General features: G+C 31.3%; 7 protein-coding genes and 1 pseudogene across 10 annotated transcripts in view; 5 read left to right on the top strand and 3 right to left on the bottom strand.

The window, feature by feature from the left end:
• Positions 1 to 12,512: 12,512 nt before the first annotated feature.
• On the top strand, positions 12,513 to 16,863 carry LOC110648565 (receptor-like protein 13; annotated as a pseudogene).
• Positions 16,864 to 23,110: 6,247 nt separating this feature from the next.
• On the top strand, positions 23,111 to 31,520 carry LOC110648209 (pyrophosphate-energized vacuolar membrane proton pump). 3 transcript variants are annotated; one of them, XM_058148564.1, is made up of 8 exons: positions 23,111 to 23,728; positions 27,619 to 28,193; positions 28,278 to 28,657; positions 29,399 to 29,485; positions 29,582 to 29,912; positions 30,245 to 30,655; positions 30,760 to 30,819; positions 30,911 to 31,520. In XM_058148564.1, the coding sequence occupies exons 1-8, from the start codon at positions 23,329 to 23,331 to the stop codon at positions 31,115 to 31,117; spliced, it is 2,451 nt and encodes an 816-aa protein (XP_058004547.1). In that variant the 5' UTR covers positions 23,111 to 23,328; the 3' UTR covers positions 31,118 to 31,520. The 3 variants fall into 3 exon arrangements, with proteins under 3 accessions (XP_058004547.1, XP_058004548.1, XP_021658057.2); XM_058148565.1 differs by lacking the exon at positions 23,111 to 23,728 and adding an exon at positions 26,135 to 26,324; XM_021802365.2 differs by lacking the exon at positions 23,111 to 23,728 and adding an exon at positions 27,194 to 27,281.
• A 567-nt stretch (positions 31,521 to 32,087) lies between these two features.
• LOC110648210 (arogenate dehydrogenase 2, chloroplastic) lies at positions 32,088 to 35,509 on the top strand. The gene is made up of 2 exons (XM_021802368.2): positions 32,088 to 33,400; positions 35,315 to 35,509. Exon 1 carries the CDS (start codon positions 32,254 to 32,256, stop codon positions 33,376 to 33,378), a length of 1,125 nt encoding a protein of 374 aa, XP_021658060.2. The 5' UTR covers positions 32,088 to 32,253; the 3' UTR covers positions 33,379 to 33,400; positions 35,315 to 35,509.
• Positions 35,510 to 35,532: 23 nt separating this feature from the next.
• LOC110648211 (codeine O-demethylase) lies at positions 35,533 to 37,556 on the bottom strand. Its single transcript, XM_021802370.2, has 4 exons — positions 37,157 to 37,556; positions 36,801 to 37,048; positions 36,167 to 36,491; positions 35,533 to 35,920 (listed from the first exon to the last, which is right to left on the bottom strand). The coding sequence occupies exons 1-4, from the start codon at positions 37,403 to 37,405 to the stop codon at positions 35,684 to 35,686; spliced, it is 1,059 nt and encodes a 352-aa protein (XP_021658062.2). The 5' UTR covers positions 37,406 to 37,556; the 3' UTR covers positions 35,533 to 35,683.
• A 1,328-nt stretch (positions 37,557 to 38,884) lies between these two features.
• Positions 38,885 to 42,841, top strand: LOC110648213 (uncharacterized). The gene is made up of 7 exons (XM_021802375.2): positions 38,885 to 38,947; positions 39,390 to 39,475; positions 39,737 to 39,861; positions 39,965 to 40,061; positions 40,967 to 41,076; positions 41,549 to 41,623; positions 42,459 to 42,841. The coding sequence occupies exons 2-7, from the start codon at positions 39,406 to 39,408 to the stop codon at positions 42,507 to 42,509; spliced, it is 528 nt and encodes a 175-aa protein (XP_021658067.1). The 5' UTR covers positions 38,885 to 38,947; positions 39,390 to 39,405; the 3' UTR covers positions 42,510 to 42,841.
• Positions 42,842 to 42,986: 145 nt separating this feature from the next.
• Positions 42,987 to 44,905, top strand: LOC110648212 (uncharacterized). Of its 2 annotated transcripts, none has more exons than XM_058148573.1 (2): positions 42,987 to 44,220; positions 44,431 to 44,905. In XM_058148573.1, the coding sequence occupies exons 1-2, from the start codon at positions 43,603 to 43,605 to the stop codon at positions 44,569 to 44,571; spliced, it is 759 nt and encodes a 252-aa protein (XP_058004556.1). In that variant the 5' UTR covers positions 42,987 to 43,602; the 3' UTR covers positions 44,572 to 44,905. The 2 variants fall into 2 exon arrangements, with proteins under 2 accessions (XP_058004556.1, XP_058004555.1); XM_058148572.1 differs by having other exon boundaries at positions 42,987 to 44,223.
• A 4,882-nt stretch (positions 44,906 to 49,787) lies between these two features.
• On the bottom strand, positions 49,788 to 51,112 carry LOC110648214 (probable 2-oxoglutarate-dependent dioxygenase AOP1). The gene is made up of 3 exons (XM_021802378.2): positions 50,672 to 51,112; positions 50,263 to 50,581; positions 49,788 to 50,182 (listed from the first exon to the last, which is right to left on the bottom strand). Exons 1-3 carry the CDS (start codon positions 51,043 to 51,045, stop codon positions 49,955 to 49,957), a joined length of 921 nt encoding a protein of 306 aa, XP_021658070.2. The 5' UTR covers positions 51,046 to 51,112; the 3' UTR covers positions 49,788 to 49,954.
• A 4,934-nt stretch (positions 51,113 to 56,046) lies between these two features.
• Positions 56,047 to 71,390, bottom strand: part of LOC110648205 (DEAD-box ATP-dependent RNA helicase 35) — a 15,857-nt gene continuing 513 nt past the window's right edge. Inside the window, exons 2-3 of the mRNA XM_021802359.2 lie at positions 68,949 to 69,878; positions 56,047 to 57,079 (exon numbers count right to left, since the gene is read on the bottom strand). Of these exons, the coding sequence (XP_021658051.2) occupies positions 56,215 to 57,079; positions 68,949 to 69,847 (1,764 nt within the window). The 5' untranslated portion in view covers positions 69,848 to 69,878 and the 3' untranslated portion in view covers positions 56,047 to 56,214. The remainder of the gene's footprint in view (positions 57,080 to 68,948; positions 69,879 to 71,390) is intronic.

Raw genomic sequence — 71,390 nt, 5'->3', positions numbered from 1 at the left:
AAAAATATAACTTAATTTTAGACTTAAAAGTAAAGATTTAAAAATAAGCTTCAAACTATTCCTATTCTTCTTTAACAGGTCTTTTCTCAACTACTGCTCCTATTCTTCACATGGTATCAAATCAAGACTTTCATGTTCACAAATGCCAGAGAAAAATAATATAGTTCAATTAAATAATAATAATAATAATAATAATAATAATAATATAGGAAAGAAAGAATGCACCAAGGTCAAACTCTAAGCAAGAACTCCCTCTTGCATTCCTACTTTCACCCTTCTCCCCTCCATCTTTGTGCATTGATTCCAACACATCTTTAACTTGAGAACAGATACTTTCATGCGATTTTCTTTCAAAAAAGTTGTAATATTTTCATTTTCTTTTTTGTCATTTGAAATTTAAGGAAGAAAAAAGGGATGATCTACAATATGGTTTAGTGGATGTAAATTCATAAATTTTAAAAGCTTTTGTTCGGCTCATAAAAATAATTTCAAAATTTTAATTTAAAATTTATTATTTGGATGGTTAATTAATTATTTATTTGAATTTATAATAAAATTTATATAATTGCTAAAGTTTAAAGACTTCAATTATATATTTTTAATTAATATGAGATTTTAATTAATTAAAAACTTTTTTACATAATTTTTTTTATATTATGAATTGATCATAATTATAGTTTACTTTTTATTTTAGTGATCAAAATAACATTTAATATATTCATTTATAGTATTTTTATTTATAAAAATATATAGATATTTTTCATTCTTGGCATTTATCTGTGCGACTATTGTTCGTAAACCAAAAAAAGGGTAAAAGTAGGTTGGAATATAAACGTCATAAAAACAAAAGAACCAGTCAAAATCAGCGTTTGTTGTGGACCAAGTTAAACCAAACAAAACTTCACTACTTGCTTAATCCCCACACTATCCTTCTACCCCTCCCCTTCTTTCATTTATTTATTCTCTAATTTGCTAATTTCGCTCCAATTTTTGATCCATAAGGAAAATACCAAAAAGTATTTTTATAGTTCTATCAATTTTCACTTTAAAGTCTGTGATTCACTTTATGATAAAATGGTATTCTGAAGTTCACACTGCTAATAAAAGACATCTTTCTATCTTATCGTCGTTAAATCTTAGTTAACGTAGACCAAATGAACTAACATGGACCGAATCAACTGACGTGAATCACTTGTAATGGTAACTTGTAATTAGTGAAAATGGTTTTTAAAAAAATAATCAGTGCTTGTAATATAATTTTAAAAATATTTTACAATTCAGTTAATTAAACTCACTAAATCATATATAAATAAATAAATAAATTATGACAATGTTTCATTTAGAATAACAAGTTATAACCATGAAATTGATACTCAATAATTGAAAGTCGTTAAGGTGTCACATTACGCAACTTAAATCACTTATTAGCAAGCTAGTGAAATGATTATGAAAAGTAATTACAATTCTGTAGTAATAAGTTTAACTTCACGACATCGCAATTATTAGTTTAGTTTTTTTCATGGCAGTTCTAACATAAAAAATATGTAATTCTCAAAAAAAAAAATCGAAAATATGTATATTAATTCTAAAATAAATATGCATAATAACTTTTTTATGTTAAATTTTGGACTAATAATTGAATATTTATAATTAGTAATTGAATTATATCTATGTTAGCATTTTTATTCTTACAAATGAAGCAGTAATCACAAAGTATTAAAATTTTTTAAAAGGCTTAATAATAATAAAAAAAAAATAAATATTTGTTTTCTTTTGTAATTATAGTCAGCAATTTCTTTAGTAATTTTAATTCATATAAAAAAATTATTACAAAATTAGTTGTAAATCAATATATAATTTTAATGATTGATCTCTCAAATTTTAATGATTAATCTATTAAATTTTTAACTTTTATTTTAATTGTAACAAATGGCTGGAAAATTGCATACCTTAAAGCATACGGCTTAAACTCTCCAAGAGTGATGAGTTTGGAACTCTCCAAGAAAAAGCAGGCCACAAGCTGTTCTATATGAACAGCTGGCTTTTTTCTTCACTTAGCATCAGCTTTTCTTCAAGTCGTCCGGGCACAGTATTCCTGCTCCTTAATTTTGTAGAAGTCAGTTTAAATAATTTTTCGTGGAAAGCATTATTGGAAATGGGTGTCTTCAAAAGAAGACCTTTACTTGATAAAACAACTACTTAAAATTAAATATTTATATTAAAATTAACGTAATAAATATATGAATAACAATGTATATAAATATTTAAATAAAAATTATTCTCTCTATCCTATTTCAATAACTTTTTAAATTTTTTTTAATAATTAAAAAAATAATTAAATAATATCATTTTGATTAGAAAAAACTAATAATTGAATAAAGTATTTTATTGCATTATTGAAATGTAAAAAGATAAGAAAAGATAAATATATTAACAATAATAATACACAAGCGTAAAATTAAAAAATAATTAATATTTTTTGATTTTTTAAAATAATGAATAAAATGAGATAATTTTTTTTTTAAATTATCTATTACAATGGAATGAATAGAATATTAAATTTGTTTTTATATAAGTATATTTAAAATTAATTAATGAAATTACTGTTGAATTACACCATTTATTAAATAAGTGATTTTAGTTAACATTTTAGAACAACTTTTTCCGCAAGGGTTAAAACATTGATTAATTGATGCTAGTTGATATTAACCATTTAGAGGGTTTGGGGTCAGAAGGTCGTTACGCGGTGTCAGCTGTGTACGTGGATCTCAACGTGAATGCGGACGGTTGAAAAGACCAAAATAAAAAAATAAAAAAAAGAAAATTAATACTTAGGCATAATTAATTATTTTATTTTATTAATTTTCTTTTTTTATATTATTTTTATATTATTTTTTATTTTATAATTTTTGTATTTTATTCTCTTAGGGTTTTTATTTTTTAATAATAAAATATTATTTTGATATTTTCATATATAATTAAATAAATTTAATTTTTTATAATAAAAATTATTTTCAAGTATTTTTAAGATAAATTACTATTTAATCCCTTGATTATGCTAAAATTAATGATACGATCCTTTTATTTTAAAAAATACATGATTTAATCCTTTACATTTAATTACATCAACTATTTGGTCCCTCCTCCCATTTTTATCAATTTAATCATTAGTCAAGGGACTAACAAGGGACAAAAGTATGGTCAATGAGGGACCAAAGTGTTAATAATACTTTTTAAAAATCCAACAGACAAATTTTATGTAACAAATTTTATTAAAAAAATTATACAAACAAATTATACATTTATTATAGCAAATTGCGTTAAATTAAAATAATTAATTGTGTTACATAAAGTTTTCTTAACGATTTTTTTTCTGTTAGGTTAATAAATTTTTTTATAATTAATAATTTTATGAAAAAAAAAGTATAAATTTATAAAAATCATATGAGATGAATTGCAAAATTTTGTTAAATCGTCTTACTTTTTATAGCAAAATAATTTTACTTTGTAATAGAAGCAAGTAACCCTAGAATACACTGCTAAAATCAGCGTTAGATGATTAATTTTCAAAATTGATAGCTATTCTTTCTTCCCATGCTGATCATACTAAACTAACACAGTTGCTCGTTCATTTATTATAACTTATATGTAAGGCTAGAAATGCTCTATTTTTTATCATAAATATGGCCTTTTCATTACATTATTTTTAAAGCTATTCAAGCTTCTGATGAATTTTTAGCAGCAAAATCAAATAGCAGTTTTGCCACCCTCATCTTCTCACATCCGGAGTCTTAATTGGTCTCCTCCAAATTCTGATGTTGTTAAAATTAATTTCGATGCTGCTGTTGATGTGCATAGAAATATGGATGCAATTGCCGCTATAGCTCGCAATTCTGTAGGCTATCCTCTTGGTTGGTTTAGTCAAAGGCTAGTTGGGATTATTGATCTAATAATTCTTAAAGCAATAGCTTCCAGAGAAGCTATCTTATTGGCCAAAAATAAGCAGTTTTTGAAGGTTATTTTTTAGGGAAATTCTAAGAATGTTATTTCTTTTGTTAATGGTGGTAATATTCCAGCTGATCTGTTGGAATCTTTCATGATATCTCTATCTTAGTATCTCATGAAAGATTTAAATGACTTTGGCTTTTAATTTTGTAGAAGTCAGTTTAAATGACTTTTCGTAAAAGGCGTGGAAATGGGTGTCTTTGAAAGAAGACCTGACTTTTGGAACAACTTTTACAATATTGATTAATTAATTGATTTCAATTGACATTTTGGAACAACTTTTTTCCCCTAGAATTAAAGCATTGATTAATTAATTGATGTTAGGTGACATTAATCATTTAGAGGGTTTGGGGTTAGTGGTAGGTAATGCGTGTTAACTGTATTGGGATAGTACTAGTAAGATATTTATGAAAATTATTTATTTAAATTTAAATTTAATTAATATTTTTAAAATTTAATTTTTTTTAAAATTTTATATATTTTAATTAATAATTAACATAAAATATTTTTTATTAATAATTTATATTTTAAAATTTTAATAATTTTATAAAATATTTAAATTTTATTTTATTTAAAATAAAATATAAAAATTTATAAATATTATTATCAAAAATATATTTTATATTTAATTAAATATTTATATAAACGAATTAAAGTAACTATTCAATATTTAAAAGCTGATCTAAACTCATAACAATATTATTTTTCAAACTCGAATCTATTTCAAATTTGATTATATATTATCTAAACTCATTTTACTAAGATTCAATCAAGTTAGATATCCATACAAATTTGGCTTGTTGCCATCCCTACAATTGTATATGCAAATGTAAATGCGAACGTGAACGCCAACACTTGAAAATATCAGAAAGTGGGTATCTACTAAGAAAAGAAAATTAATGTTTAGGCATAATTATTAATTTTGCTTTATATACTTGTGGGATATGTTTAATTTTATTATTTTTTTAGTTTTGAGTTCAATTTATTATAAATTTTCAATTTAAGCTTAATTTCATCATAGTTAACAACTGAAATTCAATTTGTTTGCTTCCAGTATTTATTAATTTAATTTATTTCCTTATAATTAAATAAATATAATAATAAATATTATTTTTATATTTTTAAGTAAATTTGAAAATTAAAATTAAAATTAATATGACTAAATAAATTAAGATCATATAACAAATTGAAATTATTTTTGATTTTATAATTTTTGTATTTTACTTTTCTTAGGGATTTTATTTTTCTAGTAATTAAATATTGTTTTCATGTTTTTCATATATAATTTAAAAAAGAATGCAGGTTCTATAATAAGTTAAAATTGGAAGAAAGTGCTGGTCAAAAGAAAGTAAATGTCGTTGAAAATAAGTCATCTATTTCAGAAATTATTGCAATGGTTTCTAAACTTAATATCAGTTTGGTAACAGAATGCAATATGGCAATAATTGAGAAATCAGCTGATTGGTGGTATGATTCTTGTGCTACTATTTATGTCTGCAATAATAAAAATATGTTTAAAATTTATGAAACTGCAGCAAAAGATGAAAAAGTTCTGATGGAAAATCAAGACACAGCTAAGGTTCTTAGAAAAGGAACTATTGAACTTCAATTCACTTCTGGAAAGAAGTTAATTTTAACAAATGTTTTTTCATGTTTCGAACGTGAGGAAGAATCTGATTTCTGCAAATTCATTATGCAAGAAGGGTCTGAAGTTTATCATAGAAGCAGAAAAAGTTATTTTCTCTTTAAATGGTGTATTTGTTGGACAGGGATTTTGAATACGATAGAATGTTCAAATTAAGTATTAATAAAGTAGATGTTTCTGTTTATATGCTTGTGTCTTCTTTTAATTTATGGCATGCTTGTTTATCACATGTTAATTTTCAATCAATTAAATATATGTCTAAGTATGGATTGATTCCTAGTATTAATAAAAAAATCTGAAAAATGTGAAATATGCATTCAAGCAAAGATGACTAAGAAACCTTTTCCAAAAAAATGAAAGAACAACAGAATAGCTTGAACTTATACATTCTGATATTTATAAATTAAATGGTCATTTAACTAGAGGAGGTAATAAATATTTTATTACTCTTATAGATGATCATTCTAGATTTACTCATATTTATTTAATGAGAACAAAAGATCAAGCTTTTGACATGCTTAAAAATTATAAAGTCTTGGTAGAAAATCAATTGAAAAAGAAGATTAAAATCTTATGCAGTGATAGAGGAGGTGAATATTTTCCAAATGAATTTTTTATTTTCTGTGAAGAAAATGGTTTGATTCATCAAACAAGTGCTCCTTATACCCCACAACAAAATGGTTTAGGTGAATGGAAAAATAGAACATTGGTAGATATGATTAATGCTATGCTTATGCACATAAAATTACCAATGAATCTATGTGGAGAAGCATTATTAACAGCTTGCCATGTGCATAACAGAATACCTTTAAAGAAGTTTAGAGTCTCTCCATGTGAAATATGGAAAGGAAGGAAGCCTAACTTAAATTATTTAAGGGTATGGAGTTGTATAGCCTATTACAGAGTTCCATATTGTAGAAGAACCAAGTGAGGACCTAGAGCTCTTAAAATTATTTTTGTGGGATATGCTGAAAATTCAAAAGCATGTAGATTATTGGATTTAGATTCTAATGCAATTATAGAATCTAGAGATATTGAATTTTTAGAATCAAATTTTCTTGGTGATACAAATATCAATCCATGCTCAAATACAGAAGGTACTAATCGTACATTAAATCAAGATGTCAATTTGAATTCTAGTTCTTTTTCAAATAATAAATGAAAACAAATTGATTCTCCTATTGAACCTAGGAGAAGTCAAAGAGTTCAGAAAGAAAAGAACTTAGATTCTGATTTTATTTCTTCACAAGAAATAATATTCCTAGTTGAAGGTAGTAGAGATAAGGTATTAAATAAAATACCCATTATCTTAGATATGGAAAAGGATCCTAAAGCTTATAGTAAAGCAATTACTTTAAGAGACTCTACTTTTTGGAAAGAAGTAATAAATGATGAAATGGATTCTCTATTATCAAATGGTACATGGATATTAGTAGATTTACTTCCTGGTTCTAAACCTGTTGGATGTAAATGGGTATTTAGGAAAAAAATATAATACCTATGGTTCTCTTCAAACTTTCAAAGCTAGACTAGTTGCAAAAGGTTTTAAACAAAAAGTAGAAGTTGATTATTTTGATACATATGCTCCTATGGCAAGTATTACTTCAATAAGAGTGTTATTCGCTTTAGCATCAATTTATAATTTATTTGTTCATTAAATGGATGTTAAAATCGCATTCTTAAATAGTGATCTTGATGAAGAAGTATATATGGAGCAACCTGAAGGGTTTGTATTTCCTGGAAATGAAAAGAAAGTTTGGAAATTAGTAAAATCATTATATGGTTTGACGCAAGCCCCAAAACAATGGCATGAAAAGTTTGATAATGTGATATTACCGCATGGTTTTAAACATAACGGAGTAAATAAATGTATTTATTCTAAATTTACAAAAGATTATGGTGTAATAATGTGTCTTTATGTAGATGACATGCTAATAATAGGAACTAACATGCAAGGTGTGAATGTTATTAAGAAGTATTTAGCTTCTCAATTTCAAATGAAAGACATAGGAGAAGTGGATACTATCTTAGGTATCAAAATTAAAAAACATAGTGGGGGTTTTGCTTTGAGTCAATCTCATTATATTGATAAGATTCTGTCCAAGTATAACCATTTGTGTATTAAAGAAGCTAATACTCATTTTGATGTGTCTAACAAATCAGTTGAAAATTCGAGAAGATCTGTAAGTCAATTAGCTTATGCTAGTGTAATTGGTAGTTTGATATATGCTATCATTGTACTAGGCCAGATATTGCTTTTGTTGTAGGTAAACTTTCAAGATGTACTCATAATCCTAGCGCTGATCATTGGAGAGTTGTTGGAAGAGTTCTCGGTTATCTTAAAAGGACAAAGTCTTTTGCCTTGTTTTACAATAAATTTCCTTCAGTACTTGAGGGTTATAGTGATGCCAGTTGGATAACTAGTATTAATGATAATAAGTCTACAACTGGCTGGATATTCACTTTAGGTGGAGGAGCTATCTCATAGGCTTCTAAGAAACAAACACGCATCACTCATTCCACAATGGAATATGAGTTTATTGCTTTAGCAGTAGTAGGCAAAGAGGCAGAATGGCTGAGAAATTTATTATTAGATATAAAGTAATGGCCACAACCGATGCCAGCAATCTCGTTGCACTGTGATAGTGAAGCTACTATGTCTAGATAATTAATTTCTAATGGTATTATCACGGTTATATATATCAAATCAAAAAATAATATTGCTAACCCATTAACCAAAGGGCTCCCAAGGGATATGATTCTAGCACTACATGTGCGATGGGTCTAAAATTTTTCTAACTTGTCACTAGTAATAGGAACCTTACCTTTATTATTGTTTAGTAATTTTAAAGGTTTAAAAAGTAATAACAAGTTATAGTTTGTGACAGTTTGCGAGTACTAGAAATTTAAGTAGTGCTTAAAAAAAAGAGGTTGAGTATTTATTACTCTTAATGAAGATACTGGGTTTGGTTTAGAACCAAGAAGTTTAAACTTTACCTATGTAAACACAAGAAATGGTACTGCTTCTATCAAAGTTTGGATAATAATACTTAGTAAGTGTTTATAAATTCAGGAGGTAGCATAAGGTCATAATATGGTGCTAAAGCTCACGGTGAATGTATTAAAAAAGTTGATAAGATTTATGTGTATAATATTTTCGATCTTGTCAATATAGGAATTATGGTTTAATATTTAAATATAACCAATCATTTCAATAAGATTTTGAAATATTTATACTAATAGTAGGTTTAAGTCAAAAGGCACCTTCTAGATGCATAAATCTTAATTCATGTTGATTGTATTTATCAATAACTAAGTAGAGGATTGTTATAAATAGTTAGTGATATAAATATTGTCCCATATCAAAATAGTTATATCTGTTCATTAAAAGACATCAAAATAAACTGTTCATTACCAACAATTGTATCTTTTATAAGAGGTGTATATGAATTGATGTAATTATTCTATTTTAAGAGGTATAAGTGAACAGGTATAATTTTTCTAAGAAATATGAAGTAGATCATTGTATCTATTATAAAAGTTACCAGTAAACAAATATGATTATTCTAATAGATACAATGTGAATTGTTATATCTGTTTAAAAGATATGTAAATGCTTTATAAATAGCAGTAATTTTTTGAACAGAAATTTTAATTATATCTTTCTCTTCTATCTCTTATCATCACTTCTACTAACAATTAATATTATTATTCTTTAATTCGCTTTTGAGAAAATTTTAGAATTATTGTCTAGAATTCTGTTTTGGCTTTATTATTCTGGAGGAATCTGCTTAAATTACCCGACAGCAACATAGTGGGGATATAATTTCTTTAAGAAGAGTGACTACACGATCAAAACCTATTGCTATTGTTATTATTATTATTTTTTTTTTCTAACAAAGCTTGTATGCATTTGTTGAACTGATAGAAGGCATAAATTCAATGCTATTCCCTATCATATGAACAATTGAATTTGTCAAGTTGGTACATTCTAGTCGGAGACATATTATATTCGCCAAGGGAATACGCATTCAATTTGTCTAAACACCTGTTAGATCCATTCCGACAACTTTCTTAAGCCTTACCCAAATAAGGAATTTGGAGATGGCTGTCGTTGGATTTTTTTTTTTTTTAATTATTATGTCGCATCGAGGTCAAATTAGAGATGCTTTGTCTCGATCATCTTTATACTCGTGCATTGCACGAATTTTTAATAATTTTAAAATATTTAATTTTTATTAATCAAATTTAAGAAGTCAAATAATTTTAAATATATTTATTTTTTTATTTAATTAATATTTTAAGCAAATCATTCTTAAGAAATTCATCTAATTTTTTGTCAGTAATTTTTTATAAATTTTTTCAAATAACCAATGGATAAAATCACTGTTTATATATATATAATATTATTAAATAAGGGGAATGGCTTTATTTAGAAAAAGTAATTTAAAAAAATTAGGATTCTTGTATAATCATATTACTTTTGATTTAATTTTTATTTTTTTAAAATAATTTTTTAAAATTAATTAAAAAAATTAAATTCTTTAAATACATGAATTAACAAAAAAAAAATATCAATTGAATTAAATTCTTTTAAATTTTCATTTTCAACAAGCTAAATGACTCTCAACGGTTATGAGAAATGTAAGGAGATATTCAACAATAACATAATAAGTCAATTAACATAATTACCATAATTAAATTTGTATTAATTAAGTTAAAAATTAATATATGGATTAAAATTAATTTATTAAATAAAGAAGAAAATTCAAATAAAAATATAAAATAAAATTAAAACAAGCAGATAAGCATAGCTTAACAGTAGCTGTATATATATTAAATCTAGTATACGCAGATTCAACTTATCTCCCTCACATATGTAATAAAAAAATAATATTAAATTAAAACAAAATATACATAACAAACATTTAAAATACTATTTACATTTTATGATAATAAAAATTAAACATAATAAAAGTAAGCAATTTAACAAATGCATGAATTATGATAACAGCAATCATAATAAATAAATTAATAAGTAAATAATTTATTCACGGCCTCCTTATGTAACAGATCATCTATATCATTTCTTCCAAATTTTTTTGGAAATCAAATTCAAAAATCATTAATAGTTGAGCAATAGAAACCTTATCCAAGCAAATTATTGTATAACTAATCTGATACTTACATGGCTTATGATTTTAAGCTCGATTTTATGAACAATTTTAAATATTTGTATTTAATCCTCAAATTAGAGATTTTTTTAATAATTTCTTATTTTAATTTTTAGCCAATAAAAATAGAAGACAGTTTATAAATTAAAGCATCAATTAATAATTTTAAGTATTGAAAAAAATTATCAAATTTCTTAATGCTATAAAGTCATGTAGTATCAATTATTGAGTTAATAATACCTAATACAAAACTCATGCATCAATTTTAATATATAAAAATTATAAACCGCTAAATCAATGAGATATTTCTAATAATTTTTTCCTACACTTCACTGTATCATTCTTCATTATTATTTTTTCTTTTGTTTGATTCAAATTCTTAATTTTAACAAACAAATAAATATAACCATTATCAATTAGTAAACAGTAATTACAAGGCTTTCAATGCATATGACTCATTATAATTTAGAGTTTTGCTTACATTGAACACGAAATTAATTAACTAATTCAAAGACTGCAGATTTTTAATTAATTGGAAATGGTGAGTTTCTAACTTCTACCAAAGACTAAGTCTTGCATGATTTCATCGAATAACCCACTGGAAAAGCAATTCCTATCACAGTGACATATTCCTAATTAAACAGAATTTGAATTTAATATAAAATTAACCTAATTAATATAAAATTCTTAATAAAATTTGAATTTGAATAACCCACTGGAAAAGCAATTCCATAAGCCATGTCAACGCCTGTGCCTCTTCCATCCTGATGTGCACATTTGCAACCTACATCTTTTAGAAGTAATTTTCTTTTTATTTTATTCATCAATTCGATTCAAAGTAATGTTAAGTCACTTAAATATACATTCGACAAGAAATCACTGACAGTAAACTTAAAAGCCAATCTGATAACCTGCAGATGTTACCTTATTAACCCATTTTTCACTTGAAAATAATTAAAGAAATGAATTTTGTTTTATAAACTAATTTTCTAATGCAAATTAAATATTTTAATTTAAAACCATAACTGCAAAAAATCTTATTCATAGTTTTAAAGTCAAAATATAAGTTTGCTCAAATTTTATGTGTATTAAAATGAATTATGAATAACTTATGGGTTGGGTAGAATGACGATGAGTTGCTATGGCTCATATCAAAATTTATTTCCTCTATAAGAAATTTCAATCGCGAAAAATTCAGTGGTCGGCCGGAGTTTGACTTTTCCTATTATATTTAAGAAGAGACTTACAATAGATCTCAAAGTTGTCCGCATTTTCTTGTCTTTCTCAGATTGTATAGACTTTAATCAATTATAAAAAATAAAAAATAAAAAAGAGGCTTATGTAGAATCTTTAATTTACTTGTCTCTCTCTACTTCCAATGACAATTTCGTTGAGGATATAAGAGACAAACTACCAACTATGTATCTTAAATAAAAGAACTTCAAAAAGAAAAAAAATTATAAGTGAATATATTATATGAAAATTAGACAGTAGATGACTAGTTATCTGTATAAATGGTGGGGTATAGTAGTGAATGGGAGCATCGCATTTCTAAATGGGGTTGGCTTACTTAGCAAAGTGCTCATTGTTGGGTCTTACGATCCTTTGGATTCAAATCCGTGGAAATAAAGGGTGTTTTGAAGAAGAGAGATTGGCTCTCTTAGATTTCAAGGCATTCATTGGATCAGATGGCTCTGATGCAGACCGTCTTTTTTCTTCATGGGTTAATGATCCATTTAGTGATTGCTGTAAATGGGAGCGTGTCATGTGCAATTCCACTGTAGGTCACGTGACTGATCTCTCCCTCAACAATTCAAGACAATATGACATAAAGAGCGAATCATTTTACGATGATGAAGAAAATATTTGGTTTCTAACATTCTCCATGTTTCAGCCATTTAAAGAATTGATAAGTCTTAATTTATCGTATAATAAAACTGGTGGTTTCACAAACTAAAAAGGTACATATGCCATGCTCCTCTACCTATTATTTTTCATTCATCTTTATTCAACTTTGTAGTGTTAAAAGAAGTTACATAATAGCTATCTTTTGAAATGTGAATATTTCATCAAGTTAGACCAAATAAAATAACACAAGTTGTATACTATATGCAGGTTTTGAAAGATTGTTAGGATTAAAGAAGCTAGAAGTCTTAGACCTTAATACTAACTATTTCAATAATAGCATCTTATTATCATTGGGTGCTCTTAAATCACTCAAGACTTTGATTCTTAGTCATAATAGAATGGAAGGTTTCTTCCCTAGTGAAGGTATGTATTATTCATATTCATTCTATAAGAACATCTAATTAATCCCATTCACCAATTTTATTATTTGAGTAATAATTCCCATTATGTTTTTGCTTTTCTTCTTTTTCTTTTTGGAGTTTAACTTTTCTACTGTTACATGATTCAGAATTAGGCAACTTGGAAAACTTGGAATTGTTGGATTTGAAATGGAATCAATTCAATAGCACTGTACCAATTAAAGGTACTCTTTAATTCCCATTTCTACTTCAAGATTGGAACTAGCTCCTCTCAAACTTGTAATTATTTAAACAATTGCATGCAATTTGAAAGTGGTTGATTATGTCTTCCATTAACATAGAAGCTGTGTGATATACAGGGTTTGAAAGATTAAAGATGTTGGATATCAGTTATAATAGTTTCACTAGTAGTATCTTGTCATCATTGGATACGTTTTCATCCCTTAAGAATTTGACTCTTAGTCACAATGATATGGAAGGTTTCTTCCCTATCCAAGGTATGTTTGATTTTATTGGAATTATTTTCTTCACGCTCATTCTATCAAAACATCCCAACACTCAACCATGCACTCTATTCTTTGAGTTGTAGAATTCCCATTGTTTTGGTTTTATTTTTATTGTTTTTCGGCTCTTGATTCAGGATTAAGTAGCCTGAAGAACTTAGAATCCTTGGATGTAAGTTTCAATAGGTTCAATAGTACCGTACCAATTCAAGGTAAATTTATATCACTTTCATACTTCAATGTTAGAATGAGATTCTCTCACTTAAATCACAAAAATTGTGATCAAGCAATTTGAAAGTGGTTATGTAATTATTTGTTAATTTCATTGATGATATTCAAATTTATTGATTGTTAATTTCTCATCTTGGTGTATATTGAGAAGTACAGATTTAGTGAATAAATTATACTATATGACTCAACTGAAATTTAGAGCTCTACAGATTCCAAAAATTTCTCGAAGTTTAGCAAATTGAAGTATTTGGATTTGTCCTGGAATAAGTTCAACACTGATATATTGAGCTTCTCAAGTATATTTTCTTCCGTTGAGACTCTAAACTTGTATTCTACTGAGTTGCGAGGACCACTTTTATTTCGAGGTACGTGATCTTTTTAGTCTTCAACTTTCAATCTCATTTTTTCCATTTTCTTATTATATTGCAACAGAAGATGGCAGATTCTTTTTGTTATTCAACTTTCTTATGCGTCTCTGTGCTCTAATGCAGACATAGTTAAACTACAAAATTTAACAACGTTTAATTTTGGTGGAAACAAATTGAATGGAACTCAGCCGATACAAAGTAAGGAAATATATTTACCACCATTTCTTATGTGTATAGAGCTCTAATAATCACCATTTCCTTCGTTGTTTTATTAATTATTATACATAGCTCAAATTGGAGGTATCCATATATGCAGCTATATATAAAACTACATTGAGACTTGAGAGTAATTTAACTTTAAAATGGACACAAAAATACAGATAAATATAATAAAATACTATTTTAATATTTTATAGTGCTAAATTTTTGTAGATATTCTTCATAACATCCATCACTGTTACTCCGACAGGTTTGTGCCACTTGACGAGACTTCAAGAGTTGAATCTCGGAGACAATAATTTTGGAGGCAATCTTCCCCCATGCCTAAAAAATTTGACGTCTCTGAGATTCTTAGATATGTCTGGCAATCAATTCACAGGGCATATTCCATCTTGGTTAGGCAACCTCCTATCCCTTGAATGTATTGATCTGAGCTATAATCTTTTTGAGGGCCAATTCTCATTCAACTTATTTGCTAACAATTCCAACCCTCAAGTGGTTAAATTCGCAAGTAACAACAACAAATTTGAGGTTGCGATGAAATATCCTGGTTGGATTCCATCATTCCAGTTAAATGTTCTTGTCCTGCAAAATTGTGCTCTTGAAAGTATTCCTGAGTTTCTCTTTCACCAGTTTAAATTGAAAGTGATCGACTTGTCTAACAACAAAATAGAAGGAAGTTTTCCTATATGGTTGCTTGAGAACAATACAGAACTAGATCAACTGATTCTTAAGAATAACTGTTTCAAGGGTCAATTTCATCTACCAACCTACACCAGCTTCAATACCACCAAGTTGGATATTTCAGACAATCAATTTATTGAACAGCTTCAAGAACTTGGTGCACAGATCTTTCCCAACATGCAGAATCTCAATTTATCCAACAATGGTTTTCAAGGTGATTTCCTTCTCTCACCTGGCGACGGCTGCAAATTGATAAGTTTGGATTTGTCTTTTAACAACTTCTCCGGAGATGTACCAGACAAATTGATTTCAAGTTGCACCTCTTTGGAAGTTCTAAGGTTATCGAATAATAGCTTCCATGGTCATATATTCACCAGTCGATTTAACCTTACTAAATTATTGATTTTGCAGTTGAATGATAATCAGTTCGTGGGAACTCTATCAAGTTTAGTCATTAAGATTCTTGACCTATGGATATTAGATCTTAGCAACAACTACTTTCATGGTGAGATTCCACGCTGGATGAACAACATAACATTTTTTTTGCACATGGACCTTTCCAAAAATTCTTTTAAAGGTCAGATTTCATGTGAAGTTTTGTCAGCTAGGTATGTAGACCTTTCCCACAACTCTCTTTCTGGATCATTACCTTCTTGCTTCAACGTACGGCATTCATGGGATTTTGAAAATACAGTATATATGAATTTGCAAGGTAATAGATTGACTGGATCAATACCAGAAGCTTTTGTCAATTCTTCAAATCTGTTGACGTTAAACTTGAGAGATAACGAGTTATCTGGCAGCATTCCCAATAATTTTGGCGCATTTCCAAATTTACGGGTTCTTTTATTAGGAGGGAATTGTTTAAATGGCTCCATTCCCAATTGTTTGTGTCAATTGAATTCCGTCAGCTTATTCGATCTTTCAAGAAATTCTTTTTCTGGATCCATTCCCAACTGTTTATCCAATCTCTCCTTTGGAAGGAAAGGGCTTAAGGACCAGTTCAGCCGACATTATTATATAGGGAGAAGCGGTTATTACAGGGTTGAAATCGATGAGAATGAAGAAGTTGATTTTGTAATAAAACATATTGATTACACCTACAAGTCTCACATTCTTGAAAACCTGTTTGGACTGGATTTGTCAGATAATAATCTAGAAGGTCAGATTCCATACCAGCTGGGGAAGATATCTCAAATTCGTGCCTTGAACATTTCCTACAATCGCTTGACAGGATCCATTCCAGCATCTTTGTCGGACCTTACCCAATTAGAGAGCTTTGACCTCTCTCATAATAAATTAAATGGAGAGATTCCTTCACAATTGGTAGCTTTACACTTTCTAGCGGTATTTTCTGTTGCTTACAATAACTTATCAGGTAAAATTCCAGATACGTTGCAATTTGGCACATTTGACAGTAGTAGCTATGAAGGGAATCGATTTCTCTGTGGACCTCTGCTGGAGAAAAACTGCGACAGTGATAATGAGTCACCCCAATCACCAACAAGGATGGAACATGAAGCAAATGTAAAATGGTATGAAATTGATGAGGTAGTCTTTTTTCCAAGCTTTTCAGTATCTTTTATTATTTTCTTTTTGGAAGTCATCATTTTTCTGAATGTCAATCCTTATTGGCAACAAAAATTATCCTGTAAAATCGAATAATTTATGTTTTCATGTTATTAAACTTTTATACGATATTTTATTTAAGTGATTTACTCGTTTGTATCATTAATGGTGATTGATTTATAAACCATCCAGAGATAATGCTTATTATCCCCAAAGTTTCCATATGAGTTGAGGACAACAAATTCAAGTACACTAAGTTTTTCATTTATATTTTTCACAGTATTTTTTTATACGTGATTTACATTTTTTTATAACATTTTTTTTCCATTTTGCATAATGCATTTAAATTATTTTAAGATAATTGTATCTTGTGATTAGTACAATAATAATTTTAATACATATATTAAAATTTCTCAGTTGAACATTATATAACAATGAAACCTAAGCCAATATACAGCGTGATTAAGTTATTGTAATTAGATTTGATAATCAGTAAGTGATCAATTACCAAATGAATCATAATTCGAAAGCTTCCCTTCCCATTCCTAATCCAACAGAAATAATTAAATATAAAATAAAAAAAAAATGAGAAATGTGCATGTGGGTAACCCGTTCTGGTTTGTTTAATCGATTAATTCCCACAATCAAGGGTTCCAATATTGAAGTAATTGTAGATCCATGTTTGTTTCTCATCTCCAGACAACATGGTTTGGTGGATCTGCAATTATAATAAACAAATGAAAAAACAAAGTTAACTCTCATGAGAGCTGTATCTAGCCATAACATTAATAATTGCTCAATCTAACCTCCATAGTTCTCTCCTGTTGCAAAAAAATAAAAGCAATGGGTAATTAAGCAAGGATTACTTCTCTTTCTAGCTTTTTAGAGAGAATCTTCTCTCAAAACACAATTTTTATTTCATCGTCTTTTCCCTTGATTTTAGCTGAGTTTTACTTTCAGTAACTTTCCCTTGCCTAAGGGCAGGGGAAGGTGTTTTACTCTTTCACGATACTGGATTTCCCTTCCCTCACCGATGTGTGTTGCCTGTAGTGTTGGTTATAGTTTTTGAAAATCTTGAGTTTCAGTTGCGGGGATTCAATGTAGATCTGTAACAGGAAGTTATGGTTTTGAAGTTTGTTGGTGTGAGTTACTTCTTTAGGTCCTATTAATCCTTAGTCTGGTGGGATGCTTCCGACTATGGGAAAGGTCTAAGGGGAAGGCGACTCAAGGATTTGGATTGGCATTTCAAAGGTGTTGTTGGTTACCTATGGTTAGATGAGAGTGAGATGCTATGGCCCCTGTCGCCCTTCTCTCCCAAGTCAGTAACTTGAGTCCCACAAGCTTTCAAAACGACGAGCTCACTTGTGAAGGTAAGGGGCCTCTTGGCTTTGGCTGGAATGGCTCTATATTGTGGCTCTAGTAGAAGGTCTTTCCTTCTAGTCTTTTTTCAGTAAGGTGCTTCAAGTCCAATCCCAGTAACGGCATTAAGAAAGTTTTCCAAAATTTTGCATGGGAGTATTAGATTTAGGGTTTGACTTGTAAAGCTCTGAGTTTTCTTATTGGGCTTGTATATGATAATGGAAACTTTGTCTTGTTTATAGGCCTAATAATGCCATAATCTGTGTAATTTACCCTTTAAACTTTCATGGAATGAAAATTTACAATTAAAAAAGAAAAAAAAGTAATTAAAGCATGTATACTAGAATTTATCATTAATTAGAGATCTACATTAAACATAAATCAAATAAATTATTGATTTATGGACCCCCATATATTATTTGTATTGTTTTCTTTCTTTTTTTTTCATTCGTCTTTTTTTTTATACTATAAATAAAAATTAAAATCAATATATCTTAATAAAAAGATAATTATTTAATTATAATAATACAATATTTGAAGTTATGAAAAATTTAAAATTTTAAATTAATAATTTAAGGTGTATTTCATGGTTATTTAATTTAAAATAAAGTAAAATTACCTTACTATAAAAAAATAAGATGATTTAACTAAATTTTATAATTTATCTCATTAAATTTTTTAAAATAATTAATTATGAAAAATTTTATTAATTTAATAAAAAATAAAATTTATTAAAAAATATTATATATGTATTTTATGTGAAGAAATTTTATTTTTTTTCATTAAGTTAATAAATTTTGAGTAATTAATTATTTAAAACAATATATTTTATAAAAATTTAATAAAATAAATTATAAAATTTTATTAAATCATTTTATTTTTCGTAACAAAGCAATATCTACTTTATTTTAAATTAGATAATCATAAAATACACCATAATTTAAATTTAAAATTTTAATAATTGCAAAATCATTCATTAAGATATCTCTTATTCTATAGTTAAGATTTATTAACATACATTCATTTATAATATTTTATATGAGTAATTTTTTTTTTCTGAGCATTTATCTGTGCGACTTTTGTTTGTACTCCAAAGAGGGTTAAAAGTACGTTGCAAATAGCATCATAAAAACAAAATAACCAATCAAGATCAACGGTTGGTGTGGGAACCAGTTAAAGCAAACAAAACTTCACTATTTGCAACCCAACAAAATTATTTAATGCCCACACTATCCTTATACCCTTCCCTTTCTTTCCTTCTATTTTATTTTATTTTTTTCGCTAAATTGCTAATTTCACTCCAGTTTCTGGTTATTGAACTCCAGTTTCTGCTTATTGAAAAAAAAGATAAAAAGTATTCAACTTGGGGCTAATAATTAATCAGTAATTATACTTTAATTTTAAAAATATTTTACAATTCCCACTAAATCATAAAATAAATAAATAAATTATGATGATATTTTACTTAAATATTTATAGTAGCAATAATAGTACAAATATTTATAAGAATTTAATTTAATTAAATTTAATAAGATAAATTTAATTAATATGTAATAAGATTTTGAACGGATTCAAAATTTTATATATTGAATATTTATTATTTAAATTTATTTATATAAATTATTAAATAAATATAAAATATGTTTTTATAGTAATATTTATAAATTTTTATATACCTATAAAATATATAAATATGTGAAAATAGGTAAAAATATTTGCTTTACTTAAATTGTCTTTCATTATTTATAATATTTATAATTATATTTTTTATTATTTAATTTAATTTTATAATTTATATAAATTTAATTTTATAATTTATATAAATTTAAAATTCTTAGGACTAAAAGTTTAATTGTATATATAATTTTAGAGTTTATATAAATCTAAAATTCTTAATCCTACTTATATCTAAATTTTATATAATTTAATTTTTATTATAAAATAATTTAAAATAAAATTTTATAAAATACCTTCATAATTTATAATATTTACAAAAATATGAAGGTATTTTATTTATATAAATCATTTTTTTAATGAATCATACTATATTTCTATTTTTATTTTATAATTATTTATGTAAAAATATTTTAAAATACAATTATATTTGAATTTACATAAATGAATAAGAAAATAAATCAATTTTTGCAGACTAAACATATGAATTCTTTTATCAATATTTTTGAAGTTTTCTTTTAATTTAATTTTTTTATAAGTTCATTTCAAAAATATTTCATATAAAATAAATATATATTTTTTAATTATAAATATATTTCTAAAATTCTTAATTATTGCATTGATATATAAGTTAGTTTTAATTAAAATTGAATTTATAAATCCTATTAGGATGTAATATATAACAAAATTATATGAATATAGAATTTTTAAAATAATATATAATTACATACAAAGCATATAAAATAAATTATATATACGAGAAAAAATTAAAAAGATAAATATCTTATTTAAAAAAATTAAAAATTTAAATAATATATTAGGCTTGAGTTTAATTATAAAACAAATATAATTAATAGAATGATTAGAATTTATAATACTAATTTTTTTATTTTAAAATGATATATTATTAAAAGTTTAAAAAATAGTAATGTGTGTACATATAAAAATATAATAATTTTACTAATTTTTTATTTTAAAATGATATATTATTAAAAGTTTAAAAAATAGTAATGTGTGTACATATAAAAAATATAATAATTTTCTTTTTATTTTTTATTACTATAAACTCGTTTTAGCATAATAAATAGTGAATACGTATGAAAAGAATTAGGAACCATACATTGAATATATAATTGTTATTTTAACTAAATAAATTTATATTTAAACATTAATTTAAACATAAACACAAATTAATATTTTAATTTAAAAATAGTTTAATTTTTATATAAATATAAAAATTACATCATTTAATAAAATTTTTATTTATTTGAATTCAACAACTTTCTTTATTGAAATTTAACATTTACTCATAGAAAAATAATTATAAAAAATTTAATTTAAAAATACGTTATAAGTTAATTTGATAAAGTATCTTATTGTAAGTCGAAAAATTGTATATATACTTTTAAATATAATAATTCTAATTAAAAATAATAATGTATTAACATTAGTATTTTTTATTCCATTAGCATTAATTTTTTATTTTTTATATAAAAAGATAATTTTAGTTATTAATTTATTATTTATAAATGATTTATTATATTTATTAATCTTACTTTTAAAGTTTTCTTCGTATAATAAGAAAATATAAAACTATATAAAATATTATATATCAAATAAAATTGTTATTTATTAATATTAGTGTCATTAATTTCATAAAATAAAATTAAAAAATCGAATAAAAAATAACTAAAAATTTAATATTATATGAAATTATATTAAATTGAAGTTTAAATTTTTCATACTAATTATATATGTTTTATAAAGAAAACTATATAATGCTAAAAGTTAATTAGTCTTCATAAACACATGCATTTTATTATTGAAGAAATTTAATATAAAAATATATAAATTACAAAAATAATAAATAGTTAAATTTATATATTTATAAAATACTTAAAATTATAAAATTATATTATAATAATAAAATTTTCATAATAAATTTCATCTTGATAATTTTCTATTTTGATTGATACACTTCTATTTTTATTAATTTAATCTAAAAATAATAAATGCACATACGATATACATGTCATAAAAAATAAAAAAATTATTATATTATCATAATAATAATAATTAACATATTATAATAATAGTATATCATATAAAAAAATAAATAAAAAATTAAATATAAAAATATTAAATTATGGTATATACAATGAGTATAAAAAAATATACAATGTGCATTTAAAAAAATAGTTATATTTTAAATAAATAGAATTTAAATATTTTAAAGAATTATTAAATTTTTTAAATATAAATTATTAGTAAAAATATTTATTATATAAATTATTAATTAAAATATATAAAATTAAATAAATTTAAATATTTTTAAGTAGTAGTAACTAGATTTGAGATAGGTTAATATTATTAAGGATAAATTTTTATTGAATTTAAAATAAATTCAGGCATTAAGAATATTTAGTGTTTATATAAAATATTAAGAATTTGTGTAGAATGATTGGTGTGAGCAATTTATTAATTGTCATCATTGAGTTATAGCAATGAAATTGATACTCAATAATTTAAAGTCGTTGACGTGTCACATTACACAAGTTAAATCACTTGTTATCAAGTTAATGAAATGATTACGAAAAGTAATTACAATTATGAAACAAAAAAAAATCTAAAATGTGCACTATAATAATTCTGAAATAAATATGCATAATATTAATAACTTTTTTTTTAATTATTGGACTAATAACTGAATACTCATAATTAGTACTTGAAATATTTATATTAGTATTTTTTTTATTATAATTTTTAAGAAAAAGGGGAGGAAGGAAGGATAAAACATAAACATGGGGCTTTCAATTTTGGATCAAAGAAAAAAAAAATCATTTTTATAAAATAATTTCCCTCTTGGAGACGAAAAAAAAAATTATAATTCTCCTAGATTAGTGGAGTGCAGAAAGATAGGGTTTTGAGCAGAAAAAAAAAAGGAAATTAAAATAATTAAATAATATAATATTATCCGATCCGGAGGGATGCACGCCATTCAATTCACCGGACGTCATGAGTTACTGAAATGCCGTTCCAACAATATCCTCACCTATTTTCCCCTGCCTCCATGTACACTGTATCTGGTGCTCCTCGCTTTCTCTGCGACGTCGCAAACTTCGTCCATCACGGCCAATCAGTACGATCACCATTTTCTACGGTCTAGATTTTTTTGATGTACATCATCTCTCATGATTGCATAAGGACGGAATAGTACCTTCGGCAATGTGGCAAAACAAAGTGAAACTATCGAGTCAAAATGATGGGGATTCCGACATTGATGCGTCGACAATACGCGCTAAAGTTATCTAAGCCCTAGTGTTCCATCATGAATTGACCCCATGGAATCTTAAGCTACACCTAGATCAGTGACCGTTCATCATACCACCAATTTATGGGCTTGCCTGATCAAAAGGGTATTTAGCGGTCATTATCGTGGATATAAAATATTTCCTCCATTTTATTCCCCGCATATCCAACTGTCCAATAATCTTGCGACATTAGTCTTCATTAATCACCATTAAGCATCCCCGTTCCCAGCATCATTATATCTGGAAAAGATCGGACGGCCTATGATGCTACTAGATAAAATAGGCCGAATTGCGGAGTATTATTCCTCACTTTCCCCGAATGCTATGCTCTTCCGATAAAAATGAATCAGTAGAATCACACCAAGGAGCTTCGTTCTCTTTTACACTCTCCTGCACTCAGGCTTTTCTCTTTCTGGAATCATTTTTCGGCGTTCTGACACCGGAGAATTGTTGTTGGGTTCAGGCGAGGAGGATGGGATCGGCGGTGCTGTCGGAGTTGGGGACGGAGATACTGGTGCCGGTGTGCGCGGTTGTTGGCATCGCCTTCTCATTAATACAGTGGTTCTTGGTCTCGCGCGTGAAGCTCACGGCGGAGCGCCACGCGCCGGGTGGTGCTAACAAGAATGCGTACAATGATTACTTGATTGAAGAAGAGGAAGGTCTTAATGACCACAGCGTTGTGGCCAAGTGCGCTGATATACAGTGTGCAATCTCTGAAGGTATGAACAAGTTTAGATCTTAGAGTTTTGGTTTTAGATCTGGTGGTTTATATTTTTCATTTCTGTGTGTGTTTGCATTAACAAGTTTGAGTTTTTCTCTTTTAACTGAATGAGTTCTCTTGGTCTGCTACTGTTTTCAAGTTGAAGCTTATGTAATTATGAGAAGTTGGACTTAAAAATTGTATTTGTTTAGGGTCAAAAATTGAATTTCTTTGGTGGCCAGGAAGAGAGTTACTAGCGAGCGCTCGATTTTCCATTTCCTTTTCTGTTGTTATGTCTATTTAGATGAATTTTAACTTTAGCATCTGTTTGGCTATTGACAAAACGAAGGAAAATGAAAGGAAATTGATAACTTTTTGCTTTTTATGGTAAAAATTGAATTTTCTTTTCAGATTTTAATACCTAGAAATTTATTATTCAAATTTTATTTTATTGCTAACTATTACATTTTTAGAAATTACTTTTTATACCATGAAGAAATCTAATAATGCTCCTTTTCCTCTGATATTATTATCTGCATTTCACTGTTCATTTTAGGTTTTGCACTCAAGCACTAGAGCTTTTTTTTTTAGATCTACTTTTACCCGTTTTGTCACGGGAAAAAAAAAAGGGTTTTTATCTTTGTATATTTGGTCTATCTTGGATTGTTTTAGAATGAAAGTTATAATACGCTATAATACAGCTCTATGAGGCGTGGTTATTATTAATTGGGACTTCAATTTTTTTGTCTTCTCCACATAAGGATATGCGGCTTTTGGGTGTCACTGTCACCAGTGTACGCATTCCACGTGTGCTGCACGTGGATGTTGTCCGCTAGATGAATAATCTTTCTCATATCTTGACGATGGAGGAGGAAAATATCACCTATATAAAATAATGTTGTTTGGATATTCTTTTTCATTCACTTTTGGGAATAGCGTTATCTGATTTATTTATTTATTTATTTATTTGCATCTGGTTTTGTTTTATAGTCATTACTAGGAGTTATTATTTTGTCTTGCTTAAATTATTTTTACTGGCAATTTTGATATAATTGTTACTGCAATTTGCAAATGAGGACTATTAGTTAAGATGTAAAGCACAGATTATCTGAAGCCATCTTTTGGCATCCAAAAAAGTTACTGCTGTCTCCTGATATTACGAGAAATAAATGATGTGTGCACTAAAATTTGTTTTATTTTTCTCTAATACTATCTGGGATTAGATGTTGTCATCTTATCACACGCATTACAAAGTACACAATGAATACACACACTCACACTGTTCATTTTTTGAGAGAGAGAGAGAGAGGTTGATGACATTAGGGGTGGCCACAGTCCGGTTTTGAACCGGAACCGAACTGGAACCGGTTCGGTTAAAACCGGTCAAAATCGGAACCGGCTTCGAACCGGACCGAAACCGTCCTTCTGCGGTTTGGTTCAGGTTCATATTTTCTAAGAACCGTGAACAGGCGGTTCCTAATCGGATTGAACCGACGATTTCGAACCGGATTAAACTGGCGATTTAAATATAAAAAAATTCAATAAATATGTTACGTCACTTCTAATTCATTTATATATATAATTAATTCTCTACACAATTACTCTTTGCATTTTCTTCAATTCTTAATATTTTTTCAATTTTTCTCAAATTCTTTAAATAATTATTTTCTACACTCATTTTAATTTCCAATACTCTCTCAATTTTCCTACTTTATTATTTTATATACTTACTGAAATTTTTAATACTATCTCAATTACTTTGTTATTACTTTAAATCCTCAATAAAATTTTTAATACCCTCTATTTTAATTTTTCTTCTCTTTTATAATTTTTAATTATCAATTATTATATAATTTTTTAAAAAAGGCAAGTAATAGAACTAGAAATTTTTATTCCTCTAAATCCTAAAGAGATATATAGGCAAAATTAAGTTAATACACTTTTTGCTAATTTCTTTAAAAAAAATTAATTTGATCTCTAGTTTTTTAATCAGGGTCAAGTCTTTTTTTATTAAATTTTCTTAAAGATAAATTATTTTCTTTCTTTTTTTTTCTTATTTTATTTTGATTGAAAGATTTCTAAGTAAAATTAAAATATTTTTACAAATATAACTTAAATTTTGAATCAATAAAATTTTTCTCAAATTTTTTTTGCCTAAGCTATCCTTAAACTATCCCTAAACCACTTTCAAACTGTCCCTCAAACTGTTTTGAACAGTTCTTTTTCGAACCGTCCTTCAAACCGTTTTAAACCGGGGCTCAAACCGGAACCGGCGGTTCAGGAACCGTCTTCCAAACCGTCCCCTGGCGGTTTGGTTCAGGTTCATGATTTCATTGAACCTAAACCGGCGGTTCAGGAACCGTAACCGGCGGTTCCTGAACCGTGGCCACCCCTAGACAACATATTAGATGAGTAAAATTAGAAAAATAAAGGCTGGGGTAGGGAAATAAACAAGAAAGAGGTGTGACTTGCTGAAGCTGCTTCACTGCTAGTGTTTACGCTATCTGTAGTGTAAGGAGGTGTAATTGCATTTTGATTGAGTGTGACTTGCTAATAATAATATTGGTGCATCAACTATGCTTCACATAGATGATAGGCTTGTAGATAAGAATAAGGTATGTGGCTTCTTGAGTGTTGTAGACTTGTAATCGTGTTGTAGACTTGTTAACCATGCTGCGCATAGATGATGTGTTTGTGGCTATGAATCTTGCAGTTTATTGAACTAGTTACCATGGGGAAAACTATGGGTGTGAAACTCTGACTTACCGCCATCTTCCGTTTTATTGGTAGATATTTCTTATTTTTCTTCCTATTTTACTTTTGGGAATAGCGTTATCACTTTTGGGAATAGCGTTATCTGATTTATTTATTTATTTATTTGCATCTGGTTTTGTTTTATAGTCATTACTAGGAGGTATTATTTTTTCTTGCTTAAATTATTTTTACTGGCAATTTTGATATAATTTTTACTGCAATTTGCAAATGAGGACTATTAGTTAAGATGTAAAGCACAGATTATCTGAAGCCATCTTTTGGCATCCAAAAAAGTTACTGCTGTCTCCTGATATTACGAGAAATAAATGATGTGTGCACTAATTATTTGTTTTATTTTTCTCTAATACTATGTGGGATTAGATGTTGTCATCTTATCACATGCATTACAAAGTACACAATGAATACACACGCTCACACACTGTTCATTTTTTGAGAGAGAGAGGTTGACAACATATTAGATGAGTAAAATTAGAAAAAGAAAGGCTGGGGTAGGGAAATAAACAAGAAAGAGGTGTGACTTGCTGAAGCTGCTTCACTGCTAGTGTTTACGCTATCTGTAGTGTAAGGAGGTGTAATTGCATTTTGATAGAGTGTGACTTGCTAATAATAATATTGGTGCATCAACTATGCTTCACATAGATGATAGGCTTGTAGATAAGAATTGTAGATAAGAATAAGGTATGTGGCTTCTTGAGTGTTGTAGACTTGTAATCATTAACCATGCTGCGCGTATATGATGTGTCTGTGGCTATGAATCTTGCAGTTTATTGAACTACTTACCATGGGGAAAACTATGGGTGTGAAACTTTGACTTACCGCCATCTTCCGTCTTATTGTTAGATATTTCTTATTTTTCTTCCTATTTTACTTTCCTTTTCGCGAACGATCTCTGCTGTGATCCTATGTTGCAGTGCTATTAGATGCTACTACTGTTCTTCTATGATCTCTTCTCCTTCCCCCCTTTTCTGCATGCTATTAATTTTGTGCCAATTGCTTTTTTTTTTTTTTTGGGCGCTCTTCTTCCATCTTTATGTCTCAAATGACCTTTGCTCTGTCTCTTTTTCTAATTGATTAGTTTTGTGCACATATTTAATGTATATGGATGTTAAGTTTATGGATTTATGGGTGCAACAGGTGCCACCTCTTTTCTGTTCACTGAATATCAATACGTCGGGATGTTCATGGTGGCTTTTGCAATTCTCATCTTCCTTTTCCTGGGTTCTGTTGAGGGATTTAGCACAAAGTCCCAACCATGTACTTATGATAAAGAGAAGACGTGCAAGCCAGCACTTGCTACTGCAATATTCAGCACTGTCTCATTTTTGCTTGGTGCTTTCACCTCAGTTGTCTCTGGTTTCCTAGGGATGAAAATTGCTACCTATGCCAACGCAAGAACAACTCTGGAAGCTAGAAAGGGTGTTGGCAAGGCTTTTATTACTGCATTTAGGTCTGGTGCAGTAATGGGTTTTCTCCTTGCTGCAAATGGTCTATTGGTACTCTACATTGCTATAAATCTCTTCAAGCTGTACTATGGGGAAGATTGGGAAGGCCTCTTTGAATCTATTACTGGTTATGGTCTTGGGGGTTCTTCCATGGCTCTCTTTGGAAGGGTTGGTGGTGGTATTTATACCAAAGCTGCTGATGTTGGTGCTGATCTTGTGGGAAAGGTTGAAAGAAACATTCCAGAAGATGATCCTAGAAACCCAGCTGTAAGGATTGCTGCTCCCATTGAATATAATTCTTTTCGACTTGTTTTGGGTTTCACTGAGCATATTTAATTATCATCCTTACAGGTCATTGCTGACAATGTTGGTGACAATGTTGGAGATATTGCTGGTATGGGGTCTGATCTTTTTGGCTCATATGCCGAGTCATCATGTGCTGCCCTTGTTGTTGCCTCCATCTCCTCTTTTGGAATCAACCATGAGTTCACTTCAATGTTATATCCTTTGCTCATTAGTTCTGTGGGTATCCTTGTTTGTTTGATTACAACCCTCTTCGCCACTGATTTCTTTGAAATCAAGGCTGTAAAGGAAATTGAACCAGCATTGAAGAAGCAGCTTATTATCTCCACTATTCTGATGACTGTGGGCATTGCAATTGTAACCTGGATTGGCTTGCCTTCATCTTTCACAATTTACAATTTTGGAACTCAGAAGGTTGTCAAGAACTGGTAAGTTTTTGCATGACTCTTTTTTGCAAATAAATATGTTACAGATAAAGCTTTTGTTACATGGTGTTAGACTCTGCTATCATTTTAGAAGATTTTTGTAGAATTTCCCATTGATATTGGAATGTCACGGATTGTGGTTAAAATTGGTTCAGCTAAGCGATGAAAAGGGTGTGCACATACTGACACACAGGCAGGCGTTTTGCTGTTTTTTGTAGACTATAGCAGTTAAAAAGCTTTATAATTGATCAAAATGTTCTATCCTTCAAGTTGTTCTATTATTGCTTTTGTTTGTGGATCACTTCAGTGAATGCCATAGCAGTTTGGTTATAGAAGTTTAAGTTTCTTGTGTTTACTTTAGTGTTGTACCATATTGGAGGTTCACAAAATTGCATATGCAACACTTGCAAATTTGCATATGCAACACTTGCAATGTAAAATTTCTTTAACAATGCCATGGTAGAGATTTTGATGGTTGTTTATGCATAAGTAATCTGTCTTGATCTTGTGCTTTTTCCGACTTCTAGCTGGTATCTCATGGTGCATTGTATTTTTGGTTCTAACTTATTATGGTCATCTATACTGTAGTGTTGGTCAGACAAAGGACTTATACTGCAAGTTGTATGTCCAAATGCCTACTGAATTGCATTTTTTTTATTATTTCGTTAATTTGGTCTTCTTTGTGATTGAGTGCATAATTCTATGTAGATGTGGTATTATTAATACCGTGATTATCATTTGCAGGCAGTTGTTCTTGTGTGTGGCTGTTGGTCTCTGGGCTGGACTTATTATTGGATTTATTACCGAGTACTACACCAGCAATGCATACAGGTACAAAATGATGATGCCATTTGAATAGATATCTTATTGTTACATTTGAATCATTTCTTTTATTTTTCTAATGCCAAGCTTGTATTTTGTCTGCAGCCCTGTGCAAGATGTTGCCGACTCTTGCAGGACAGGAGCCGCCACAAATGTCATCTTTGGCCTTGCCTTGGGATACAAATCTGTCATCATTCCAATTTTTGCCATTGCAGTTAGTATTTTTGTTAGTTTTAGTTTTGCAGCCATGTATGGCATTGCTGTGGCCGCTCTTGGAATGTTAAGCACTATTGCCACTGGATTGGCCATTGATGCTTATGGTCCCATCAGTGACAATGCTGGGGGCATTGCTGAGATGGCTGGTATGAGTCACCGCATCCGTGAACGAACTGATGCACTTGATGCAGCTGGCAACACTACTGCTGCTATCGGGAAGGTATCAAGATAATGCCCTTTTAAAGTACACATATTATTGGCATTTTATGATGTTGTGAATATTCTTTTTGTGGTTGTGCAAACCCTGCACTCACAGCTATATGCCTTTTTTTGAACTTCAAAACTGGCGCAACTAAGGGACATGATATTGTTGTTAAGTAAGACCCCACTTGTGGATCAAGAATCCTAATATGTCTTATATTTATCATAAGCTAGTCTAAAACGGGTTTATTGTTATCGTACCTGTTTTTTAGAGGTATAGTGCACTCTTTCCTACCCTTCACCAAACTCAGAATTGGTACAACTTCATTTCATTTCTCATTTTTTTTCTAGGGATTTGCCATTGGATCTGCTGCACTAGTATCTTTGGCATTGTTCGGTGCTTTTGTGAGCCGTGCATCTATTTCAACAGTTGATGTCTTGACCCCGAAGGTCTTCATCGGTCTGATCGTGGGTGCTATGCTTCCGTACTGGTTCTCTGCCATGACCATGAAGAGTGTGGGAAGTGCAGCTTTGAAGATGGTTGAGGAGGTTCGCAGGCAGTTCAACACCATTCCTGGTCTCATGGAGGGTCATTCCAAGCCTGATTATGCTACCTGTGTCAAGATATCTACTGATGCATCCATCAAGGAGATGATTCCACCAGGTGCTCTTGTCATGCTTACACCCCTCATTGTTGGAACCTTCTTTGGCGTTGAGACTCTTTCTGGTGTTTTGGCTGGTTCTCTTGTTTCTGGTGTTCAGGTAATGAAACTTTAGTACTTAAAAAATGTTACTTAAACTCTGCAAAGATCTTTGAATATTGTTTGATCTGACTGTTGTTACCTTGTGGTTCTTGGTTTTATCAGATAGCAATTTCTGCATCTAACACAGGTGGTGCATGGGATAATGCCAAGAAGTATATCGAGGTATACCTAATTGACTGCGTCTTCTGTTTTATGATCATTGTTATGCAGATATGAATTTTGTGAATTAATATTTGTTGGTTGCTATTCTCAGGCTGGTGCTTCAGAGCATGCAAGGACGCTAGGCCCAAAAGGTTCAGAGCCACACAAAGCAGCAGTGATTGGTGATACCATTGGTGACCCACTGAAGGACACCTCAGGCCCATCACTCAACATCCTCATCAAGCTCATGGCTGTGGAATCTCTTGTCTTTGCTCCCTTCTTTGCCACTCATGGTGGTCTGCTTTTCAAGATATTCTGAAGGGGGAGGATTATGATGCAGACGTAGGGAAGGACAGTTGTTATAACATTGCTTTCTCTTGTAGAATCCTCATCCACCCTCAATTCTACTTCTGCATTTATCTTTTGTCCCATTTAATGGGATTTTTAAGCTAGTTTTCCTAGTTTAGTGAAAATGCTATTTTTGATGGGATGATGATGATGACAATTAAAGATGGTTCGAATGGTGGCGAGAAAAATGGTCATTGGTTGCAAAGTTGCAAGTGGTGTCAGTCATGTCTAGGAGAGCTTGAGAATTTGATACATTTAATCTTTAGTTCGGGAACAACTTGCGTTTTAAAATTTTGAATTGTTACCCTCTTCCTTTGATGAAGGATGGCATTTTGGACTTGATAAATTGAGGTTGTTTGCTTGGGGGTTCTGTACTTTCATGCTTTTGGCCATATTCTGAGTGGTCATCTGAATTGGAATTTCTATTACACGGTGAGCTGAAAATTTCTAAAATGCAATTTTGTGGGAATTAAAATGTCAAGAATCTGACATTATATGTGGTTATGCTTGTGCTTGTGTATGAATCCAAGCCCTTATTCATGTAAACTTGCTATAAGTAATTTTTCTGTTTCACCCTTTTTTATTTTGTTGATTGCAATATTAAATGAAAATATCGTGTGAGACGAAATATAAAACAATATAATAATTAAGCTACAGCATGTTTAAAGCACTTTCAATAATAGAAATATGGACAATCTTTAAAAAAATATATATATGGACAAAATATGAATTTCACCCACTAAATTGACAAATTTTAGATAATTATATTTTGAAATTAATAAATTGTCAATTTAACATAATTTTTAATTGTGTGTTACACATAATTATTTAGGGATTAAGTAGAAATTTTAAAATTTTTTAATTTGATGCTTAATAAATTAAGTCAATTTATTAATTTCAAAATATAAATATTACTGTAAATTTGAAGGATGAAATTGACATTTGTAAAATAGAATACAAACATTTTCCTCCATTACTAGGCAGTAGGCACCTCCTTCTCTTGGTCTCTCCGCCGCAGACGCAGTCGAACTCTGAACTTCTCCCTCCACAGTGCATACCACTTCCTTGTTTCTCTTTCGACTTTCCACAATCGCCACCAAAGCAGCAATGCTTTCATTCTCTTACACAAAATCCCGGTCTTCCCGTTTCCTTCCCTTCCATTTCCCTCCATTTCTTCCCTCTTTCTTCCACTCCGTTTCCCTCCCTCTACCTCTCAATCCCCCCAAATCCTCCCATCTTCGTCTCCTTCATCTCCCTCTCCGCATCCGCTCCATCGACGCTGCCCAGCCTTATGACTACGAGTCCCAGCTTAAATCGCGGCACCTCAAGTCCCAATCTCTCAAGATCGCCATCATTGGCTTCGGCAACTTTGGTCAGTTCCTCGCCAAAACCCTCTCTCGCCAAGGCCACACCCTCCTTACTTACTCCCGCACCAACTACAGCGATGTTGCTAAAAAGCTTGGCGTCACATTCTACTCCAACCCACATGACCTCTGCGAGAGCCATCCTGAAGTTTTGATCTTATGCACTTCAATTCTCTCTACAGAAAAGGTGCTCAAGTCTTTCCCATTTCAGAGATTGAAGCGGAGTACCCTTTTTGTTGATGTGCTATCTGTGAAAGAGTTTGCTAAGAATATTTTGTTGAAGTATTTGCCTGCTGAATTTGATATACTGTGCACCCATCCAATGTTTGGGCCTGAAAGTGGAAAAACTTCGTGGCTTGGTTTGCCTTTTGTGTATGATAAAGTTAGAATCGGTAATGAGGAGGAAAGGATGAATAGGTGTGAGAAGTTTCTTGATATTTTTGCTAGAGAAGGCTGCAGGATGGTAGAAATGAGCTGTGCTGAGCATGATAGGTATGCGGCAGGGTCACAGTTTGTGACTCACACCATGGGGAGGGTGTTGGAGAAGTTTGGTTTGGAGTCATCACCAATTAATACCAAAGGTTACGAGACTTTGCTGGATTTGGTGGAGAATACTGCTGGGGATAGTTTTGAGTTGTATTATGGGTTGTTTATGTATAATCAGAATGCTATGGAGCAGTTGGAGAGGTTGGATATGGCATTTGAGGCAATTAAAAAGGAATTGTTTGGGAAGTTGCATCAAGTTTATAGGAGGCAGTTGTTTGGGACTGCAGATGGATTAGAGGAGCGGCCTAAGATACAGAAGTTGCTTCATAATGGTGCTCCTGTGGAACCTTCTACAGATACAACGGAACAAGAAAGATCTTGAGCATAAATGAGCTTTTTCTATGGTACTATGAGAATTTCTATTTATTTGTTGATGAATTCATTTAGGAATTTATTGATTAAATTCATATCTACTTGTTAGTTTGTTAAACTAGTTGCAGTAGCTCTAATTCTGAGTGAAATGGCAATGCAATTATAGGAGTGAACTTGGGCTATGTTTGTTAGGGCGTAACGGTATGTAATGTATCAATAGAATATTTTATTACTTATATTCCTAATCAAAGGAAAACTAAGCTATTTTTAAGAAAAATGACTACTTTTCAAAAGAAGAAGCCATTTACTTTAATAATCTTATTAAAATGTAAAAACACTTGTACATGCATAACATAAATATATACCATTAGTTTAACATTGCAATCAAACAATGTGAAAATATTTTCTTTCTATGGAAAACATTTTTCATATAAAAGTAATTTTCTACGAAAAAAATATAGAGGCTAAAATTATCTTCTAGGGACCGCTCATCATGTTCATTATTACTGTTGCATTATTTAAGCAATTGGGTTGGATTCATTAGTTAGGTTTAAGATGGATTCATTGAGTGTAAACGCTTCATGTAAGCTTGTAGTAGGTATGTTTCTTGGTTCTAACTAATTTGATCCACTTCTAATGTTGCTGCTAAGTGACCTTGTGGTGTGTTATAAATGAATTTTGCACTTATGTAATGATGAAGGATTTGGCACCATCTAATCTGCTATTTTCTTTAAAATTTTACTTTGAATCATCAACAGTGATATTAGATTCTGGTAAAATCCTTGTGACTCTAATAATGATAAATTTTAAGTCCTTTTGCCTAATGTCATGTTTAAACCCTTGGATTCAATAGCCTCATTCAAGTACTTTGAATCAGACTTTGTGACTTTGGGTGGATTGAACACACTTGTTCTATCTTTATTGCAGGAGAATATATATTTCTGTCAAATGTAATGAATTCTTATTTTATGAATTTTAATTGCACCATTGGTTTTCTACCTACTAGAAAATTGTTGAGTAGTTAGGTTGTGTTTTGCGTGTAACTATTTGCTTGAGGGCATTGGTCAATTTTGTTATTTATTTATTTCCCTGAAACAGTTGGAATAGGTATGCTGGGCAGATTGATAGTAGTAACCTCAATCCTGCCTAACTTATTAGGACAGAAAGAAAGTAAATAGTGGAGAAGACAATGTGATGGCAGAAGGCTCGCAAAATAGCTTTAACAAAACCTAATTGAACATCTTATTTCAGCAATGATGCCTCATTTTGGACCTTTTCTACTCATTATTTATGTGGTTGATATTTCTCAAATTCCATATGGGTAGATTTTAATGGTGGAAATACTCTTTAAGCTTTGTTTTCTTGTTTTTCTTATTCATTCAATTTCAATGTCAGTGTTGCTGTCTAAATATTATAGCATGGCGCATTAACTATGTCACAGTTCTTATGGGTGGAGGATTTGGGGACAGCATTTCCTTGACATTTTGAATGAATTTATGTCGTTCAGAACCATGTAACTTCCATTTTGTTATGCCCCTTTCTGGTAACCTTATAGTTAGACCTAGGGCTGAGCATTTGGTCAATTTCGATTATTTGGTAAATTTCTAAAATTAAATTAGTACATATAAGTGTTTTAAAAATGAAACCAAAATCCTTCGGTTTGGTTCAGTAATTTGTTTAAATTGAGTAATGCTAAACATTAGTTAGACCAAAGTGCCACTGAAGTCTTCTTGGCGAAGAGAAAAGATAAGAGGAAAAAGCAATAATGCATTATTCCTTTATTTATTTATTTTTTCTTTTTCTCTCATTGCCTTTTGCATTATATCGTAAGACATCTTGTACATTCATTCGTCTTGGATTAACACGGATTCATTATATGATATTAATATCTGAAATGCAATTCATTGAACTTCAAGTTGGTCTTGACTTGTTCACTGCATTTACAGCTGGGCTTTCACAGCCTTTTCAAACTGAGTTGTCTTCATGCTGATGCTGATACTTTATTATGTCATTTCTGTTTGGTAGTGGGTTTAGCACTTTTTTAGTTGCGGCTTTTGATGGACGACGCTAACTTTTAAGTTCATCAGTGTCCATACTTTAATTGCTTTTGGCGGCATTAACGTGAAATATGTTTTAGTGCATCCAAATGGTGGGGAAAACAAAATGAGAGTAATTATTCTTTTCAGAGTGATGATAATCATAATATGCATTAGCAACCACGAAGATAACTGCAAACAGCACAAGACATTATCATAGTACGTCTCAAACTTCTGCTATAAGGGCTGCTTTACTTTCTTGCTGTTGACAGTACAGCTCTAAACTCTTGCTACATGAAGTGCTCTCTTACCCTGCTGGTAGTATCCCCAGTGTATATCAGCATAATCTTTCACCTTCTTGAATATTCTCGGTCTTTCTTCATTGATCAATCCTTCTTCTGGTCCAATCTCCTTTTTAGGTTCAGGCGTGTAGAAAACAGCCACAGAAATCCTCTCCTTTTCTGTGTTAGTTAGAACTCTGTGCACTGCGCTCTTGAATATTCCATTGGTCATTATCTACCAATCACGTGGGAAACCAGTTATAAGATTTGGATATTGTCATCAACATGTGTTTAAATTTTACACGGTGAAAAATACACATTAATTTTCAAACCATCTGTGTGTGATGCTTCGAATTGCCACTCAGGCAACGAATGTTGCTCAGGCAATAACATTTTGGAATGGAAAATTTCCATCCCAGGGGCCAATTTGATGCATGTGCCATGAGTGTGCCTTTCATATCATATAACACTGCAATCATACCTCCATTTGATCAGCCATTAAGATTAGGAGGGCATCTGAAATGGGGGGCACTGTGATCCAGTTCTTGTCTTTTTGGACTTGCAGACCTTCAACATCATTCTGCAAGATAATAGTGTACCCTGATCCGTCTGCATGGGCTTTTAAGCCAAGAACAAGATCAGGTCTTTGACAACGTGAGTAATAGTTAAACCTTGCTTGTAGAACTGCTTGTTCACCGAACTGATCCAGGAAGCAATTTTCCTCCAAATTCAATGACTTTGCCATGGCTTTTGAGACAAGTTCTGTTAACATTCTCATCTTTAAAGTGTATTCTTCTAAGACTTCTCTGCATAATTGTGAATAAATCACATGCATATTAAAAATGACCAAAATCATATTTGAATACAAAATCTATTATAAACATTCAGAAATTTGGAAAGGAGAATGAAGCTCAAACTGAAACCAGGTAAACCTCTTTGAATTCTATGATGCTGAGTTATATAGAAGATTTTGAGAATGTTTTAAGTATCAGAAATAAACATTTATGTCCGACAAGTAATTCAGGTAATATTTCAAGTTTTCAACCTTTCCTTAGGCTCTTTTAAGTATATTTTCCAAGTCCAAGAATCAATATGTGCGGAGCAGGGTGAATCACCTGAAAGATGTTGGATTTTCTGGCCAGAACTTGGGCTTCCTTCTATCTTCTGGGTATACGTCAAGAAATAGACGATCAGACCAGTCAAGTGACTGACCTTCTGCAGGGACAGGGTCTGCTCCGTACCCTTCAAACTCATAAACTCCTTTAGCATGCTTTTTCTTCTCTTCCATGGGCTGTTCAAAGAATTCCTTTGCCACTTGTCGAATCTTATCCAGAAACGATTTTGGAATCCCATGACCTATTGCCTGAATGCCAAAAATCCATTTGAATTCTCACTGAAATTTACTTATTTAGCATGTAACATATATATAAATGGCTAAAAGTAAAAAAACAAAGGAGTTTAAAGTTTAGACCTGGAAGCAACCCCATGAACAAAGAGCTGATCTAAGTTTATGCAGTTCTTCGTGTGAAGTTGAAGGTTCCAAAGAAGAGAGGAGGCTGAGGTCTATAATAGGAATCAAAGATGGCATAACAGAAACATCTTCATCTGTGCAGTCATCTCTACATATATGAGGAGGCTGTGGTTCTTCACCGTAGAGGACCATCTCCTGGACACGTTTTGCTAGCAAAACTTCAGCAGGAAGAACAGAGATTCCGGCCATGTTTGATGATGAACAGTTATTCACCCTGTGAGGAATGTTATTTGCTGATTACTGGTGATAAGTATATTGTGAGACACTTATCCCACATAGGTGGGAAAGAGGATGTATATTGATATCAAAGTCACTGTCAGAAAATTATGTGAGGTAAAATTATGAGATCCTTATACCACATAGGGATCGGTGAGAAAGCGATAAGCTATAGGGTTTTGTGGGTGAGCTTGTGAGACATATATCCCACCTCAGCATACTACTAAAATGTCCAAAATCAGTCAAAAGCTTGTGAGACCCATATATCACATCAGCATACTACTAAAATGCCAAAATGAGTTCACATACGTAGAGATTAAGTAAAATTCTAGGACATTAATTTTACATTTATGTGACTGAAAGTATGTAATAACCTCACGTAATGTGGCTGTGAATACCAAAAGAGAGATTAGCCTTTGACTCAATTAAGGAGGTGAGTTTATTACAGTATTTGAAAGTTGGTTTTTGAACAAGGGTTTATATTGCTGGTTGCAATAGCAATTACATTCTTTATGTAACTCGAATTCTGAACACAACATGTTGTCTTCTATAACTTTGTGTGTTATTTAGCTCTCTATTTTTGTTGTTAGTGCCTAAAATACAGAGGTGATGACCTTGCTCGCATGCTCACCATTGCTGCCAACTCTGTTGCTTTATCGTTGCTACTGGTCTACTGCTGATGGTCTCTCTGGATTCCATTGAACTTTGTTTTATGTTTATAGCTTGGCAACTAAATAGTTAAAGATTGGCTCATCTGGCTTTTGGGTGGCTTCCAACAGGTGGGGTAATTCTTTCACCAGTAACAGTGACTAAGATGGCAGATAGCCAGATATTTTGGTGGTGCAGCCAGTGAGGGAAGGAGAAAGTGGAAAGGACTGTGTGATTGATGGAGACCACATTCACATGACATCTACATATATTGTTGTCATTTAGCATTATTTGATAGGGGATATTGCAAGAAGAGTTTGGAGTGAAATCATAGACCTGTAGGTGAGTGCATTATTAGGTGATATGTCAACTTGTTTGCGTTGGTACATATTAATAAGAATAATTATTAAAATATATAAAATTTAATTAATTTTAATTAAAAAAATTAATTAATTATAAATAAAAATTAACAACTTATTTAATTATCAACCCAAATTTAAGGCCTACATAGGGGGAATCTGCAAGCCCGTCTAAACAAAATGTAGGCGTAATTCAAACGAATCCGAATCATCATCTGTGCTGTCCATGAAAACTCACAATGCTGCGGAGTACAGGATAATAATAATGAATAATTTTCGAGGATCGCATTAATTTCCCCGTCGACTTATTCCACGTTTTCCTTGGTGCTTTCGAATTCCGATCATAACAAAGTAATTGCCTTGGTCTTATATTTACTTCTCCACAATCATCATATCCTCTTAAGCTCCAATCATCTCCAGATCACCTCTGAAGTTACATGTTTCTCTTTCTGATTTCTACCTTCTTAAGCTTTCTGCTTGGTTCGCGAGAAAAGTCTTGAAAGTGAAGGTAAAGTTGATTCCTTTTTTATTCTTCTGTTTTATGCTTAAATGTTGTAAAAGAGATGAACTACTCTACTTTAAAGCTTAGCTCGGTTGTAGTAGCTGTGCTGAAGCTATTGAATGTGTGTTTTAGTTGGGTGCAATTATAAATAAGGGAAGTAGTTTTAACTTCTTTACATTCCTGCTGTTTCTTGGGAATTAAACAAAGTATAACTATGCTTTTTAAAAGAAGAAAAAAAATGAAGTGAAAATTCATCTGCTTCTTGGATTTTGATCGCTTTTATTATTTATTTCTAGTCAATTTTTAACATTAACTGTTTTTGTTCAAATTTGTGGTATCTATTCAAAATTTATGCGGAAAGCTTTCTGTCCTTCATGTTTTGATTGATGGGCATGGTTATTTTGAGCAAATCATTAATGGGTATTTTTTTTTCCGTTAAAATTTGTAGATTGTGTAAAAGTTCAATGGGGAATGCTTCGTCAATGCTTACTCAATATGATATAGAAGAGGTTCAACGACACTGTCATAATCTATGTAAGTTATCTTTTTTCCTCTTCCCTTTCTATGGGGAGTTTCTACCATAACTCTGTTTTTTAAAAGTAAATTTTACTTTGTCAATAACTACTATAAGATTAATTGATAATCTCTAATCTAATGGTGAAAAGAACTAAGTAGAAACAAAGTAAATTGAGAACAAAGAAACCATAGAAGACACCCTTTCTATGTTATTGCCTTTGTTTGTCGTTATTTTGTTTTGACTTTGGAATTCCATTGGTTTTGTGGTGTCAAACTCAGTCTCCCAGCAAGAGATAGTGTCCTTGTATAAAAGATTTTGCCAGCTTGATCGTAATGCTAAAGGATTTATCTCAGCTGACGAGTTCTTATCAGTGCCTGAGTTTGCAATGAATCCACTTTCCCAGGTAGTTTTTATTGTTGAGAACCTGAGTTTTTTGATCCATTGTGGAATTCTGAATGATTCAAGTTTTTAATAAATTGAGAGCACGAATTTGTGTTTTCATGCAGAGGCTGCTTAAAATGGTGGATGGTTTGAATTTTAAGGATTTTGTGGCATTCTTATCTGCATTTAGTGCTAAAGCAAGTCTGGAACAGAAAGTAGGACGTAAGTATTGGTTACCTTGACAATATGGAATTTACTACTACTTATTCTTATTAATTTTTTCTTAAAAGGGTGAAAGAAAATAAGTATTTGTTCTATGTCATGAGGGTTGCGGAAAAACATGGAGACTCATCTTATGGGCTTTGCTTGGGACATTGACAATGCTGAATTTTTTCATCACACATATTGAAGTTCTCACTTTTATTGTTCCTTTAGGTTCAAATTTGTTTTGATGAAATGGGGATTTCATGTAGCATTTGAATTTACTTGAGTCATTCGACCTCATCATGATAAACCCTGGAATTGAAAAAGCTATATATTTCAGTTAAATAGAGGAACAGGGCAGAAATTAAAGAGGAAACTAACATAAGCATGTAAAAGGAATATACGTTACTATTACAAGATTGTTCAGAATGACAGTGATTACATTGTGAGTGGCATGGCAATTCTATGTTATTCTGACAATTTTTAATTCATGAATACAATGAATTTGGTAATGTAATCTTTTAGCAATTAGGTTGCTGATGAATGTTTGATGGTATGTTCAATGTTCATAGCATTTTGGGAGAAAATCACTGTTTCAGCGGATAAAAGAAAAGGCTGCATGAATGAATTTGAGCCATATGTGTAAACAATGGTAATGAAGAACAGAACAGTGTGCTGTCAGTGATTGAAATTATCTGGTTACCCAGTACATTGTATTCATAGATACATAGCACTTCTTTAATTTCTACATTCTGTGTTTCTGTTTTATGGTGAATAATTATGCAGTCTAATACCAAAGCTGGCATAAATTTTTGTATATCTTACCTTATATATATGTTACTTGAGAATATCTTTGATACTTTTTTTATGTGGAAATGGATTTGAAAAGTTCTGATGGCATCATTCTTATTTATTTCCCTCAGTTATTTTCAAGGTATACGACTCAGATGGTAATGGAAAAGTATCTTTCAATGATATATTAGAAGTTCTTCAAGATTTGTCAGGTTCTTTCATGTCTGATGAGCAAAGACAGGTATCACCAAAAAAGTTTCTGTTGCATTATGTAATCTACTATTACAACCACGATAAAGGGGTTGAGTGAAAATAAGATATGAAGTTGACAGCTTTAGCACATTCCATGAAAGTTAATGAGGTCATTTATGAAAGAGCATACTACCATATTATTTGCAAGAGAGTTTTTATATGAATTTTAACATTAATTGTCACAAGGGGTTAGCAATCTAGTTACATATTATCCTCTCAAAAGAGTTGATTTCATATCTGTCTACACGGTAATATCTCATGCATTGTTTTCTTTTGAGGTCACTTGCCAGAAATTTAGCTTCTGTATCTACTTTCCATGATACCTTGGTATTCCTCGGTTCATTGTTTTATTACAAAAATTATTATTGAAGCATTGCATTAGTTGATTGCTCACATTTCTTTTGATAAGATTTGACCAGAGTATAATAAATTCTTTGCACTTTCTGTTCTTTGTCTTGCAGCAAGTGCTGTGCCAAGTTTTGAAAGAGGCAGGTTACACAAGGGAATCTTACTTGATGCTGGATGACTTCATTAAGGTGCTTTGCATTGTATTTTATATTTTCTCAATCAACTTAATTATATGAAACACAACTCTTTTTTTTATTGCAAATTATTATCTTAAGCTGTGGTGAAAGAAGAGACTTGAACAGAGACAGGATTACTTCCCCAATAGCACCTTTTGGTTGAATCAATTGACTATTGGCTTTAACTTTTTGAGAAGTGGATTGATGGAGAAGAAATGAGAACCCACAATAAAGTAATGTTCAGCATTTCTTGTTGTACCTTCACATGCTAAAAGGCATGTTACTGTTGGCTGATTTTATTTGCTTAAGGATCATGAAATAATTCAAGAAGAATGCCTAATCTTGTTTAACATTACAAGAGATTCCAAAATTCTATTTTCTTATTAGAGATTTGCAGTGTCTCAAATTTGCGAGGCAATCGAAATCTATTAGCCGCATTTTGGTAGATTCCCTGTTAAGTACATGCAGGAAGTTCTATGTTTAGCAAAAATAGCATATATATGGCCCAGAATCATGGTAACAGTTTACATATCAACCTGCTAATGAATCCAATTACTTATGCTGTTTGTTTGAGAGTGAATGTGCTGGCTCTGTTTTGCATTCTTGAAGATTACTGGCTAGGATTTTTTCTTTAGGTCTTCTTTGTCCTGTACAATATTGCATCAATTTTCCAAAAAGGCAAACTTCTACTTTCTGTTGTCAAGCTGTATCCTGGTTGTGATTATTATAATTCAGATGAATGTATACCTTAAAGACTTTGGTTAACATGCTTCTACCAATTTCCTTTAGTTCAGATTTTTGAAAATCATTATTGATATGTTTGTGATCATTGCTTTGTATGTGACAGGTTTTTGGACATTTTGGCCTAAAAATGGAGGTGGAAGTTCCAGTTGACTAAAGCTAATCAGGCAGTCTTTCATACCTTAAACTTGAGATAAGCACTTGGAGAAAAAGACCCTCTATTGTGCTTATTGTTAAACGCTTTGAAGTCAAATTGAAAGAACATACAACTGTATTCATGTCTTTATGTATAACCTCAAATTAATTATTAAAAAAAAAAAAGAAGAAAGGAACGAAGAATCAGAAACTTGAGTGTTAGAATAAACTTTCAGCTTATCTGTAAATGGTTCATCATCTCTGGAATTTTTAGCATTTGAGATGTATGATTTAGTTGTTGACAAGTTACTTCTTTATTCTCTAATTTATCTCAAATACCTGCATTTATTGATCTATGGGAATTTGTTCGATTACTGGGGAGATATTATCGTGTGAATACACCACAGTGATATTTCAGTGGTTTATTGGGTCCAATTTCTTGCATGCTGGGAAGTAGAGACACGAGGAAGGGAAGGATTTATTGGTAAATTACAAGAACTCCAGTGCTCTTTTTGTACTTGCAACCACCAGTTGCTTAAAGGTGAAGCATCTGGCAGAGACTCTTGATCTACTGGAGCCAAAATTTGACCCTTAAATATGTAAGAAGCCAAAATATATTGCTGTTAAGTGGCTACACTGTTCTTAAACCGTGACTCTGCTAACTGCAATCACCTACCTGCAATAACTGATGTATATTCTAAGTGAAGACGTTCTCTTGGCAACTGCCTGGCAATTTCCCATGAAAAGCCCCCTTCAATCTCCTTCTGTGACAAGATGTTATAAGTTACATGTTGCTCTGGACACTTTAGTCATTCCCTCGTCTCCCTTTCCCTCTCTCTCTCTCTCTCTCTCTCTCTCTCTCTCTCTCTCTCAAGAAAAGCAAAGGGAAGATCCCCAAAAATGTTCTCTGTGTCTTTCGACACTGTTGTCTCAGGTGAGCAACCATAATTTACTAACATGATCATGTTCTCCAACAAAATCAGTTGTCTTCTCCAATATTGTGGAGAGACTCATGGTGAATTAATCTTATGGAGAAATATAGTAAAATTCAATAAAGATTTTATGGTTAGTCTTTTGACATTCAATAAAGTTCTTTCCCTTTCCTGATAGGTAATATGGAACGTCAACGTTCTAGCAGACCTGGCTCTGAAATATTGTATGCCTTGCAAAAACTGAAGGAAATTCTGCAGCAGAAGAATAAGCAATTTGCCTTGTTTGAGTTGGATGTCCATTCGTCACAAAACAATCTTTCTGCTGTCAAGAGTATGAAGAGTAATGCAAGTAGTAGCAAGCATAAAGCTATAGATGAGCTGAGATTAGTAGAAGAAATTTCAGAGAATTTCACTGGTGCAGATGCTGCAGTGAAAAAAGAGGAAAGAGGCATGCATAAGGTGATCAATGGTGAAAAATTATTAACAAGGGCACGGAGTTCAAATGGGGTATCAAAGATGTCACTAGCAAATACTTCTAGAGGTAAGATACATCGTAATTCTCATGAAGGCAAACAGGTTTTGCAGGGTAATGAAATCGAACAACTAAGGGAGCGATTGAAGTTTCTTGAAGAAGAAAGCAAAATAATGAAGCAAGAGTTTTTGGAGCATGTGGAAGAAAAGAAAAAGTTTGTGAAAGAGATATATAAGCAGTTCCGCACTATACACCGTTGCCTTCAACTTGAAAATCCAGTATACGGAGGGAGAGACTTTGATGGATCTTTCATTGCCAACCCTTGTCAGGTAGTGGTATTTTTCCCCCTTAATATTAAACAATTCTTGCAGTTAATTAATAGGAATAAAGATTTGATCTTCATTAACATGGAATGGGAAAAAGGGTAGAAATCTATGGTCCTGAAAATAAGATCTCATGCCCTGCATATTCAGGGATTTTGGGGATTTTTTTTTTTTTTTTTTTTTTGCTATTTTTTGACGCATGTGGTGTTGAAGCAGGAGGCAGGACTGGAGACTGGCCTATCAAAAATTCTATGCCAAGATTCAATTGCATGCAATGTCACCAGCGACCAAAGAACCAATATCTTGGCACTAAAGAAAGGTCCTGAAGAAACATGGGTTCATGCTCAGAATGAATGAAAAAAGGCTTGGTACTTTCACCTACAAGTACAATATGCTGTTGTGTGCTTGCAGTTTTCTTGCTTGAATTTGTGAAGAATTTTAGATCTAAATATTATATAAAATAAGTTGGGCTTCCATCCTTTACTAAGAGACCCAAAAATCTAGAATCATTCGTAAACAAGACTAAAGATTGATAATTAGCAAGTGTATTGTAAGATAGTATAAATATTAGAATTGGAATAAAAGTGGGGGAAATGTTATGGATTGTTTGTCCTCCATGCCTTTTTAAGGATTTTGGGAACCTAATTTTAGTTTGAGGGACTAGAAATGAGAAAAAGTTAGTTATCAACTTTCTGTTAATAGAGTACTGATTCTCTGTTAATCAATCATAAATCGAAATAATCAATCAAACTTTGGGAGATTAAATTGTTAATTTTTTTTTAATCTTAAAAATTTTCACAAAATGAAAAGTTTTTTTTTTTAAATTGTTAACAAATTTCCCAATTTTTTTTATCTTATTATTAAAATACTCAATGTGCTTAAATTACAAAACACATGTGATTAATTATATAGAATTGATGAAAAAAAGGAAATTTAATAAATGAAATTTTAAAAATTCAAAATCTTAATAATGAACACATTTATAATGATGGGTTCCCACCCACGAAGCAAAATTAAGTGGGATGACCATATTGTCTGATTCAATATTTATTTATTTATTCATCTTTTAGGAAACTTTTTCACTTTACCAGAGAGAGCCACAGGAGTTTTGCTATTAAATTCAATTTTATACGTCCAAAACTTATTTAAAAATAATATATATATATATATATATATATTTATTAATGAACGTTTAAAATATTTTAAAAATCATTGCTCAATAGAAAAAAAATAGTAAAAATTTTATGTGTTTATAAAAGAGCTTTAATTTTTTTTCCTAACTTTAAAAAAAATTTCACAAGTTGAGAAGTTCCAATTTTAATATTTTTTTTAGAAAAAATTGTTAACAAATTTCCCATAAATTTTTTTATTTTATTGTTAAATAAACTCAGTGCCCTTAAATTATAAAATATATGTGATTAAAAATATAGAATTGAAAAAAGAGAATTTAATATATAAAAATTTAAAAATTCAAAAAGTTAATTAAAACTTGTATAATGATGGGATGTCCACCACATGAAGCAAAATTATGTGGGATGGCCATACGTTCGTTTTTAATCAAAAGCCAATGAAGAGAAAAATTCCCTACCATTTTGTCTAGAAGCTCAATGGCTAATAAAATCTATATACATTGATTTTCATTGTGAATTTATGATAACTATATATTCAACCATTCAGTTATCTAATATTTGCATTATTATATTAAAAAAAATTACTACATCTGTCTATTTTATTTATTGTATTTAAATTATTTTTTCAATTTTATCCTTTATTTTTATTAAATACATTAAATATTTATAAAATTTGCTAAGTGAAATAAGAGGTAATTTAATAGTATATTTTCATAAAAATGAGATTATCTAATTATTTTATTAATTATTGTGTAAAATTTAAATACAATAAATAAAAATAAATGGAGATAATATTAAAATTATTAATTGAACTAAAAAATTGACAATAACATAATCATTATTACCTATGCAATATACAACTAAAAACAATAATTGTAACTAAAAATGAAAAAAAAAAGGCAAACTAAAAGTTTTATTTTTAATCTATATATCAAAGAAAAAATCCTTTCAAATATATATATGAAAATTCTATTGTTACTTGGTTTCATACAAACTATAATTATTTTATTATAAAAAATAAGATAATTTCACATAAATTTATATCTTAAAAAAATTTCGTTAAATGATTCTTTTTTCTATAAATTAGTTAATTATGAAAATTTTATTAATTTAATAAAAAATAAAGTTTCCTCAGATTAAAAAACACATACAATATTTAAAAAAAAAATCTAAGAGATGAATTATGTGTGGTAAATTTTGTTAAAAAATTATAGGAATAAGTTTAGGTTTATTAAATATTATTTATTAAAAAAATATAATATGTGTTTTTTTATATGAAGAAACTTTATTTTTTTTCATTAAGTTAATGAAATTTTCGTAATTATCTATTTTATGAAAAAAATAATTATTTTATAAAAATCTCATGAGATAAGTTATAAATTTATGTGAAATTTTTTTATTTTTTATAATAAAATAATTATATTTTATATGAAATCAAGTAACCGTGAAAGGCACTGTACATATAATATTGTTTTTTATAGTTGTTCTTTTATTTATTTATTTATTTATTTTTCACACTATCTTGGACATTAAATTATCTATTTTTCTTGATTTGTTTCCATGTAAGTAGATTTAATAGTTGCATTTGTTACTTGCTTTCGTTTAGTAAGATTGACATAAAAATGAATGTTTAAATTTTATTTTTATTACTATATATGCTTGCTATATATCACATCAATCTCAAAAAGTGGTTAAATTTCAAATTTATTTTGTTACATGTCTATTTTTTTTTTAGTTTAATTGATTTCAATTGTAATTTGAAGTAGACAACTTACAGTCTAGAAGACAACTCCAATAGCATGGAACTAATAAGTTCATTGGTATTATTTTTAATATTTGAATTATGAAAATTTTGGCCCTGAAAATAAGATCTCATGCCCTGCATATTCAGGGATTTTGGGGATTCTTCTTTTTGTAAAATTATTATGTTTTGACGGATGTGGTGTTGAAGCAGGAGGCAGGACTGGAGACTGGCCTATCAGAAATTCTATGCCAAGGTCCAATTGCATGCAGTGTCACCAGGGACCAAAGAACCAGTATCTTGGCACTAGGAGGGTCCTGAAGAAACATGGGTTCACCCTCAGAATGAATGAAAAAAGCTTGGTACTTTCACCTACAAGTACAATTTGCTGTTCTGTGCTTGCAGTTTTCTTTCTTGGATATGACAAGAATTTTAGGTGTAAATATTATATAAAATAAGTTGGGCTTCCATCTCTTATTGTAAGATAGTATAAACATTAGAATGGAAATAGAAGTGGGAGAAATGTCAGGGATTGTTTGTCCTCCATACCTTTTTAAGGATTTGGGGGACCTAATTTTATTTTGAGGAACTAGTAATGAGAAAAAGTTAGCTATCAACTTTATCTTATTAGATTACTCATTCTATTAAAATTCACTATTAATTAATAATAAATCAAAGAAGTTAACTCAAATTTAATGATAATTTTTAATAAAATGATTATTTTATTCATTTTATTAGAAAAAAAAACTCGAGAGTTAATTTATTTTTATAAAAAATAAAGATATTAAGTTATATTTTATTTCAATTAACTTATTAATTATCATTTAACACCATTTACGTTGATGGGTCATCAAAACATGGTCCTTATAGCTCTAATTTATTTTTGTACATACAACAGTTGCATCTTAATATAATATAATCGATCAATGTACAGATATAACTATAACACAAAATCATCATCAATAATTAAAGTAAAAGATTGAACGGCATATATAATATACTAATCCATCTACCTTAAGTTAATTACGATATATTGTTAAGGGAAAAAACTTATTTAGACATAGTTTATTATAATTAAAAACATAAATATGAAAAGTCTAATTTTATTTTTTTTAATTATTAACAAATTTCTCAAATTTTTTTTTATCTTATTATTAAAATAACTCAATGTACTTAAATTACAAAACACGTGTGATTAAATTATATAGAATTGAAAAAAGGAAATTTTAAAAATTCAACATCTTAATAATTAACACATTTATAATTATGGGATCTCCACCCATGAAGCAAAATTAAGTGGGATGACCCTACGGCCTCATTCAATATGTTTTTAATCAAAAGTCAATGAAGCGAAATCAATGGCTAATAAAATCTACATACATTGATTTTCCTTGTGAATTTATGATAAGTATTCAACCATTCAATTATCTAATATTTGAATTAATATATTTAAATTATTACATCTGTCTATTTTTATTTATTGTATTTAAATTTTTTAATATTAATTATTTTTTTAATTTTATTTTTTAATTTTATTAAATATAATAAATATTTATATAATTTTTAAATGAAGTAAAAGATAATTTAATCTAATTATTTTCTTAATTATTATGCAAAATCTAAATAAATAGATAAAATTGACATAAAAAATGAATGTTTAAATTTTATTTTTATTACCATATTTGCTTGCTATATATCACATCAATCTAAATAAGTGGTTAAATTTCAAATTTATTTTGTTATGTGTCTATATATATATATATATATATATATATATATATATATATATATATATATATATATATATATATTAGTACAATTGATTTCAATTCTCAACACTTTATAGTTTGGGAGACAACTATAATAGCATTGACCCAATAAGTTCATTGGTATTATTTTTTATTTTGAATTATGAAGTTTGGTAAAAAAATGTTTATTAATATTATTTATTTATAATATAACTTCAAAACCTCAATAAATATTTTCTTTTACTTAACTATTTTACATATTTACAAAATGAAAATTATACTTTAAATCTATTATTTTGGTTCGATTTTATAATATTTTAAAGGTAATTTCAATATTTTTAATCAATTTACTAATTAATAATACTTGTCAGAGTCATAACAACCATCAAGAATTAAAAAAAAAATTGAATAATTAAGCTTAAATCATACCATCATGACCCTAATTAATAATATTAGATGAACTACATTAGCTAGCAAGACCCTTTCTCTTTGAACCGAATGGTGCAACCTCTAACCAGCAAAAATAAATATTTAAAAAAAAAGGATGTAAGCAGCTAGAAAATGTCAAATATTTTTATTTCCTATTCAAAATCCAGGAGAAGGATAACCAAATCATTTTTTCAATGCAAAGTATGAGTAAATATTAGAGTATATATGCATTATTGAAAAAGGGAAAACTTTATTTTATGATAATATTTATAAATGTATATATATTATATTTAAATAAATAGAACTTAAATATTTAATAAAATTATTAAATTTTAAAATATAAATTATTAATAAAATAATATTTTATATAAAATTTTAATTAAAAATTAAATAGATATAATAAATGAAAGGAAGGAGTGGCTGAACTTCTGGGACTAAAAAATTAATAAAACCATTCAGCTGCTTCGACAACATATAGCATAAGTAAAATAAAATAAAATAAAAAAGTAAGAACTAATTAAAATATATATAAATAGTATTTTACTAATTAATTAATATTTAATTTCATTACATAATGCATAGATCACAACATTTATTATAAAATTGTCACAAAGTACATGAGATGCAAGTGTCTATAAAGAGTTTATTAGTTTTAGTGAGATACGAATCTTATGAAACTTGTAATATGGATTTCAAATGCCACAATAGTCTTTAATAGGACGCCTGGTTTTCTGGAAGAAATGAAGGTATCCCAGGTGATCTAATGGCTTGTACTTGAGAGGGTATTCTTCATCAACCAGCTCTTCAGGTGCCTGTAATATTCCATTGTTGAAGGTGAAAAGACCCATGGAGAATCTATCTACCTTCCCGTTCATTACCACCTGGTGCCTGGGTGCTTTTATTCTCTCATTGCTCCATGCCTAATTTAAGTCAATTAAAATCTTTAATCATTTGACGTTTAAAGATCCAAATATTTAATTTGGACTAGATAGGAACTCACCATTAAGGCATCACCAGCCATGACGACGAAGGATGAGGGAGAAAAGTCGACATTAATCTTACCATCCTTGGTGTCTACCTCCAAACCATTAACTTGATTCTGATGAAGTATGGTTGTGAAGCTCGTGTCTGTGTGAGTGCCCAAACCTAAATTAGTCTCATTTTCTTTGGGTGCTCTAGTTTTCAAGAGTCGAAGGACATAACACGTAGAGTCAACATAAGAGTCATGGTGTTTCTCCACACCATAGCTTTCAAATATCATTCTTGTCACCATTTGATCCAGCTCTGTCACAAGCTTACCATATGCATGAATATATTCACTAACCAAAGAAGAAAAGAAGGTTTAGATTAATAATTTGAAGTTTGATGCATCATAGTTGAAAACAAATGAATAAACAAATAGTACGTACCAGAACCGATCATTTCCAGTAGGCCACATGAGATTGGTGAATTTCTGAGCTGCCTCAAGAGTTGCTGCATCTTCAATGCCCATGCTCTCATGGAGAGGAATCCTAGCATCATGTCCAATATAGCTAACCAAGGGCCTTTGGCATTTGTTTTGCATTTTGACTTCAGTGGGGAGATCAAACAACTCCTTTAAGACCCCAAACACTCCATTGCGAAGCTCCAAAGATAATTTCTTGTACTCAACTGCAAAACAACCATATTCTTCAAGTGCCTGCCTAACATCAGCACAGGCTTTGAGCCAACAGCTTGTACCAGGCTTCAAAGTTTCCTTGCTGAAGTCAAGAACAGGAAGCTTTGGTGCTACTTCAAAAACCATGGTTCTGGGATTTTCTTTTTTCCCTTTTTCTCTCTTATAAACCCACTTAACAAGTTTTTAGGGTATCAAAGAGTAATGGGTATATTTTTCTTGCTTCCGATTCCTGCTTCTTATAGGAATGAAATGGTGCTTTGAGTCAGTACAAGACAAATAACAGATTACGTCATAACCAGCATATGATGAAAGTCTACTATGGACTTAGTCGTTAATTATGAAATATATTAGAGATGGAAGCCATTGAAGACATTTCTTGAAGTAGCTAACTAAGGATACAATACATTATTGCTCAAGAAGTTTTATTCTTGCTAATTTACTCTTTCTTATATATTCTACATATTCATAAATTAATGAAGATTAAATATAAGTATTTATAAAAACAAATTTGGCGCATGCATGACGAGTCAAAAAAAAACACATATGTTGGTAGGTGAATCGAACAGCTTGATATTGCAGTCAAAACCATCGATTAAGAGCTTTTGAAAGATTCAACAAGTGACAATCTAGGTGAGAATTTGAGTAATATGCATGTAATTATTAAATCACTTGTTTAGGTCAATTAGGAAAGATATATCTCTCTCACCATAAAATTAGAATTTTTATTTTGAAAATATGAGAGCAAAAATATGTTGAATTCAAGCGTTTTCATTTATTTATTTTAAAAATACTAACTTTTATAATCTTTCACTGTGTAGTTTATTAGTTGTATTCACACTTTACAAACTCAATATATATGGTTGTGAGCATCGTGCTTATTAAGCAAGAAACATATTGTTTACTCTTGAAAGAAATGGATACAAAAGTTTAAGTCACATTTGGCTTGGGCATAGCAGAAACATCCCAGCAATTAATGCCACGCGTTTGAATCAAAGAATAAAAAAAGTGATCCCTTTGATAATTTTCATATAGTTCAATTCAAAATTATTGTGATTAATAAAATTAATTTTTAAAAATAATTTACGTACTTAATGACAGGTGAAATGTATGAGGGATTAATTATTGTTTTTAAATCAATGAAAAAAATATATAAATTTCATATTTATAAATAAAAAAATTAAATAGTTATATAAAAAAATATTATTTTTTAATGCTTATGATATATTTACTAATTTGTCATTATAGGTTAACCTTGTCTTTCTTTGGATATCATATCAAAATAAATTAATAATTAAAAAACGTTGAGAAGTTAATCTTTCATTAATAATTAAAAAAATAATAATAATTTTATATTATCGAAGTCATCCAAATGTTACTCACCAACAGAAACACTTAATTATTGTTACTTGGGAATAAATTAATTCAAGTGGCGAGGGGAATATTAGAATAATGACGTTGGAAGTTTTTTAAAATAAGTAAATAATTGAATTAGTAGCCTTTTTTAAAAAATGAAATAAAATAACAATACTTTAACTTTACAAGAAAGAAAGGGACTTTATTAGAAGATGAAATAAAAATGCAGGCTTATTTGATTTCTTATATAATTTTTCAATAAGAGGTTGTGCCATTTTTTATATAGAGCATGCTAGGGAAAATTTGTTCATCAAGGTTTTCTTTGTTTCTGTTTCAATTGTGTGCCCGTGCTATTCAAGTCACTTTTACACATCCAAAACATATTTAAAAGGAAAAAATAATTATAATTTTATTAATAGAAGTGTGGGATTATAAATCCCACAACGAAAAAATAGAAAATTTAAAGAATGAACATATTGATTTGATTAGTTACTTAAATATATATAAAATAACTCAATTTGTTTACATAAATTTAGATTAAAAATAAATTAATGCATAATTTACTTTGCATTTTTTTCAAAATCTAACATGATATTAGAGTTCGATTTAAATTGTTGGTTTCAACTGTCCATAAAACTGTATAATTAAATTTATATTGAGTTAAATATTAATTAATTGTCTGATAATAACTATGTGATTACATCTAAGAGAAGTGTTGAGATTATTTTCAAAAAATGATATCATTCTTAAGAATACCTTTTAACTTTACTAGAGATAGCAACTGATTTTCATGGGAGAAGAGGAAAGGGGTAAGTGGCGGATTTAAGTGCAAAATTTCAAAGTCAATGAAGAGAAAAACTCCCCACCATTTTGTCTAGAAGCTCAATGGCTAATAAAATTTGTATGCATTGAATGGATAAGTGTTGCGTATAGCTAATATTTTTACTGTAATTTTAAGAAGAGAATTTAGATTTAATTCTTATAATATATATATGATTTTCATTATAAACTTATGACTAAATTTTCAACCATTAAATTATCTGATATTTGTATTAATATACTAAAAAAAATATTAAACTTTCTTATTAGTTGACATTAATATAATCATTATTGCCATTACAAGCAGTATAACTAAAAAAGAAACAAATTAAGTCTGACCAAAAGTTTTATTATTAATCTGCAAAAGGAAAAGGTTTAAAGCTTAATTTTATTATTATATTTATTGAGAATGTTCAATTAAATTTATTTTATTTTTTTATTTAAATTAATTTAAAATTTTTAATTTAAATTCAATTTAGTTTAAAAATCTAGAGATTTAAATTATTGGTTTTTGGATTAAATTAAAAAATTTAATTCAAAAATCTTCTTTTTTTTATCTAAATCAAGAAATTTAGTTTAAAAATTTTAAATTTTTAACTAAATTGACTTTAAATTAAAATTTCTGATTCATTTGAATAAAATATTAACAATAGATTAAATTGAATACATCTAATAAGTACAAGGTGAAATTAAACATTTAGCTTCAAAGAAAATATGTTCATAAACAGTAATATTAAAATTATTTTTAAAGTTGTGAGATTTTTAAAATTCAGTAAATTTTAATTTTATAAAATATCTTTTTACATAGTAATATTAAAATTGTTTTTAAAGTTGTGAAGTATTGAAAAATTTAGTCGGTTTCAATTGTGCAAAAAATCCCTTGTAAATATATATAATTTTTCTTTTTTAGATATTCTTTAATATATGCAAGTAGAATTAATGGTTGCATATATATATAAATACAAGTAATTTTTGTTGCTTACTCAGAATTTGCACAAGTAAATTTGTTACTCTTTTGTTTTGTAAAATTGACATCAAAAGTGAATTTTTAAAATTTATTAAATATCAAACTCAAAATGTGGTTAAATTAACAGTAGTTATAAAATTTGAATTAGAGATGACTCATATAATGCGGTAGATTAATTTATTAAATATATAAATTTTATATGTTTATATTTTAAATTTACAGTGAATTGAGTTTAGGCAAAGATTTTTTGATTAAAGATTAATTATTGTGATGATTTTTATCAATTTTTTTCATTTGACATTAATTTGAGCATGATTAAATTAAAGTTTATTAATAATTGTTGTTGTTGAATTTTCAACCTTGATCATTTTATTAATAAATAATACTTTTCAGAAGCTTAAATCAATACCTTGATTTCATGCTACATTTAATATGAAGGATGACCCAAATTAATAAAAATGGATGAACTACATCAGCTAGCAGACCCTTTCTCTTTGCACAGAATACGATGTAACCTCTAACCAGAAAAAAAATAATTAAATTAAAAAAAAAAAAGGAAAGATGTAAGCAGCTAGAAAAGTCAATATTTTTATTTCTCATTCAAAATCAAGGAGAAGGATTACCAAATCAATTTTATTTTTAAAATGCCAAGTATAAGTAAATAATAGAGCATATGTGGTCAAAAACGGAGAACTTTATTCTAATAGTTTGCATTACCTTAAGTTTATATTATTTTACATAGAAAATTACATCTTCTTCCTCTTCACCTTACTTGTAAAATTAAGTTGTAGTTTACATTTTATGAAAAGAATAAAAAAAAAATTGTAGTTTACACAGTTGGTGGAGGTGGACAGTGGACAATTGTTTATGGGTTGGGGCCAAGTTTCAATTCAAGGAGTTTGATCCAGTAAACTACATGACCATCACATACAAGCCTTATGCATCTACCTCAAACTTTTTACTTTTCTACTATTAATCTTAACTTTTTGTCATGTCTAGACTCGGCCAAGGCGACTCAAACTCCGAGCTGAATTAGAATTGGTTCGAGTTAAACTTAAAACTAATCCACATTAATGGTTCAAGGGTCTTAACTGGATCGATCACCATCAGTCTTATTAAGTTAAGTTTGAAGGTTGACCTAATGGAGGGATCCGATTAATGAGTTAGTATGTCAATTATTCAACTAGTAAGTCATTAAAACACACACACACATATATATATACCCCAAACTAGCTCAATTGGTTTTAAATTTAAAGACCATATGAGGTTTGGACTCTTTTGTCTGATTCAATTATAAATTTATTTCAATTTTGAAATCTGGACCGAATAATTAATTTGGTCTGTGTTTATTAACTATGAAACCTATTATAAGAGGCCATTTTCAATCCCTTCTTGAAGCCTTAAACCGAAATCAGATAGGAATCGATAGTTTGCACTGTTGATTTCAGCCTGATTTAAATTAGAATTTATAAAAAGTATTAAAAAAAAAAAGAGTGCTGGCTTTAAAGATCTCTGTGGACCCATTTGTTTTCAAACCAAAATTGAGATCTTCAAAAACCAAAATCGAAACTAAAATTGAATTTGAATGAAACCGAACCACCATTTAGAAACCAAAACTGACTCAAACCACGATCAATCGATCCGATTCTGGTTCATCTCCTAGCGAGGCCCTGAACCGCAGGTTTTGGACTGGTGCGCATCATACACATTTAGCATATGCTGGGTATTTTGCTTATTTGAATTATTTTTTGACTCTGATGTTGATGTTAAAACTAGTTATCATATAAAATGTTCAATAGGTCAACAATAGCATTGCATAACGAGACAAGATAGGCTAACGTAACTTAAATTAGGGGAAGTGACAACTTCTCGGACCTAAAAAATTGAATTAAAGCTCACAAGAAGTAGAAATGATCCTCTCATTCATGGCATGAACACACTTGAATGGAAGCAATGCACAATGACTCCATGGATAGATGCAAGTGAGGTTCTAAAAATGTTAGCAAACTCATCTCCAATAACATTCATCCTATGTTACATTCATGTATTGCAATACATAAAACTTGATAAGCATTCCCATTCGGTAGTACTTAATAGCGTCGAAAAACATAACAAAGGTAAAAACTTGCACAATCAACTGAACAAGTGTATATACATCAGATTTCCCCCCTATACCCCCCAGAACCAAAATAATCCCTTCTCGAGTTAGCAAGTTGCTGAGATCTCTGATGCTCCAACTTGGGACAATCTCGAATACGGTGACCTAGCCCACCACAGTAAGCACAGCCCTTAACTCCACTTGCACTAGTAATTGTGTCACCATCTTCCATTGGATCATTCAACTCTGCCAGAACAGGAGGGATCCTCTGTTTTGCTTCTTGCAATAGGTGCTTCAAGTCGAGCAATGTTGTCTCACTCTGGTTTTTGTTTATAAACGTTGTTGCAATTCCAGTCTTACCACACCTTCCTGTTCGTCCAATCCTATGAACATAATTTTCAATTTCTGCAGGCATATCATAGTTTATTACATGTTGGATATCTGGAAAATCCAAACCCTTTGAGGCAACATCAGTTGCAACCAAGACATCTTTCTTGCCTGCTTTGAAGGATGAAATTGCATATTCTCTTTCTTCCTGGTCTTTGCCTCCATGAATAGCAACAGCCTCAACACCCTTAAGGAGGAGATATTCATGAATGTCATCCACATCAGCCTTGTTCTCACAAAATATTAAAACAGGAGGCGGTGTTTTCTGTAAGCACTCAAGAAGGTAAACAATCTTTGCCTCCTGTTTTACATACTCAACCTCCTGGATCACATCAAGGTTTGCTGCTCCCGCTCTTCCAACATTAACAGTAACAGGCTTTACCAGAGCACTCCGGGCAAAGTTCTGAATTTTCGTTGGCATGGTGGCAGAGAATAGAAGAGTTTGCCTTTGGGCTTTAAAGTGGTCAAAGACTTCCCTTATGTCATCCTCAAAGCCCAAATCTACCAATCTATCAGCCTCATCCAATGTCAAATACCTGTAGAAGAAAAAGCAGCAATGTTGGTAACTTTCTATGCCAATTAGTAGTATGCAAGATACAAGTAGCAGAGAAAACACGGTTCCTTCAAAGAATTAAAAAATAGGAGAAATGCGCATCAAGTATGCCAACAAAACAATACAATAGAATCTCCTGACAACAATACTAAGAAATTGAAGGGGGAAAAAAAGCTTAGCATAAAAAGCAAAGACAAGATCTTTTCATGTAATTGGTACAATCAAATAGTTCATGTGGAACCTTCAGATTCCAGATATCATTTTACAGGTATATGAAGCAGCTGAAACTTTAAAATAGGTAAGTTATATGCAGATTTCAGACTATACTTCTAGCAATATATGTGACATTCCAATGCTCAAGGAGCAATCTTAGTAAATCATTAACAAACTAGAAAAGAATCATGTACCGTTGGGTGATAGTCCTCCATTGCTCCCTATTTGCTAAGGCAGCCATGAATAAACAAATTCATCAATATATAAACAAGAGGGTGCTGCTTAGCACTGGCCAGAGGAAATAATTTGTCACATTTATTTTTTCAACCCATACATCAAAGGCAAAGCTCATCGCTTCACTAAGAGAGACCAACCAAAATTGATATTGTGTAGAACATTTTTATGATAAATGGCAAACAATAAGAATTTCCCATGCTGACCTGAGCTCAAATTTGCATAGGCATCCATTTTACATGAAGGTGTAGCATATAAGAGAAGGAAGTTTAGAAATAGGACGGAAGTGAATGCTTTGGAGAGAAAAGGTGTTTGGTAGTTATGAAATTGTTAGGGCTGCTGTAGAGTTGTTGGTGCTGTTAGAGTCAGTTATAGAACTGTAGAGAAATCCACAGCTCTGGACAAATAGCTGACTCAAGATTGTAGTTTCTCATTCTGAATCTAATAAAGAAATTGATCTTCTTCTTTTCTCTAAATCCTCTATTCTCTACTCTCTCTTTCTCCTCCCTAATTCTCTCTTTCTTCTTCTGTTGAGAGGTGGAAACCCCTGCATCAAGGTTTCTATCATGGTTTCAAATAATGGTCGTTGCGTTTTATTTATAGGTTTTGAAGGGGGCCGTTATGCATGAGGCCGTTATTTATAGGCAAATAGGCACTTGCAGGCATAACGGTCGTTATGGCCATTGCATAACAGTAACAGCTGTTACCGACCGTTAAATAATGGTAATGGCCATTACTTTGACTATTCCTCTACCATTTTTTCACATGTATATATAGTTTTGGTGCCTTTTTTTTTTTGTCTCTGCCATTTAATGTTTTTATTTGATGTATTTGTGCTTACTATATAGTTGTGTATTTTAATTTTACTTATATCTACCGATATATAGTCATTTTATGAACTTTACAAATTTTTCAAAAAAATTTGCATAGCACTAGGCCGTTACCATTACACTACGGCCATTACTATTCCTCTACGGCCATGGTTTCTACCGATAATTTGGTATTAGAGCTATTCCCGAGGGTGTGTTTTGATTCCAAAAGCTTGTGTGAGTGTTGCAAGATGCCTAGGAGTGTAGTGATGGGTCCAAAAGCTATTACGATGGATGAATTGGAGGATAAATTTCAGATCTGGCAAGAAGTTACTGATAAGAAGACTGAGCAAAGAATTGAGCAAAAGATGGATCAAAATATGGATGAAATGAAGACAGCATTATTGGATGAGATGCGAAATATAATGAGTGGATTTTTTTTCTGATATGGGAAAAGGAACTGTTAATGAAGAGGTTGAAGGGAATATGATGCAAGAAGGGCAAGGTAGCAAAGGGACCTTGCCGACTCCTAAGGCAGTAGCAAAGGGAAATAAAAAAGAAATAGTGTATCTTCTTTTATGGAAAATGGGGAGAATTCAGGGTTGTTACCAAAATTTGAGTTAATTACTTGTGATGGCAGTGAACCAAGGGCTTAGCTTAGAAAATGTGAAAAGTATTTCGAGATATAAAAGGTTCCTAGGGATCAAAGGGTTGGAATTTGTTACATACCAGAGAAGAAAGTATAGAATAAGGCAGTAGTAGTTTGGTTTGTTAAGGGAATTAATTGAGTTGTTGAAATTGGAGGGAAAGGGATTAGGTGGTTACAAGATCCGTTAGGAAGATAGAAATAACTACCTGCAATAGCTGAGGCAGTTAATGAGCTATTATATAAGCACAATAGTCATTCTTGTAAGGCATTCTAGATTCAACTCAACTCAACTCAACTAAGCCTTTATCCCAAAAATTTGGGGTCGGCTATATGGATTCGCTTTCTCCACTCTAAACGATTTTGGGTTAAATCCTCAGACATTTGTAATACTTCTAGGTCATGTTGTACTACTCTCCTCCAAGTCAATTTAGGTCTACCCCTTTTTTTCTTTCTATCCTCTAACCTAATGTGCTATACTTGTCTAACTGGAGCATCCGTATGTCTACGCTTCACATGACCAAACCACCTCAATCTCCATTCTCTCAACTTATCCTCAATTGGTACCACTCCTACCTTTTCTCTAATACTCTCATTACGGACTTTATCTAGTCTAGTATGGCCACTCATCCACCTTAACATTCTCATCTCTGCAGCTCTTATCTTAGACGCATACGACTCTTTCAATGCCCAACACTCACTACCATATAACATAGCCGGTCATATGGCTGTACGGTAAAATTTTCTTTTTTAACTTATTGGGAATCTTGCGATCACATAAAACTCCCGTGGCACGTCTCCACTTCAACCATCCGGCTTTAATCCTATGACTAACATCCTCCTCACATCCCCCATCTACTTGAAGGACTGAGCCGAGATATTTAAAGTGATTACTTTGGGACAGTACCACTCCATCCAAACTAACTCCTTCCCTATCGCCAGTTTGGCCTTCACTGAACTTGCAATGCATGTATTCTGTCTTCGTTCTACTTAACTTAAAGCCCTTTGACTCTAGAGTACTTCTCCAAAGCTCTAGCTTTCTATTGACTCCTTCTCGCGTCTCATCTATCAGAACAATATCATCCGCAAACATCATGCACCAAGGAATACTCTCTTGTATGTGTTTCGTCAATTCATCTAAAACTAATGTAAAAAGGTAAGGACTTATAGCTGATCCTTGGTGTAATCCAATTGAGATCGGAAAATCTCGTGTCCCCTCCCACTGTGCGCACAATAGTACTTGCTCCTTCATACATATCTTTCAACACTTGTATGTACCTAATAAATACCCTCTTTTGTTCTAACACACTCCATAGGACATCTCTTAGAACACTATCATAAGCCTTTTCCAAATCAATAAAAACCATGTGTAGATCTTTCTTCACATCTCTATATTTCTCCATCAAGCTTCTAATGGGAAAGATAGCTTCCATAGTTGAACGACCGGGCATGAAGCCAAATTGATTGAGAGAGATAAAAGTATCACGACGTAGTCGATGCTCCACAACTCTCTCCCACAACTTCATAGTATGGCTCATAAGTTTAATTCCCCTATAGTTCGAGCAACTCTGTATGTCTCCCTTATTTTTAAAAATAGGTACTAAAATACTCCTCCATTCATCAGGCATTTTCTTTGAGTTTAGAATCTTATTAAATAATTTAGTTAACCATGCCACTCCCATATCTCCCAAACACTTCCACACTTCAATTGGTATTCCATCGGGTCCACAGGCTTTACCCACTTTCATTCTCTTAAGTGCTTCCTTTACTTCTAAAGATCTAATACTTCTAGTATAATTCACATTCTTTTCTATCGTTCTATAGTCTATATTCACGCTATTACCATTTTGACTATTATTAAAGAGATCATTAAAATAATTTCTCCATCTTTCTTTAATGTCCTCATCTTTCACCAACACTTTTCTTTCTTTATCCTTAATGCACCTAACTTGATTGAGATCTTGACATTTCCTTTCTCTCCTCCTTGCTAATCTATAAATATCTTTCTCCCCTTCTTTAGTTCCAAGTTTCTCATATAATTTTTCAAAGGCCTGTGCTCTTGCTTGACTAACTGCCTTTTTTGCCTCTTTCTTTGCTATCTTGTACTGTTCATATGCCTCATTATTATCACATTTAGGTAATTTCTTATACCATACTCTTTTTCTCTTCACTGCCTTTTGTACTTCCTCATTCCACCACCATCTCTCTTTTGAGGGTGGTCCATGTCCTTTAGACTCTCCAAGTACTTTTCTAGCTACTTATCTAATTTTTGATGCCATCTGTATCCACGTATCATTGGCCTCCATATTCAGCTTCCATGCTTCAGACTCGAGAAGCTCATTTTTGAACTTCACTTGCTTTACTCCTTTGAACTCCCACCACTTTGTTCGAGCTACACTATTTTTTCTGACTTTACTTGAATTGTTCTTAAACTTGACATCCAAGACCACTAACCGATGTTGACTTATTAAAGCCTCTCCTGGAATGACCTTGCAATCCTTGCATAGAGCTCTATTTGTCTTCCTGGTTAAGAGAAAGTTGATTTGGCTTCTATGTTGCCCACTTTTGAAAGTCACTAAATGTGACTCTCTTTTTATAAAGTAGGTATTTGCTAGTATTAGGTCGTATGCCATAGCAAAATCCAGGATGCTTTTTCCCTCCTCATTTCGACTGCCAAAACCAAAACCTCCATGAACATTCTCATAGCCTTGCCTATCACTTCCTACATGTCCATTCAAATCTCCACCAATGTAAATATTCTCTTCATTTGGTATGTTTTGCATTAAATCATCCATATCTTCCCAAAACCTTTTGTTTACTCTCACTATCTAGTCCTATTTGTAGGGCATAAGCACTAACTACATTTATTGTTTTTCCTTCTAGTACTAGCTTTACTAGTATAATTCTATCTCCTACTCTTTTCACAGCTATTACAGCGTCTTTCAATGTCCTGTCTATGATTATGCCCACTCCGTTCTTATTTCTCTCCTTTCCGGTAAACCACAGTTTGTACCCTGAATTACCCACTTCTTTGCTTTTCTCTCCTACCCATTTAGTCTCCTGAATGCAAGCAATATTCACCCTTCTCCTTTCCAAGATATCCACAAGCTCCATTAATTTTCCTGTAAGTGATCCAACATTCCAAGTACCAACCCTGATCCTCCTCCTATCCTGTTCCTTCCTAATTGGTCTCTTTTTATGATATCTTCTATTGTTTTCTATGTCTATCTTGTGTTCTGTTTCACTATCTGTTCTACTGTCTACCCTATGGACTAACTTCTTTACCCACACCCGTCCATGATGTGAGAACCCTTACTCACTTAACACCACACCCGGGCGCCGGCATGGCGAGTCGCTTTCGGTGAATGCCCTACACCCTTGCATATTTCTCACTACACCCGGGCTCCGATGTAGCGCGTCGTTAGCAGAGGACGCCCCAACGTTCATATCATTTGAATCCATATCATAAGATGTGACAAAATTTTTACGCTGGTTGTCACCTACCTACCGCAACCCCCCTCCTTTATCCGGGCTTGGGACCGGCTAAGCGCAAACTACTTAGGCGGAGTTAAGGCATTCTAGATTCATTAGCAAGAAATACAATTCTCTCTCTTCTAATCCTCTTTCTCTATCTTGCTCTATTTCTGTTTCTCTCTCTATCATTCTTCTTCTTCTTCTTCTAAATTCTTCTAAAGTTCTCTTGTTAGAGTTAACTACCTTAACAATTGGTATCAGAGCTCTTCCGTGGGGGAATTAAGTGGGGAATCACTGCATTTTTGTCACAATAATGACCAGATCTGTGGTAGTTAGCGCTGAGATCATTAGGATTGCGGAATTGGAAGAAAAATTAAAGACACTACAGGAGAGTGTGGATGGGAAAATTAATATGTTTAATGAGAAAGTGAAAGGGAAATTCACTATATTGGAAGGGAAGCTGGATAGAGCCTCCGCAGATAATGATTCATCAAGGGAGGATTTGAAGGCTTTCATGAGTGCATTTGCAAAAGAAAAAGGGAAAGAAGTTGTTTCTGTAGATGAGGAAGGGAAAGGCAATAACAGGAAGACTGAAAGTAGGGGACTGTTGCCAATTCCAAAGGATTTGCCCAACCCATACTGGAGAGATCAAGGTAGTTCTGGAACCATTGCCATTAATGAAGGTATGAATTCTTTTTTACCAAAAATTGAGTTGGTGACTTTTGATGGAAAGAACCTAGGGTTTGGTTGCAGAAATGTGTAAAATACTTTGAGGTATATAAAGTTCCATTGGATCAAAGAATTAGTATTGCAAGTTTGTTTCTGGTAGATAAAGCAGATTCTTGGTTCCATAATTGGAATAGGAGAATTCATACTTGGGAAGAATTTGAAAAAGGGCTTTGTGGTAGATTTGGAGATGTTGGATTGGAAGATATAGTGGAAGAATTTATGAGATTAAGGCAAGAGGGTTCTTTAGAAGATTATTTGGAGAATTTTGAGGATTTAAGTATTCGTATGGAAAGGGTGATGCCAGAGTTAGGGGAGTCCTATTTTCTTTCTGGTTTTATGGGGGTACTGAGGGATGAAATTAGGTTGGTGGTTAGGATATTCAAACCTGCTACTTTGGTGGAGGCAGTAGAGATAGCTAAGTTGCAGGAGCAGTTGCTGGATACCAAGAAAACTAAAAGTTTTACCAAACCTTTCAGTTCTAATTTTCCTAGAAGCACTGCCAATTCTAATTCTAATTTCTCCTATTCAAACCCTAAACTTTCTCAAACATACCCTTACCCTCCTAAACCTCCCGTAACAGATCAGAACACCAAATCCACTAACCTCACACCTACTAACCAACCTATCAGATCCAATTCTGTTGGCAGTTCCATTTCAGCTAATCAACCTTCCATTTTACCCAACAATGTCAACTCTTCTAAATCCAATGTTTCCAACCCTAAATACCAACCTAAACCCTGTTACAAATGTGGAGAAAAATATTTCCCTGGCCACCAGTGCAAAGCTAAAACCCTAGCAGCAATGCAAGTGACTGAACAGGAGGAAGGTAGTGGAAAGGACATTTGGCATGGCATGAGGTAGCAGAAGAAATTGAAGATGGAGGTGAGCAGGGGGAGCTTATGCTATCTGTACATGCTGTGGAAGGAAGTGAAGGGGCAGAGACAATTAAAGTGATGGGAGTTTATAAAAATAGGGAGATCATAATACTAATTGATAGTGGCAGTCATAGTAGCTTTATAGACAAAAACTGGGCTGGGGAATTGAAGTTAGATTTGGTGGAAATTCCTGCAACTGCCATAGCGGTAGCTGATGGTAGGACACTGAATTGCAGCCATCAATGTAAGCATTTTGGATGGAAGAAGCAATCTTATAAATTCCAGTTTGACTTTAAGATTTTGGAGTTAGAAAGCTTTGATATGATTTTGGGAGTTGATTGGCTTTGAAGTTTTAATCCAATACTATTTGATTTCAAAGCATCTAGAATTTCTTTTGTTAAGGATGGGAAAGAAGTAGTGTTGCAAGGTGTGGGCAAGACAGGTGAAGTGTTAGCACCTGTTTTATGTTCTGTTGAAGAATTATTTCTAAGGAAGGGGAAGGATTTCAAGTCTCCATTGTTGTGTATAGTGGATTCCTCAAAATCTTCAGGATTTTCATTACCTGAACAAGCATCAGCAGCAGTAAATGAAGCAGGTGCCAGTTCTGTTTCTAATAATGAAGCACTGCAGTTGTTATTGCAGAAATATCATGAAGTTTTTCAAGAACCTCATGGGTTGCCTCCCTTCAAAAGTCATAATCATGCAATTCCCTTGTTGCCCCAAACTCATCCAGTGAATATCAGGCCATATAGGTACCCCTATTACCAGAAAGCAGAAATTGAGAAGTTGGTAAATGAAATGCTAGCTTCTTCAGTAATTCAACCAAGCACTAGCCCTTATTCATCTCCAGTTTTATTGGTCAAGAAGAAGGATGGAACTTGGAGATTCTGCATTGATTATAGAAGATTAAATGAGGTGACTGTCAAGGATAAATTTCCTATTCCTATTATTGATGACCTTTTGGATGAACTTCATGGGGCTAGGTATTTTTCAAAAATTGATTTGAAAGCAGGGTACCACCAAATTAGAATGCATCCTAAGGACATTCCCAAGACTGCATTCAGAACTCACCATGGCCACTTTGAATTCAATGTGATGCCCTTTGGGCTTACCAATGCCCCTGCCACTTTTCAGGCTTTGATGAATCACATTTTTCAACCTTTTCTCAGAAAATCTGTTCTATCATTCTTTGATGATATTCTTGTGTATAGTAAAGATTGGGATTCTCATTTGAAGCATTTGGAGGAGGGGTATCAGGTCTTGAAAGAACAACAGCTGTATGCAAAGCAATCCAAATGTTCTTTTGGACAGACTGAAGTGGAGTATTTAGGCCATATTATCACAGCAGAAGGAGTTTCCACTGATCCCAAAAAGATTTAGGCTATGGTACAATGGGCCACACCTGTTTCAGTCAAGGAATTAAGAAGTTTTCTTGGTTTAACAGGGTACTACAGAAAATTTGTAAGAAATTATGGGGTAATTAGTAAGCCACTGACTGATCTATTAAAAAAGGACTCTTTTCAGTGGTCTGATTCAGCCCAGAAAGCTTTTGATACTTTGAGAACAGCTATGGCAGAAGCTCCAGTCCTTGCCTTACCAGATTTTACTATTACATTTTTAATTGAGACTGATGCTAGTAGTTGGGGAATGGGGGCTGTATTGCAACAAAAAGGGGATCCTTTGGCTTATATCTCAAAAGCTTTTGGTCCTAGAAGTATGGCTTTATCTGTCTATGAAAGAGAATTACTGGCAATTACTTTTGCAGTCTCAAAGTGGAGACATTACTTGGAGCAAGGACAGTTTTTCATTCAAACTGATCATGAAAGTATAAAATATTTGCTTGAGCAAAGGCTTCATACTAATTTGCAGCAAAGGGACATTTCTAAACTTTTGGGGCTCGATTATAAGATCCTTTATAGAAGAGGTGTTGAAAATAAGGCAGCAGATGCCCTTTCTAGAAGACCTTTTAGGGCTGACTCTAGTTGCCATGCCTTTCAGTCTACAATTTTGCCTACTTGGATGACTACTTTACTTCAAACTTATGACAAGGACTCTAAAGCAACCGACTTGGTGCAACAATTATCCTTGGATAGTACAGCTCATTCAGGATTTCAGCTAAAGAAAGGAGTTCTCTACTTTCATGACAGGCTATATGTAGGCTGCTCCACTGAATTAAGGCAGCAATCAATTGCTTTATACATGACAGTCCCCTTGGAGGTCATTCTGGAGTTAATGTGACTTACTTAAGGTTGAAGAAGCATTTCTTTTGGCCTGGGATGCTTAAGGATATATTGGAGTGGATAAAAAAATGCGATACTTGTGCTAGGTGGAAAAGTGAACATTGTGTAGCCCCTGGTATGTTGCAGCCATTATCTATTCCAACTCAAGCTTGGCAACACATCTCAATGGATTTTATTGATCATTTACCCAAGTCCAAGGGTAAAGATACCATACTAGTGGTGGTTTGTAGATTCACCAAGTATGGGCATTTCATACCATTGACTCATCCCTATACTGCTTCTGTTGTGGCCAAATTATTCTTAGATAATATTTTCAAACTGCATGGGGCACTACAATCTATTGTCTCGGATAGGGACAAAATTTTTACTAGCTTGTTTTGGAAGGAGTTGTTCAAATGTTTGGGCACTACATTGGCTTTTAGTACTGCTTATCATCCCCAGTCTGATGGTCAGACTGAGAGACTTAATCAGTGCTTGGAGGGTTACCTAAGGTGTATGGCTCATTTCAAAAACCCTATACATGGAGTACTTGGCTTCCTCTTGCAGAATGGTGGTACAATTCTTCCTCTCACAGTGCTATTAGGATGTCACCTTTTGAAGCACTTTATGGCTACTCTCCACCATTTCTTCCAGTAGTGCCTATGGAGTTACCTACTGTTGGAGCAGTGGGAAGTTTTTTACAAAAGAGACAGCAGCTGGATGGGTTGTTGAAAGAAAATTTAGTATTAGCCCAAAATAGAATGAAGCAACAAGCTGATAAGCAGAGGTCAGAACGAGACTTTTCAGTTGGGGATTATATTTATCTGAAGCTTCAGATTGCATGGTATGCCCCTCACAATTGTTTCTGACAGGGACAGTTTTTATTAGTCTTTTCTAGAAAGAATTCTTTAAGTTGATGGGATCTTCTTTGAATTTGTCCATTGCATATCATCCTCAGTCTGATGGCCAGACTGAGAGATTAAATCAGTGCTTGGAATGTTACTTGAAGCTGTATGACACATCATCAATCAGCAGCTTGGAATAGATGGGTAGCTTTAGCCGAGTAGTGGTATAACAGTAGCTAACATAGTAGCTTGAAGATGAGTCCCTTTGAGGCTTTGTATGGGTATAAACCACCTGAGGTTTCTTGTCCCTTGCCAGATTCTACTGATGTTCAAGCAGTCACTGAGCTTTTATGGCAGAGGCAGCAGATGACTGAGTTGTTGAGGGACAATTTGGTGCAGGCCCAAAACAGAATTAAGCAGAAAGCTGATAAAAAGAGAGATGAGAAGGAGTTTCAAGTGGGAGATTGGGTTTACTTGAAGTTACAGCCTTATAGACAGACTTCTATTGCAATTAGAAAGTCACTTAAACTCTCAGCTAGGTTTTATGGGCCATTTCAAATTGCAGCAAAAGTGGGGACTGTGGCATACAGACTTATATTTCACTACTAAAGAAGAAAATAGGCACTAATGTCACTCCAATTCCGGATCTTCCTGCCTTGAATGATGACCAGACAATAGAAGTAGTTCCAGAAAAGCTGCTGCAGACAAGAACGATCCTGAGGAATGGTCTTCCAGTACTTCAAGGCCTGATTAAGTGGTCACACTTCACAGAAGAAGATGCAACTTGGGAAGACTCTTCCTTTCTGCAGGCTCAGTTTCCTACTTTTCAACCTTCCTGGGGATAAGAAGGTCCTCAAGGGGAGGGAATTGTAACATATAAGAGAAGAAAGTTTAGAAATATGAGGGAAGTGAATGCTTTAGAGGGAAAAGGAGTTGGGTAGTTATGAAATTGTTAAGGCTGTTGTAGAGTTGTTGGTGCCGTTAGAGTCGGTCATAGAACTGTAAAGAAGTTCACAGCTGTGGATAAATAGATGACTTATGATTGTAGTTTCTCATTCTGAATCTAATAAAGAAATTGATCTTCTTCTTCTCTCTAAATCCTGTATTCTCTACTCTATCTCTTTCCCTTCTCCCTAATTCTCTCTTTCCTCTTCTCTCGAGAGGTGGAAACCCCTGCATTAGGGTTCTTTGGTTTAATGAATTCATTGAATAAAACTAAAATCATGTATGTGGATTATAGTTTATTTGAATATGTATTTGAAATATCACTAAAAGAGAAGTGCGGTTTCAAAATTAAAATGCACTCTCTAATAATTGGTTTTAGAAGGTTGGATTTAAATTACTCAATTTGAACTAAAAATTCCTGTCAGTCATAGGATTCAGAATCTATCATCGACAACCACAGGTGAATTTAGTGAAGAAAAACACTGTGTACTCACACTTGTACCACAATACCACATACTCAACAAAAAGACTCCAGTCTCCTAGAATAAAACTAAGAATGATGAATGATAGATTGCTGACCAACAATATATACTACTAGCATAACTCAGAATTTTGATTAACAATAAATGCAGATCTCGGAAAGGCTATCTCAGAATTCCTGAAAAGAGAGTCTAAACAAGTTCCATTAAGAGTTCAAAAGAAAGAAGCATATAGCAGTGACATAGTTTGATATACAAAAGTCTATGATGAATTCAAAAGATAAAAGCAGAAACCACAGTAATCAAATTTCACAACCATAGTACAAAAAGAGAAGTTTATAATAATTGATAGTGGTAATAATTGATGGCAATAATAGTGCCTACCTGCAGTTATCCAAATTCATTTTCTTCTTTGCTAGCATGTCTTTCAACCTCCCAGGGGTTGCAACAACAATGTGCACGCCTTTCTTCACAACCTCCAACTGTGACCTCATATCCACTCCACCAATACACAGTAACGGCCTCAACTCTGGACAACCAGCCTCTCTCATTGGAATTAAAAACTGTTCCACCACTTCATAAGTTTGTCTAGCAAGTTCTCTTGATGGACAAATGATCAAACCAAAGGGTCCTTCTCCTGGGGCGATGGGCATCATAATCTCCTCCTGTAAAGCAATCATAATCATGGGAAGCACAAAAACAAGGGTCTTCCCAGAGCCGGTAAAAGCAATCCCAATCATATCCCTTCCAGATAAGATCACAGGAAGACCCTGCACCTGGATAGGAGTAGGCTGCACAATGCCTTTAGCTTTTAACTTCTTCAGAATTGATTCAGGAAACCTCATTTCTTTAAAATTCTTTATCGGTGGAGGGATGTCTTCCCCATCAACTATAATGTGCCACTGTTTCCTAATCGCATCACACTGATTTCTGGGCATTCTTCTAATCTGAAGCGGGGGCTTCCATCCAGTCAATAAGGGCTCAGTATACGTGATTCCCTTAGCCAATTCGCGAACGGACATTAAAGTTTTCCTATCTGATAAATGCTCTATCATCTCTTTCTCTTGTTGCACAATCTGCTCAGTATGACTAATTTCAGGTTGATCACGCTTAAGCTGGGAAGCCTTGACGAGTAGACTCGGTTTGGCTTCAGCAAGTTTGGATTTCTCAAGTTCATCTTCTAAAGCAGATAACTTTCCCTTTCTTTGAAGTATCTTTTGCGCTTCTATCGCTCGGCGTTTCGCCACCGGAACATATTCCACATAGTCATCGCCTTCCTCCATATTTTGATCTCCTATGCCGATAAAAATTTTACTGAAACAAGAAAGGAAAACCCTAATTAAAGTTTTATATTAAAATATGTTCGAAACCATAAATCAGTGGGATAATTGAACAAGCGAGAAAGCAGCAGAATAGGGTTGGGAATAGAATAGACCTGGGATTAATAAGGACTTAGATTTTTTTACTTTTTACACTTAAAAAAGTTTGTATTATTCCGTGGAAGCATTTAAAGATAAAATTATTAAATAATATTAATATATGTTTATGTAGCAGATATTTTTATACTCTTGAACTAATGTAGCAAGCGAACCCCTTAGCATTCTATATCAGATTATATATATATATTTAAAATTCTGTTTAAAACATATTTTCAATTTTTAATTTATTTTTTAACAAATAAATTTATATTATATAATAATAAATTAAAATTAAATAAAATATGCGTTGGAAAATCCACCGTTAATCTAATTCTTTGTGTGTAAGGACTAAGAAGTGATGCACGCCCCAATTTGCCCTATTATCTTTCCTAAAATATTTGATCAAATAAGACTTCTCTCATTGAGAACGAGGGATGAATTGAGAAGGTGATAACACTAAGAATTCCCTTAAAATAAATTATTTGCAAGAAAAATTTTTAATTAAATTTTCACATAATTATATTATTTTTATTTCATTTAAAATAAACTAGTCACGTATATTAATTACCTAAATTCATCTCGAATTCCATTATTACTATCTGCGTACTACCCGAAGCCACTCAAACACAATTATTTTATTGTGCTTTTTGCTGGAAAATCAGGAAGAAATGACTAAGCTGATCGGATATCCAAACACAAACTCAAAACTTTGGAGAATTTTAAATAAAGTGTTGCAAAAGAAAAATTTTTAAAAATAATTAAACATATCATATTAAATGTTCACCGAAGTTTATATAATTTAAATAAACATAATACATAAAACAGGATATAAAAAAGTTAATCATGATATATAAATTATAAACATGCCAAATAACGACACTTTAAATTAAGGGAGAGCATTTGGTCGGTTTAGCTTGTAACTAAACCGAAATTGAAAAATCAAAATGCATTTGTGAGAGTCTTAATCAAAATAAATCAGTTCGGTCAATCTTATCTTTCAATTTCAAGATTCAATCAAAATTCAAAGCTTCAGCAACTGAACTCATGCAATACCCAGATACCATTTTTCCAATTTCCCAACAATCAACAATCTTCTTTCCATTGTATTTATAAATAAAAAAAAAAAAGAAAAAAAAAAAAAGAACAATCAACAATCCAGATGCAACACACAATCAATGAATAACACCCCCCCCCCACAAACACACCACCACAAAGAAATAAGAGTGTTTACACAGTTACAGACCAAAAACCACAGTTAAAGACCTTGAGTAAATCCATATGGCCATACCCACTAGGAAGGGCAGAACATAATACCACAGGTCTCGCAGATATTTCAGTAGTATTATTGTAAAAATTCATTCATATAGAAGATGAGAGAATGCAATATATCTGCAGGGCGTCTTGCACG

The sequence above is a fragment of the Hevea brasiliensis genome, chromosome 1 (assembly GCF_030052815.1).
Source record: "Hevea brasiliensis isolate MT/VB/25A 57/8 chromosome 1, ASM3005281v1, whole genome shotgun sequence".
Lineage (NCBI taxonomy): Eukaryota > Viridiplantae > Streptophyta > Magnoliopsida > Malpighiales > Euphorbiaceae > Hevea > Hevea brasiliensis.
The sequence above is the reverse complement of the archived record's forward strand: the minus strand, read 5'-3'. Positions and strand labels throughout refer to the sequence as shown.

What these genes read in the sequence shown, in the direction of transcription:
- LOC110648209 (XM_058148564.1), top strand. Translation starts at nt 23,329, where the DNA reads ATGCTATGCTCTTCCGATAAAAATGAATCAGTAGAATCACACCAAGGA. An exon ending in ATGATCCTAGAAACCCAGCT is followed by an intron (nt 28,194 to 28,277) that starts GTAAGGATTGCT and finishes TCATCCTTACAG; the next exon opens with GTCATTGCTGACAATGTTGG. An exon ending in CTACTGCTGCTATCGGGAAG is followed by an intron (nt 29,913 to 30,244) that starts GTATCAAGATAA and finishes TTTTTTTTCTAG; the next exon opens with GGATTTGCCATTGGATCTGC.
- LOC110648210 (XM_021802368.2), top strand. Translation starts at nt 32,254, where the DNA reads ATGCTTTCATTCTCTTACACAAAATCCCGGTCTTCCCGTTTCCTTCCC.
- LOC110648211 (XM_021802370.2), bottom strand. Translation starts at nt 37,405, where the DNA reads ATGGCCGGAATCTCTGTTCTTCCTGCTGAAGTTTTGCTAGCAAAACGT. An exon ending in GAAAATCCAACATCTTTCAG is followed by an intron (nt 36,492 to 36,800) that starts GTGATTCACCCT and finishes ACAATTATGCAG; the next exon opens with AGAAGTCTTAGAAGAATACA. An exon ending in TAATGGCTGATCAAATGGAG is followed by an intron (nt 35,921 to 36,166) that starts GTATGATTGCAG and finishes CGTGATTGGTAG; the next exon opens with ATAATGACCAATGGAATATT.
- LOC110648213 (XM_021802375.2), top strand. Translation starts at nt 39,406, where the DNA reads ATGGGGAATGCTTCGTCAATGCTTACTCAATATGATATAGAAGAGGTT. An exon ending in ACGACACTGTCATAATCTAT is followed by an intron (nt 39,476 to 39,736) that starts GTAAGTTATCTT and finishes TGTCAAACTCAG; the next exon opens with TCTCCCAGCAAGAGATAGTG. An exon ending in CAATGAATCCACTTTCCCAG is followed by an intron (nt 39,862 to 39,964) that starts GTAGTTTTTATT and finishes GTTTTCATGCAG; the next exon opens with AGGCTGCTTAAAATGGTGGA.
- LOC110648212 (XM_058148572.1), top strand. Translation starts at nt 43,603, where the DNA reads ATGGAACGTCAACGTTCTAGCAGACCTGGCTCTGAAATATTGTATGCC. An exon ending in TTGCCAACCCTTGTCAGGTA is followed by an intron (nt 44,224 to 44,430) that starts GTGGTATTTTTC and finishes GTGTTGAAGCAG; the next exon opens with GAGGCAGGACTGGAGACTGG.
- LOC110648214 (XM_021802378.2), bottom strand. Translation starts at nt 51,045, where the DNA reads ATGGTTTTTGAAGTAGCACCAAAGCTTCCTGTTCTTGACTTCAGCAAG. An exon ending in ACTGGAAATGATCGGTTCTG is followed by an intron (nt 50,582 to 50,671) that starts GTACGTACTATT and finishes TTCTTTGGTTAG; the next exon opens with TGAATATATTCATGCATATG. An exon ending in TGGCTGGTGATGCCTTAATG is followed by an intron (nt 50,183 to 50,262) that starts GTGAGTTCCTAT and finishes GACTTAAATTAG; the next exon opens with GCATGGAGCAATGAGAGAAT.